Raw genomic sequence first — 71,563 nt, 5'->3', positions numbered from 1 at the left:
TAGGTTAGCAAGGATAGTCCCGGAAGGGATGTCCTGGCTAAGGGGTGCTTACAGGTTCCTCTGGGACCTGATAGAATCTATCAGCTGGCCAGTTTGAATATGGACAATTCTTTAAGCCACTTAAAGTTGTGACCGCCTCTGTGATCCACACTTAAGAATAGACAAACTCCCCCCCGCAAGCTCTCTCTCGCTTCCAGTGCTGGGACAGGTGGCTGCGGGCCCCGCGCAGGGGCCAGCGGGCCCGGCCCAGGCCCTGCTTGGGCCAGGCCAGGCCGGGCCACGGCCATCCTTGAGTTGACGGACCTCTTCCAGCCGTGGAACTCCCCCCCCCACTGCCTTGCTGTGGGCAGCCGGAGCGGCTCGGCTCTCCCCCCTCTCCACTGCGATAAGAAAAATTCAACATTCCAGCTGCAAAGCTTCAAGGCCAAGGTGAGATTAACCCTTTTATTGCTGTGAAGAGCTGAAAACCTGAGGGAAGAGAAAGAGGAGATGCTTAAAGCTGAAATTCTGTTGTGAAGCTATGATATATCAGAGTATCCCATTGTAATTTCATGAAGATATGGGGGGTGCAGTGTTCAACTCGTGAGCAAAAGCACCTGCGCTGAAATAGGCAGATGCTGACGCAGCTGTAATTTCATGAGAAGTTTGGACAGGGAGAGATGGAAGCCATGAGGACTTTGGCTCCAAATGGGAAAGGAGAAAACCTCAGTTCCTAGAGATGGACCAGATGAGGATTTTTGCTCCAAATGGGAAAGGAGAAAACCTCAGTTCCTAGAGATGCTCCCAGAGATAGTCCTAACGATGAAGATGAGGAAGACCCTTTGCTCCCAGGGAAGGAGAAGGGCCTCTGTTTTTTTGTTTCTGAACGGCTCAACCTTAAAATTGTACCCCAAAAACTTCAAGAGCGGACCCTCGAAAGCAGTTGTGGGAAAAGCTGCAAGTCGGGGGAAGGGACTCGCATGTGAGCAGAGAGACTCCTCTTCCTAAATGGACTGAACAATATTTGGAAGTGGGCGGCTGTCTCATTGTGGTAATGTTCTCATGGGAGGAGCAAGAAGAGACTTCGCTTTCTAAATGGACTGAACATGGTTATTATGGAAGTGGTAAACAGACTGAACATCTTAAGGGCTGTCTTTTTACATTGTCAGTGGGAGAAGGGAGGAAGGTGGGGGAGGAGAAGAGTCCTGAAGGTGGTATAATTTTTTTTCTTCTTTTAGGTCTGTTAATAAACTTCTTTATATTCTTTCAAGTTTGGTGCCTGCTTTGCGTTTGTCCTAATTCTTATCTCACAGAAGATAAACAGTAATGAGTATTTTAGACCAAACCACTACACTGTGTGATAGCCCTTTATCCATGCACCCACATTCCGTAGGAAGCCCATGAATTCCTCACCTTCTCGACCCATAGTGCAAACTAGATAACAGCAATGGTAGCCTTAGTCAGAGGACCCATGTTTAGGTAAGGAGCTGCAAAGGGGGAGAATATAGCCACGACTACCTGCCACCCGAACCAGGGTAAACTAGACCACATAGTGCTGCCTAACAAGGTTCCTATATCCAGCACACAAAATTAAGTTATCCAGGAACTGTTCTTTCTTTTTCACCTCTCGCTCTTAATGCCCTCAGGCCCCACAGTTGGGTGCCAAGATCTGTCTTGGTTTTGAAAGACAGGTGTCTGCTAAGGAAGGCAGAAGCCTCCCTTGGAATGGCAGATGCGACCCCCCTTCCCTCCAAGTTATTATAATTTTGAAATCAAGGGGCTTTTAGGCAAAGATGTGGGAAATAGGAATAACAGTTCTTTATTATTATATATCTATATGTGTATAACCAGTCAAACAAACAACAATAACTATGGCAGTAACAGCAAACAATCACAAACCCAGTCCCCGCCTTCTTGGCTGTCAGGCCCTTTCCCCTCGGGTGCAGTTCCGCTCGCAGCCGGCAGGGGCCCTGGCCGCTCCCGGTGAGCAAGGCAGGTGTGATGGTTCCCCCGCGGCTGCAGGGGGTGCTCCGGAGCGAGCTCAGGGAGTACATGGCACCGGTGGCCTGGGATCCCAGGAAGGGATGGAACAAAGGTTTCACAAACCCCTGGGCAGCCGATCCCAGTGTCCAGCCGGACCCTCAGGAACAGCAGGCTGGAGCGGCAGGATGGAACAACAGGCTGGAACAGCAGGGACGAGCACAAATCCAGGGAGTGGACGAGACGTATCCAAACTGCAGAGCTGCAGTGGGAACCCCCCAGAGGTCTGGGCAGGCAGGGCGAGCATGGCTACAACGTAGCGAAGGTTCGAAGCAACGGCGGGGGCAGGGCGGCTACGGCCCGGCTCCCAGCAGGGCAGGGAAGGTGGGCTTGGGATCCCAGGGTTTCTCTGGCAGAAGGAAAAGCAGCTGATGAAACAGCCTCCCTCTCCATCCAAACACTGGGGACTGACTGTCCGCACACCCAGGTGAAACAAAAGAGTAGCCAGATGCACCCCACCCCAATGGCTAGCTCTTTTGTTTTTCCTAAGTGCCCAGAAATTTGTCCCCCTAACAACACATATGGGGAAAATTCCTTTAACAGAAAAAAACCCCAGGAGAGCTCCTAAAACCCCAACACCATTTGAATGCAAACATTTTCTGGCTGACTTCATGGAGAGGGAGGCAAAAGAAGGCGTCCTTTAAATCCAAAATGGTAAACCAAGTTAGCTCTGGTGTTAGGCACGTTAACAAAGTGTGAGGATTCGCTAGCACAGGATAGAGATCTTCAGTTATCTTGTTAACAGCCCGTAAATCCCATATCACCCGGTATGACCCATCAGGTTTATGGACAGGCAAGATAGGAGTGTTAAAATCAGACCAGCACTTTTTTAACAGTCTTAACTGTAAGAATTTTTCAATTATTGGGCTAATTCCTTCTCTGTCTTCCTTTTTGAGGGGGCATTGTTTAATTCTAACTGGTTGTTTTCCCTCTTTGGGTTTGATCTGTATTGGGGTTGCATTTTTGGCTCTCCCAGGTACATCTGTGGCCCAGACTCCTGGGAACACTTGTCTCGTTATCTCTTCTCTAATTTCCTCTGCAAAGCCTTTAGTTGTTAATATTAGGCTCATTATTTCCACATACTGTTGGTCATTTACCTCCAGAATAATTTCCCCATTCCTAAATGTAATGGTTGCTTGTAATTGTTCCAATAGATCTCTCCCTAAAAGTGCTTTTGGAGAACTGGGTAAATATAAAAACTTGTGAATACCCCATTGTTTCCCAGTTTTAATATTTCAATGGCTTGCAAAAACTAAGCCTTTTCAGATTGACCAGTTGCTCCCTGAACCACAATGTAGTCATCACCCACAGGCATTAAAGCTTTATTTAAAACTGAATATGCTGCCCCTGTATCAACCAAAAATTCTATTTCTTTTTCCTTTTCCCCTAGCTTTATTATAACCACTGGATCAGGAAGGGTAGAACCCCCCAGTCCTCTTCAATCTTCTTTCACATGTGCAACCACCCTCCGTCGTTCTTGGTCTCCTCTGTTCTGGTGGTCTTCTTGTCTTCTTTCTGGACACTCGTTTTTCCAATGACCGAATCGCCTGCAAATCACACATTGGTCTTTACCTAGCCGGGGTGGGCCCTGTCTGGGAGGTCCTTGTCTGGGGGGTCCCTGTCTAGGTTTTTCCCTATTTCCTTCCCTTACTACTGCTACTAATTTCTTCATCCCTTGCTTGTAACTTTCTTCTAGATTACTGAATACTCTCCAAGCTAGATCTAATAGAGTTTCCAGGTTCCTCCCCTCTGGTCCCTGAAGTTTTTGCAATTTACGTCTGATATCTCCTGTGGATTGGCCAAGAAACAAAGATACCAGCTGTTGTACCCCTACCTCGGTCTCAGGATCCAGCGATGTATTGTGGCGCATTGCGTCCCTCAGATGATCCAGGAATTCAGATGATGTTCCGGTTTGGCCAAATTTAGAAATATATCCTCTGAGAGAAGGCACAACCACCCCTCCCCCACCAGGTTCCGGAAAAAAAATAAATTTTCCTCAAAGGAAAGTGAAGAAGATAAAACTATTTATTTAACAAACACACGGGAAAGGAAAATGAGGTTAAATGGTAAAATCTTTTGCTGTAGAGGAAAAACCTGGGAAAGCGTTAGAGTCCTCCCTTTGGTCTCCTCAGAGCTGGGGCTTGGCCCAGGGACAGGCCCTCTGTGCCCGGTGGAAAGTCCTCCCAATGTTCTCTGATGTTACAGCAATCAAGCAGTCCAGTAGAAAAGGGAGAAAATCCAAAATTCCAGAGAAGGAAAAGTTCAACTCTCAGTCTTTCTCTGGAGAACAAGAAACTGGAAAAACTGGCCAAAAGCTGACGGGAAAGCCGCAAGCCGGGTGCTCCCTTGCTCCCCCGCCACAGCTGGGGAAAAAAAACCCTGCTATCGTTATGTGACCTTGAACAAGCTGCAAACTGCTTTTAGAAAGTTTTGCTCAGTTTTTTTTCCTTCCCCCTCTCAGGCTCAGTTTAGAGGCATAGAAAGACACAAAAATTAATTTCTAGGCATAGGCAGCCATATGGGACACACATCATAAGGTCACCCCAAGACAGATGGTGACTCCGAAGGACCCTGTTTTACTGCATACAAAACTGACCAATTTAGGGGTTTGGGAATAGCCCTTTCCACTCCCTTTGCTATCCATTCTTGAAAACCTTTTAATTTCTCTAATTCAGCTGTTCTATTTGGACTTCAGTGTGGTTCCTGGAGTGGGAAGTAATCTTTTACATCTAATTGTTGCATTTTGTAATAATCCTCTGCCAAATCTTTTGCTTGTGGGAGTGTGTTTGTTTAGTTCAGTCCGGGACTCCCCCCTATGTTCTGTAAGTTTGGTGTACCCCAGTTGGCACCCCCCCTGTTTTATTTAAATCACCCTGTCTGTCATTTTTATCTCCTCCCAGGACCCTGTCTGTCACTCTGCCACCCCTCCCAGGCTTCTGGAAAGTTCTAGCCAGGGGGCCAGGTGATTAGTCCTGGGAAAGGAGTCCCTCCCTTCCCCTGTTATAGTTGGTTCCCTTATGTGTCCCTCGTTCTGCTTGCCGCACCCTTCCCTTCCCTGGTTGGTTGTTCTGTACACCCCCCCCCCCATGCCCCCCCCGACATAAAATGCCCCGGCGCGCGATCTGCAGGTGCTCTGGGTTGGGCACCCCTGGTGGTTGAGGTCCCCCCGTTCGGAGGACCAATAAACTTTCTGGATTTAACCCAACTCTGAGCCTGCCCCCTTTCCTCCGCCGTCTGCCTTTATCGCCGCGGTCCCTTGGAAGGACCCACGAGCCAGACCTCTGTTCACTCCGATATCAGAGGCTGGCCCCCGTTGCCTGCTGTGTCCTGAGCTGACCGGGCTGAGTGGGAACGGTTCCCAGAGGACACAACGGAAATTTGGCGCCCAAGCGTGGGGCTGCCGTTCCATCGGACCGCAAAGACAGCGTGGCGCCCAAGCGTGGGCTTCCTCGTTCCATCGGACCCCACGGAAGGGGCATCCTCGGCATAGGCAGCTTGGCGCCCGGGCGTGGGGCCCCGCTTCCATCGGACCCCACGGAAGGGACTGATTGTTTCGGCAAGTGTGTCCTCGGGACGTCAAGCGACCCCAGCTGCAGCATGCTCCGTTTTAGTGAGCTGCGCTCCTGGGGTTGAGGACGGTAGCTTCGCCCGCGCCGCGAAGTCGTTCTCGGCGGAGGAATCGGACGCCTGGAGTGTGCCTGGACGCCAGTCAGGTAAGTATTTTTCCCCGGAGGGGGAAAAACTTGCCTCAAAGACGGTAAAGGCTTTCGGAGGGACCAGTACGGTCCCCGGCTCTCGAAGAGCCGAACGGAGGCTGCGCAGCCCTGGGACAAGCGCGGTTCGCTTGTCTCCGGTTGGTTTTTGGGAGACCGGCGTTCTAGGCTTTAAAGATTCAGCTCCAGACGCTGTGCTGTTGGCTATGGGCGTCAGACTGTCCACAGCGCAGAAGGAGGCATTTCTCCAAGGTGCGGGACTCCTTCAGGGTGGGGGGATAAGTTTTTCAAAGGGATGTTTAAAACGGTTTGTTCGGTGGCTGTTTCTGCACTTCCCTCAGTGCTCTCAGAGTTCGGTTTTGACCGTTCCCTTCTGGAACGCCGTGGGAGAGACACTAGCGCGATCGAATTCTGCCAGAGAGAAAGATTTCTCTTTTCTGTATTTGCAGATTCGATCGGCGTTAGCTAAAAAAAGGGAGAGGGAAGGACGAAGAGCCCCGAATTCCCCAGTTGTTACCCCTAACCCGTTTCCCGAATCCGTGTCCCCTCAAACGGGTGTCCTGAGGAGAGCAACCCGCAATGCGCAGGGGTGCCACCATCTCCCTGGCTTTCCTCGGGGTTCTCGGAGCCCTCGCTCGGACAGTCCCGGCCAGACTGCCCGAGGCTTATCCCGTTCCCCAGCTTCCCCAGTTATCAGACCCCGAGTTCGGGTTAGTGATCCAAACAGTTTAGAAAATGCCCTCCCTGCCCGAGAAGGACAAGATGGCGGGCGCCACGTGGAAGGGACCCTCTCTTGCCTTCCCCCGTGCTTTTCCACCCGAAATCCCTTTCTCCCGAGTCCCAACCCCTTTCGCCCCGACCCCTCCTACTCCCAAGTTGGATCCACCCCTCTTACCCCTCCTACCTGCCACCAGTGCGCGCCCCCGTGCTCCGCCCCCAGAAATCGTGGCTCCATGCCTGGCTGCCACCCACTTCCTGCTTCCGGTTCCCACGCCTGTCCTTCCGGTTCCCACGGTGTCTGGCCGGAAGGGGGAAGGCTGGAGGACCGGAACCCGGAACTGGATCCCATTCCCTCCGCCACTCCAGTTTTTTATCAGAGGTCACGGAGAGGAGAAACAACCCATGTCAGCTGGGAACCCCTCTCCCACCAAACAATAAAGGAACTCTGCAAAGCGCAGAAGGAGTTTGGGAGAGAAAGCGGATATTTCCGTGGCCTTTTAAAGGCAAATCTCTCCGGAGCAGTAATGACACCCTTTGAGCTGCGTCAGCTTTTCTCATGCCTGCTTTCCTCAGCAGTTTCTGCTCTGGAAGGCAGCGTGGGAAAGGGAGCTCCGCAGGCTCCTTCCAGCACTCTTGCAAGGTTCTGATACGGCCGTTGATGCCGACAATCAGGAAATTACATTGGACCATCTAAGCGGTGAAGGAGATTGGGCTCTGGCGCCAAAGCAGGCTCAAGGCTTGCCTTTGGAGGTTCTGCAACAGATCAAGGAAGCAGCCAGCAAGGCATTCCTTGGTCTGAGGCCTGATATGCCCGTAGAATCTTACTCGCAAGTCCGGCAGGAACCCACTGAGTCATTCCTGAAGTTTGTGGAAAGACTAACCCGAGCTGTAGAGTTGCAGGTCAAGCAGCCGGCGGCCAGGGAAGAGGTCATCGCAGAGATGGCCATGGTGAATGCTAACCCTCAGTGCAAGGCAGCCATCCTGAGCCTCCCCCTGGACCCCCCGCCGACCATACAGACCATGTTAGAAGTTTGTGCTGCGAAGGCACCACACCTGCAACCTGCCAGCTCGGAGAGACAGCGGCCCAGAGGAATGGCTTCAGTGGGAACAGCAATGCATCGCTCTGCAGCGGACCAGAGGAGGACTACGGGCCTGAACACCAAACCACCTCCAACCATGAACAGCCACAGGTGAACCCCGCAGGCCAGGAGCACCTGCTTCCTATGTGACCAGCCTGGACATTGGACAAGGGACTGCCCGCTCAAGTGGCAGTTCCAGCAATTTAAAAAAGAACATGAACCTGGGGGACAGGAGGGCCTACTACACCAAAAAAACTGAATGGGGAGCGCGCGCCCGCCCCGCGTGAAGACAAAAAAGTGACGGGACGCGAGGGGGAGGGGGAACTCAAAGAGGCAAAACTATCGGACGTGACTTTAAAACCGGATTTGACTTCTTTTTCTGATGGTTCTTTCAGGTTGCAGCTGTTGACACTGCTCCACCTAAGAACCAAAGAGTGGCATATTGCACCGGTAAGCACTGGTGGTGAGCTGTGGGCAGAAGACCAAGGCCCTGACAGGTATGTCATAGTCGGAGATGTTACCTGCACACCACAAGAGATCGAAGTCGCTCCGGGACTAATGACATCTAGTCCCGAAGGACCCGTTCTCTGGCTGCGCTGTGTCCACCCACCTCTGTTCCTGCCCAGAGGGCAGACAGTCGCCCAGGCTATCCCTGTAGAAAGGCCACCCCCAACGGTGTGTGCCACACATGTTATAGGGACAGAGAAGCCTCGGGTAGGCTGCAAGGCCAACAGAGGGGAGGAAGTCCTGCACCTCAGAGGGCTTCTGGACACAGGGGCAGATGTGACAATCATTCCCACACGGGAATGGCCAGCACATTGGGAACTGCAGAGCGTGGCTGGACACGTGCAAGGTGTTGGGGGCATTCAATTGGCTAAACAATCTAAGAGCATCGTGCAAATCAAGGGACCAAGCGGACAATTGGCAAACATACGTCCGTTCCTATTAGACTACAAGGAACCGCTCTTGGGGAGAGACCTCATGCAGCAGTGGGGAGTCACAATTGACCTACCTGACCCCCCGAAAAATTTTTGGGTTGTGGCCACTGAAGAGCGCCCTACTCAAAAACTAAATTGGAAAACTGATCACCCCATTTGGGTGGAGCAGTGGTCGCTCCATGGTGAGAAGTTGAAGGCGCTCGAGAAGCTCGTGGAGGAGCAACTTAAAAAGGGGAATATCGTGGAATCCAACAGCCCCTGGAATTCCCCTGTCTTTGTTATCAAAAAGCCTAACAAAGACAAATGGCGGCTCCTCCAGGACCTTCGTCAAATTAACAATGTTATTGAGGACATGGGCTCTCTCCAACCAGGGATGCCACCCCCAACGATGCTCCCTCAAAATTGGAATCTGGCAGTAATTGATATTAAAGACTGCTTTTTCCAAATTCCCCTGCACCCTGATGATGCCCCACTTTTTGCCTTCTCGATTCCTGTTATCAATCGAGAAGCCCCAAGGAAAAGATACCATTGGAGGGTGTTGCCACAGGGTATGAAGAACAGCCCGACCATCTGCCAATGGTATGTCTCTTCCTTGCTTGCCCCAGTTCGCGCAGCAGCAAAAGAGGCCATCATCTTCCATTATATGGATGATGTCCTCGTGTGTGCCCCCGACAATGACATGCTTGCCAGTGTGCTCGACCTGACAATCAATGCATTGGTTGCTGCAGGGTTCGAGCTCCAAGAGGAAAAGATTCAACGGATGCCACCTTGGAAGTACCTGGGCCTGGAAATAACAAAGCGGACCATTGTGCCGCAAAAATTGGCTATTAATACTAACATCAAGACTCTGGCAGATGTCCACCAGCTGTGTGGGTCTTTAAATTGGGTGAGGCCATGGCTGGGTCTGTCCAACGAAGACCTAGCTCCCCTTTTTAATTTACTAAAAGGGGGAGAGGAGCTTAGTTCTCCCCGGACACTCACCCCAGAGGCCCAAACAGCTCTGGAGAGGGTGCAACATCTAATGTCCACCAGGCAGGCAAGCAGGTATAGGCCTGACTTGCCATTCAAATTCATCACCCTGGGTAATCTGCCACACTTGCACGGGGTTGTCTTCCAATGGGAAGACAACAAAAAGAAGAGCAAAAAGGACCAGGACCGGAGGGATCCCCTCTTAATCATAGAGTGGGTATTTCTCAGCCATCATCGGTCCAAGAGGATGACACAGCCACAAGAGCTGATGGCTGAACTGATCCGGAAGGCTAGGATCCGGATCAGAGAGTTATCAGGATGTGACTTCGACTGCATCCACGTGCCAATTAGGACAAAAATGGGCCAAATTACTAAGGCAGTGTTGGAGAGTCTGCTTCGAGATTGTGAAGCATTACAGTTTGCTCTGGAGGGCTACACAGGCCAAATTTCCTTGCATAGGCCAGCCCACAAAATTTTCAATTCGGAGATTCAATTCGAACTAAATACAAAAAGTGTTCGGAGCAAAGAACCTTTAAAGGCCTTGACAGTTTTTACTGACGTGTCCGGGGCGACTTGGAAAAACGCCCAAACTCAGCGGTGGGAGGCTGACATCAAAGAGGTGGAAGGATCGCCTCAGGTTGCTGAGTTGGACGCAGTCATCAGGGCTTTCGAAAGGTTCCCCGAACCCCTAAATTTGGTAACAGACTCTGCATATGTTGCAGGGGTAGTATCCAGAGCCGAGCACGCCATTTTGCGTGAGGTCTCCAACATGGCCTTATATGAGTTGCTCTCAAAGTTAATAAACCTGGTCTCCCACCGAGAGCAACCATTTTACGTGATGCACGTCAGGTCACACACGGACCTGCCTGGGTTCATCGCAGAAGGCAACAGGAGGGCAGATGCCCTCGCTGCGCTAGCTGCGATGGCCCCGACTCCAAAAGTGTTTGAGCAGGCCAAAATCAGCCATCAGCTGTTCCATCAGAACGCTCCTGCCCTAGTTCGTCAATTCAATCTAAAGCACGACCAGGCCAGGGCGATTGTGGCTGCATGTCCAGAATGCCACCAGCTAGCTCTTCCTGCCATTAGTACTGGCGCAAACCCCCGTGGGCTTAACAGCTGTGAAGTCTGGCAGATGGACGTGACACATGTTGCTTCATTCGGCAGAATGAAGTACGTACATGTGTCGGTTGATACCTTCTCGGGAGCAGTTTTTGCCTCTGCCCACACAGGAGAAAAGGCTAGCAATGTCCAAAAGCACTTAGTGCAGGCATTTGCTACCCTGGGCATCCCCAAAGTCATCAAAACGGACAATGGCCCAGCATATACATCCAAGGAGTTCAGGAGCTTCCTGCAGCAATGGGGAATAGAACACAAGACTGGCATCCCCTATTCCCCAACAGGTCAAGCCATTGTAGAGAGGGCCCACCAAAACATCAAAAGAATGCTCCAGCGCCAGTGCTCCTCCAAAAAGCTAGAGTCACCTGCTGTCAGGCTCTCAAAGGCATTGTTCACCCTGAATTTCCTCAACTGTGCCTTTGAGAACCTGAACCCACCAATCGTGCAGCACTTTGGGCGGTCTCAGCAGTTGCAAGTGAAAGAAAGGCCTCCGGTGTGGGTTAAAGACCCGGAGACTAGGGAGATACAAGGGCCTTATGAACTAGTTACCTGGGGGAAAGGGTAGGCATGTGTATCCACCCCCGAGGGCCCTAGGTGGATCCCATCAAAGTGGGTGAAACCGTGTATCTCCCAGACTATCAGGAAGGGAGATCAAATAACCCCCAAGACTGGGGTAGGTTAGTCGTGTACCTCTCTGACCCCTAAGCCCCAAGTTTATCCCAGTTGCTATCCCCAGTTTCAACCTTATTTTTCTAAGTTTTGTTTTAGTTTGGAGACATCGGAGATGGGTACTGTGCCGTCGATCCGAGCCGTCGCCGAGGTTCTGCTGATCATCATCACCCTGCAGATGCTCCCATGGCTTGTGTCTTCGTGGATAGTTCCTCAACCGGCAGCCAACGTATGGTCAGTTCTAGCGCGTACCATGGGTGAAGACCACATATGCCTATCCACCGCTGTGGCCCAAAACCCCATGGCTACGTGTCTAGTGGGGATCCCTCTCGAGCAAGAAGAATTTACTTCTCTCCCCGAAAAGCCCGAGCCCATGCAAGCTTCATCAAATACGGGTAAGGCCTCTGTTGCCAAGCCGCCTGTCGACTTGCACCGTCCCCGGGTACCTTATCGGAGACGGCCCCCATTCAGCTGGCACCGCAGGGGAAAGCGTGACACCGACAACCCCCTTGAGAAATGGCTGCCCCGGCTCCCAAGGGCCAGTAGCAAGCCCCAGGAATTAGACCTCCTGGGGTCATACCCGGCTCGCTACTGTGTCCAGTTTCAGTTCGGGCTGTCCCCAGATCTGGAGGCTTTTAAGATCATTGCCCCAAGTCACCGGGAGTACAAAGGAGACAAATGGTGCCTGGCCGCCAGTAAAGTGACCACTGAAAATCCTCACCGGTCACGCCCGAAAAGGTTACCCCGGGGACTGTTCCTCATTTGCGGCTACAGGGCGTGGGCAGGCATCCCCTCTCGCCTATTAGGAGGTTCATGCACAATAGGCCGCTTGACGCTGCTGACACCCAACCAGACTGTAGTCAGTAATTGGGAAAAGAAAACACACCAAACCTCCGAATTGGCAATCAAAAAACGTGAATTGGCCGAACTGGACCAGAATTGTGATTCAGAAGTAATCCATTGGTCCAGACCAAAAGGGGTTGCAATCACCGTGCTCTTGCCATGGGTGGCTGCAGCCAAAGCTTTAGGGGAATTAGGCCACCTAGAATGTTGGGTTGCCAAGCAAGCAAACCTTACTTCAAGTGCCCTAAGTGACCTCCTAAAAGACGAGGAACTGACCAGACAAGCCACCCTACAAAATAGGGCGGCCATTGACTTCCTACTCCTCCTCCATGATCACCGGTGTGAGGAGTTCGAAGGACTATGCTGCCTCAACCTATCATCAAGGGCTGAGAACGTCCACAAGACCATCGATAAGATGCAGGCCATGGTGAAGCAGATTCAAAGAGAGACTGGCGACTGGCTCGGCAACATCATCAGCGGATGGGGACTGTCCGGATGGGCTGGATCCATTCTCCGAACCGGACTGATCTTGTTTTTTATTCTTTTAATTGCCATAATCATGTTTGGACTGCTGAAAAGACTATTAGCCAACATGATTATGAACTCATCCTCCCCTGCAGACATCAACCATGCAGAGCTCCCCAAAGACTTTGAACTCGAGCCTATGGCTCAGGAGATGACGTGGTTTGGGGACCTGTACCCAGACTCAGAGTACTGTCCCCAACCCACATTCATGTCATCTTAAAAAAAAACAAAAAAAAAAACAACAACAAAAAAAAAGGAGATGTGGGAGTGTGTTAGCTTAGTTCAGTCCGGGTCTCCCCCCTATGTTCTGTAAGTTTGGTGTACCCCAGTTGGCACCCCCCCTGTTTTATTTAAATCACCCTGTCTGTCATTTTTATCTCCTCCCAGGACCCTGTCTGTCACTCTGCCACCCCTCCCAGGCTTCTGGAAAGTTCTAGCCAGGGGGCCAGGTGATAAGTCCTGGGAAAGGAGTCCCTCCCTTCCCCTGTTATAGTTGGTTCCCTTATGTGTCCCTCGTTCTGTATGCCATACCCTTCCCTTCCCTGGTTGGTTGTTCTGTACACCCCCCCCCCCCCATGCCCCCCCCCCCCGCCATAAAATGCCCCGGCGCGCGATCTGCAGGTGCTCTGGGTTGGGCACCCCTGGTGGTTGAGGTCCCCCTGTTCGGAGGACCAATAAACTTTCTGGATTTAACCCAACTCTGAGCCTGCCCCCTTTCCTCCGCCTTCTGCCTTTATCGCCGCAGTCCCTTGGAAGGACCCACGAGCCAGACCTCTGTTCACTCCGATATCAGAGGCTGGCCCCCGTTGCCTGCTGTGTCCCGAGCTGACCGGGCTGAGTGGGAACTGTTCCCAGAAGACACAACGGCAATGAATGAACTCCTCTAGTTGCAGAAGATTCCATATACACTCTGCATGCATTTATATACAATCTATCTGACTTCCAAATTTGCAACTAGCTGTACCATTAAGTATTATTTACACCACGCACCACAGCCTCTGAGCACCTCACAGTTGCAGCAGTATTATAAGGCTAAGCAATTAACAGAAAGCAAAATGCTATTATTTATTTTCCAGTAATAGGGAAACTGAAGCCTGAAACAAGTAAAAGATCTGTGATTTTGGACCATGAAAAGTTATGGCAGTGTAAAGATCAGGCCTAACTGAGCTAAGTGCCACAGCCATAGCTATCTTCTTCCCTCCTGGTACTTCATGAGAATGATGCACTTAAAATACAAAAACATTATGAGGGAAAAGGTTCAATTCTGAGTTCACAGAGGTGCCAGCTCTGTATTTCTGTACAATTAATGTTCAGAGTAGGCAAGAAGGAAAGGGACTGATGGGAGGAGGACAAAAAAGTTGCTTCCCAGGTTGTAGGGAGATGATAAATGTGCATCAGCATGTATGAAAAAGAGGGACCATTCATTCAAATAAAACAATCTTATTTGAATTTTTGACCAAAATTGAAACAAAATCAGAAGTGTTCTTTTTATAAGACATTGAAATAGCTTGGCTACCTTTGGTCTTCATTTATTCTTAATTCCTGTAAAATTTTGTACTTCCCAATTTCTTCCTAAGCAAGAGCAGCACTGCTCCTACAAAAATGGCTTCATAGCTTTTCTTCTTCATTCAGAAAAAAAAAAAAAAAAGCATCATAGAACTTGCAAAAAAAAGTCTATTTTTTATGTTGTCTTCCAAACATCAAGATCCAAGGAGTGTAATGCTGAGAATGTAATACTATGAAAACAAAGACATTTTCAGATGTATTAAAGGAAGCTCTTGATAAAAGCCTATTAATGGATGTTTTTGCAAAAAATATGGACAAGAATTGCCATGTATGGTGCAATCCAACTTCAACCAGAATCCAGGACATCACAAATAAAATAAACAAAATGCTTTAGTTCGTTACTGGTGGTGAACTGATTTGCTTGTCTTCTTTATCTGCAAAAGCACCGTCTGTCTTGGGGTGACTTTGTGATGTATATCCCATATAACTGCCCTATGCCCAGAAATTAATTCTTGTGCCTTTCTATGCCTTTAAACTGAGCCTGAGAGGGAGAAGAAAAAACTGAGCAAAACTTTCTCAAAGCAGTTTGCAGCTTGTTCAAGGTCACACAGATATAGGGACTTTTTCTCAGCTGCGGCAGGGAAGCAAGGGAGCACCCGGCTTACTGCTTCCCAGTCAGCTTTTGGCCAGTTGTTCAGTTTCTTTTTCTCCGGAGGGAGACTGAGAGTTGAACTTTGCTTTTCCTTCCCTGGAATTTCAGATTTTCTCCCTTTTCTACTGGATTACTTCAATATTAGAACACATCAGGAAGACTTTCCACCAAGCGCAGAGGGCCTGGCCCTGGGCCAAGCCCCAGCTCCGAGGAGACCAAAGGGAGGACTCTAACACTTTTCCCAGGTTTTTTCTCCACAGCGAGAGATTTTATTATTTAGCATTATTTTCCTTCTCCTGTGTGTTTGTTAAATAAATAGTTTTTTATCTCCTTCACTTTCCTTCAAGGAAAATTTATTTTTCCCGAACCTGGTGGAGGAGGGGTGGTTGTGCCTTCTCTCAGAGGATATATTTCTAAATTTGGCCAAACTGGAACACTGTCTTACTGTAATTTTAAAAGGTAACAATGTGAAATTAACATATCCCTCATCTTAGATATACAAAATGAAGAGAGAAGCCAAAAGAGATGGCAAGATATTTTTACTCAATTCTTCAATTCATCTCGACAAGAGATTGATGCAAATATACAGCAAATGTACTGGAAGCCCTCAGATGACCAGGTGCTCCCTATTGTGTAAACTAGACTCTTCAGCTTAGGTATAGTCATGGAAAGAAGACAATGGGGGAATGCGAACTCTGCAGCAGTCTCTGCAGTTCTTCAGCTGCAATGCACGTACTTTCAGGTGTGGATACAAATATGCAGCTAGCAAGAATTTCTCTTGCTTCTTTCCAGTCCCGTGATAACGCAGCCGGGGGCTTGTAACCACAAGCCCCGGCGTGCCCTCGGGCAGAGGGGACGCAGCATTAGCCTCCACACCGTCCTCGCTGGACGGCTCAGTGGAATCAGCGTGAGATGGGTGCGTGCGCTGGCTCCTCCTCAGAGGAAACACGTCGAGCAGCCGATGATCAGGCTCGCGTTTGCCCAGAGGCAAAGAAGGCGGGAGGGGCTTCTGGTGTGAGTTTCAACAGGTTTATTTGCAGGAGAGACCAGGGACCAGCAAAAGCCTCGAGGAGACATGGGCTAGCCCCTTTATGGGGGGGGTGGAGTAAGGCAGGGAAAGAGAAAACAACCAATGGGGTACAAGCAGAGGGGAGGATAAAATTTTTCAGAACAAATGGGGAAAACAGGGAGGCAGGAGTCATAACAGGGAACCAATTAATAACTAAAAAAGCGAGAACTTTCTGGAACAGAGGGAGGTAATTTAGGATTGGGAGCCACCCAGGGGGAGGTAACCTAGACCTCAGTGATCTCTTCTGGTGACTGACATTTGATGGTTTCAGCCCAAGAGCAGGCTGAGCCATGTAGATACAAAAATGCTGCTAGCGAGGATTTTCTTGTTATTTTCTAAGTCCATGAGAGACTTTTCTCTCTCACAGAAGAGGTAGCAGGGAATGTAAACAACCCAGACACCTGCAGCCTTGAAAAGTCTTGTTTATGGTATAGTAGAAAAATATTTTGACAATGGATGTTTTAGGATTTTAGCCAATCACCCCCAAGGGGTGGCTGGCCCTTTGTCCAATTAGGCTATGAAGAAAAAAGTCTATAAAAGAGTTTGTAAAATAATTAAATCAATCAATCTTGCTGCACAACTCCTGCCTGCTGGATCTTCTCCTCCTCCTCCTCCCTATGGCTGCGGGACACGGTGCTATACTGTAGGAACCAGGCCTGCGGTAATAGAGCCACTCCAACATCTCCCCCTTCTTTATTACATTGAAATGAGGGGAAAGGCTTAAGGGATTTCAAAACCAAACACTTAAAAATGGGAAGGGCTAATAAAATTAACAACTCCATAAAGAAACCCCATACAATGTCTTTGATAATTGAAGGAATCCGGCTACTGGTGCTCCCAGTGTACAGGAGGAGCTGCAGCAGCAGGTGGGACAGCAGCATGTAGGATGTCGTCACACAGTTATGGGAGATAACTTTAGGGACAGTGTAACAAATAAAATTAATACAAATACAATTAACTTAAATAACAATGGCTCCCTTGGACTCTCCCTCTTTCAAAACAAAGGGCCACTTAGGGGAGGGAAACACAGAGAAGGTGGGAAAGGGAATGTTTGTCTTTGCAGCCTGGGAGGAGAATTTCTCGTTTATTCAGGAGGTCTTGTTTCTCCTCCTTTTCCAGGCTGTGGCAGCTTCTTTCCTTTGCTTGGCAGCTGCAGGTGGTTTCAAAAAGGGTTTGATCCACTTCCCAGGGATCCATCTTGGACCCTCTGGGGTGGAAACACACCTGTAGCCTCTACCCTGGGTGACTAGGGGGTACGGGCCACGTATCTGTAAAGTGTCAGGGTCCTTTATTAGGACCTCAGGTCTTTCAGTCAGTTTATGTTTGGCAGAGTTTGTGAAGTGTCTCAGGATGGGAGTATCAGGTTCCTCATAGGAACAGTTTAAAAAGTTCAAAGTGAACAACGCTTTGGAAAGTCTTATGATGGGGGCAGCGATCTCATTGCCACCCTTTTGTTTTTCTAGCAGTCTTTTTAGTGTCTGATGTTTCCTCTCCATGATGGCTTGGCCTGTGGGTGAGTGAGGGATGCCAGTGATGTGATCCACACCCCACTCGCTCATGAATCTGTTTAACTCTGCAGAGGTGTACGCAGAGCCATTGTCAGTTTTTAATTTATTTGGTGTCCCCAACACAGCAAAGGCCTGTACCAGGTGGTTGATGACATCTTTGGCCCTCTCCCCACGGTGGGCTGAGGCAAAGGTTGCACCACAAAAGGTATCCACTGAAACGTGAATATATTTCTGGTGACCAAATTGGCGGAAGTGGGTGACATCTGTTTGCCATACCTCACAACTGCCTAGGCCTCGGGGGTTAACCCCCTGACCTAATGATGGAAGCTGATGTTTCTGGCAGCTGGGGCATGTTGCCACAATGGCTTTCGCCTGGTCTCTAGTGAGGTGGAACATTTGAATGAGAGCTGGAGCATTTTGATGGAACATTGCATGGCTCAGCTGGGCTTGCTGGAATCTGTTAGGCATATTTGCTAACTCGATGGGCATAGCTAGGGCATCTGCTCTCCTGTTCCCTTCGGCAATAAATCCTGGCAGGTCAGTGTGTGACCTCACATGCATTACGTAAAAGGGTTGCTTTTGGTGGGAGACAATTTGGATTAGCTTCAAAAGCAATTTATAGATTTTTGGATTTGCCACCTCTCTGAGCGATGCACTTTCTGCTCTGGACACCGCTCCTGCTACATATGCGGAATCTGTTACCAAATTAAAAGGTTCGTTGAACCTCTCAAATGCTCTGACCACTGTGGCAAGCTCTGCAACCTGCGGTGATCCTTCGACCACCTGCACATCAGACTCCCACTTCTGAGTGCAAGGATTCCTCCAAGCGATGACAGACTTCTGAGATGCCCCAGAACCATCCATAAAGATCGTCAGGGCATTGAGGGGTTCACGACTCTGAATTTCTTTTGGAATTAATTTAAAGGCCGAATTGAACAATTTGTGTTTTGGGTTGTGAGCCGATATTTGTCCCGAATAACTATCAAAGGCAAATTGGAGATGATTATTGTTTTGAAGGAGATGGTCCAGTGCATTGGTTGTTAGTGGCAGGTAAACACATGTGAAATCACACCCCACAAGGGTACGGAGGCGAGACCTAGCCTTTATCACCAACTGAGTCATGAGCTCCTGTGGCGTGGTAATACTTTTGGATGGCTGGTGCGAGAGGAAAACCCACTCAATAATCAGAAGGGGATCCCTCTGCACCTTGTCCCACTGGAAAACCAGCCCATGGAGGTATGGCATTTTCCCCAACACTGTAAACTGAAAGGGCAGACCTGGGGCATAATGATGGGCTTGGCGAGACAACAGCACCTCTTGGACCTTTGATGAGGGAGTTTCTTGCCTCTTCTGTCAACTGCCTTGGGGATTTGAGATCCTCGTTCCCCCGGAGCAGGTTGAACAGAGGGGCAAGGTCCTCAGTCGTCAGTCCCAGGAGCTGCCTCACCCAGTTGATGGACTCGCAGAGTTGATGGAGTTCCTACAGAGTCTTGGGGTTATCATTGATCTTTAACGGTTGGGGCACCACTGTCTGCTCCTCAATTTTGAGTCCTAGATATTTAAAAGGTGAGGTCTTCTGGACCTTTTCGGGATGGATTTCGAATCCATCAGCTTCTAAAGCCCTGATTACCTCCCCTAGAGTCCAGTCCAGGTACTGCTGCGTGAGTGCACACACCAAAACATCGTCCATGTAGTGTAGGATCACAGCTCTAACTGCCTTTTTCCGGACAGGGGACAGAATGCGAGCAACATACCACTGACAGATGGTGGGCGAGTTTTTCATGCCTTGCGGCAGAACTCGCCAGTGGTAGCGCTGCATGGGAGCCTCTCAGTTGAGGGAAGGCACTGAGAAGGCAAACCGGGGTGCATCGTCTGGATGCAGGGGGATCTGGAAGAAGCAGTCCTTGATGTCTATGACTGCTAGCTTCCACTGCCTAGGGAGCATAGAGGGTGATGGCATTCCAGGCTGCAGGGGTCCCATGTCCTCAATGACCTCATTAATTTTCCGCAGGTCGTGAAGGAGTCTCCACTTGTCTGTCCCCGGCTTCCAGATCACAAAGACCGGGGAGTTCCAAGCGCTGTTGGAAGGCTCAATGTTCCCCTTCCCCAGCTGCTCCTCCACGAGTGCAGTGAGCGCTCTCAATTGGTGTGTTTTTAAAGGCCACTGATCCACCCAGACCTTTTTATTGGTGAGCCAATTCAATTTCTGGATGGGGTGCTCCGCAGTGGTCCCTACTAAAAATCCCGGGGTTGAGATGGGATCTCAACCCAGGCTCCCCACTGGGACATGAGATCCCTGCCCCACAATGTAAACCCAGAGTCAATAACAAATGGACGGACTGTTGCAATCCGCCCCTCTGGACCCTCAATCTGGACATGCATCCTGCTTCTCTGGGCAGCCACGGATCCTCCCACACCGGTAAAAATACCTTCCTCCAGTTGCAATCCCCAGTGTGACGTCCAGTTGTTGGAGGCGATGACCGTCACGTCTGCCCCCATGTCCATCATCTCTGCTAGGCTGATGTCCCAGCCCTGGCATGAAATCTTGGAGCTTAGCATTAGCTTGTTCTCCCCTACCACCTCAGCCCAGAAGACAGATGGGTTGTAGTTTTCTGGTGAACTTCTTGGCATGAGGATGGCCTGGGCGAGAACCTGGTCAGCTGCAAGAAAGAAAGGTGGATGAATACATTGGATGTTAATTGTAAAGAGTCCTTGTGACCCTACTTGGACGATCCCTGGTGTTATTGAGATATCTGGTGGTGTACGAGTGGTGTCTCCTATAACAAACAAGCATCAGTCTTTCAGTCCTTCGCAGCTCACGAGGACCCGTCGAGGTGTGATAGAGTCCATCGTGGTTGCAGTAGCGTTAGTCACAGTTTTTCTGGTTGCGGCTTCTTTATTTATGTCATCAAGTGGGGCGTCAGATCCGCGCTGGGTCCTCAGTTTCCCGGCTGTACCTCCACGGGAGTGGGAGATGCTACTTGCCCTGGGGATACAGCTCGGGAACTTTGATTAATCGGGGCTGGAGCTCTGCAGTTCCGGGCCACATGTCCTGGCTTGCCGCATCTGTGACAAGTCCAGGTTCTGTTTGTCATCCTCTTGTCCCGAGGTGCCGTTGCCTCAGCGGCACCCGCAGCTCCTACCACATTCCCCCTCGTTTTTAAATTTGGTTGGCCAATTGGAACAAAGGTTGTGCAGTGTCGAATCATCTGCTTTAACGTTGGTGGAGGATCAAGTGGAAGGGTCATAATCACTCTCTTACAAGGTTCATTTGCATTAGCTTTTGCTATTTGAGTGATTATGCTTTCTCTAATTCTTGTATCTTCCACTTGCTTCTCTACCACTAATTTTAATTTGTCAATAAAGTCAATAAATGGTTCATTTGGGAGTTGCCGAATTTCAGTAAAATTTAGTAGAGGCATCGATTTAGGGGGCATCATTAAAAATGCTTGCTCTGCCGCAAGTTTAACAGCATTTAAGACCGGCTCTGGGGTGTTTCGGGCCTGGTCTTGTGGCTTGCCAAGCAGCCCCTCACCGATAAGGTGGTCCATGGAAACCCCTGCGTTATTAGGGTCTTGCAACAGGATTGGAAGGACCTCTCTTAGTTGCTTTCTCCACCCGTCATCCCACAACTCAAATTCGGCTGGAGAAAGCAAGCAAGAAAAAATGCTTTGGAGGTCTGCTGGGACCAGCACTGTATTAGTGAGGGTGGCCCGCAGGAGATTCCGGAAATATGGACTCTCCCTCCCAAACTCATTCTGGGCTTTACAAAGTTCTTTGAGCCCAGCAGGGTCAAAGGGTTTCCAGGTGGGGTTGCCGCCAGATTGGTTATAAGTAACCGGAGCGGCGAAGGGACTGGAGGAGGCTCCCGGTTCAGGGTTCAAGATGGCGTCGGTTCCGGTTTCCACAGCATGGGAACTGGAAGACGAGGCGTGGGAACCAGAAGGCTCCTCCAAGTAGGCAGGGGCTGAGGGCAAAGAGGAGTGGCCACGGGAAGGGCGGGGACTCCTGACGCAGGGGGCAGGACCCGATGAGAAGGAGGAGCTCACAGACGTCACGTTAGGAGGGGGCGGGGCCAGGACAGGGCGAGGAGGAGGGGGAGCAAGAGGATTTTGGGAAGAAGAAGGAAAAAAGGCGGGCTGTGCCATGCGGTATCCTCCATTTTGGGGGAGTGCGGGAACAGCAGGGAAAGGGGACAAAACGGTGGATGAAGAAAAGCCTTCATCATTTTCAGGGCAATAAAACTGGGAACCGCTTTTTGGGAGAACAACCGGGGAAGAGGGCATAGGAAAGCGGGTTTGGGTAGAAGCCAAAACAGCCTGGCCAGGGCTACTTGGGCAGGGCTGCTGAGAGGATCGAGGAGAGTCAGGGAGATGGTGGCAGCCCTGTGCCTCTGGGCATTTTACAACTCCCGGTCTTCTCAGCAACGGGGATGAGGAATGTGAGGGGGAGAAAGAGGGACTTGGGAAGAACTGGGGAGAATTCGGGGCTTTTCTTTTATTTTCCGATTAGCTTTGTGTATATCTCTCAAAGCCCAGACCATGTAGAGAAACCTCTCTCTGGAGGGATCTCCCCTTTGGTTTAATTCCAATATTTTGTCCCCCACAAATTGCCAAAACGTGGCTGACTTCAAATTATCAGGGGACATCTGGGGAAAATAAAAGAAGAGCCACTTAACAAACCTTTTCAAAAACCCCTTTGATAACTTTAACCCACAATTCTTCAGGGACTCCCCAACTTGGAGATAAACCTCCCCCTGAGGCTGGGAAAGCTTAGCTCCCATCTTAACCTCAGCCTCAACTTCACCCACCACCGGCAAAAAGGAGAAATTAGAAATTATTTCCCAGGGGCTGGGAATCACAAGAATACTCACAAGAAGACACAGGCGTCCGGTCCTGGAAACAAAAAGGCACACTGCGGTCCTCCGGATCAGGCTGCTCTACTGGCAGGAGTTTGCAGCCTCCTCTCGGAGCGCGGCTTTTAAAACAGAGCGTGCTGCCACGAGAGGCATCGGCAGCTCCGAATCGCTTACAATCTCAGCCTCCTGTCAGCGAGGACGATGCAGGAACGCATGTGTGTGTCATCCCTGTTCGGGCGCCAACCTAAAGCAACCGGAGGCTTGTAACCACAAGCCCTGGCGTGCCCTCGGGCAGAGGGGATGCAGCGTTAGCCTCCACACCGTCCTCGCTGGACGGCTCAGTGGAATCAGCGTGAGATGGGTGCGTGCGCTGGCTCCTCCTCAGAGGAAACACGTCGAGCAGCCGATGATCAGGCTCGCGTTTGCCCAGAGGCAAAGAAGGCGGGAGGGGCTTCTGGTGTGGGTTCCAACAGGTTTATTTGCAGGAGGGACCAGGGACCAGCAAAAGCCTCGAGGAGACATGGGCTAGCCCCTTTATGGGGGGGGTGGAGTAAGGCAGGGAAAGAGAAAACAACCAATGGGGTACAAGCAGAGGGGAGGATAAAATTTTTCAGAACAAATGGGGAAAACAGGGAGGCAGGAGTCATAACAGGGAACCAATTAATAACTAAAAAAGGGAGAACTTTCTGGAAAAGGGGGAGGTAATTTAGGATTGGGAGCCACCCAGGGGGAGGTAACCTAGACCTCAGTGATCTCTTCTGGTGACTGACATTTGATGGTTTCAGCCCAAGAGCAGGCTGAGCCACCCCAACACCGTGAGATATTTCTCTCTCACAGAAGATATTAGTAGAGTTCTATAAAGTATGAACACCTGCAACCTTACAAAGCTTTGTTTATAGTACAGTAGAAAAATATTCAGACAATGGATGTTTTAGGATTTTAGACAATCACCCCAAGGGGTGGCTGATCCTTTGACCAATTGGACTATGAAGAAAAAGTCTATAAGAGAGTTTGTAAAATAATTAAATAAAGGAATCTTGCTGCACAATGCCTACCTGTTGGATCTCTCTTCTCCCTACCACTGCAGGACACCGTGATATTCAGGTATGGCCAAAGCTGATATAGAATAGTTCAGACCAAAACTACCCGCTCCACAACTCTTTCTGGGGACACTAGTTACTCTCAGTTCGGAACACCAAACATGCTCAAGCATTTTAAGCACAGAAGGAAAGTTTCAGAGAACCACAGAATATGCTGAGTTGGAAGAGACCCCCAAGGATCATTGAGGCCAACTCCTGGCCCTGAACAGGACCATCCCCAAGAGTCAGACCGTGTGCCCGAGAGTATTGTCCAAATGCTTCTTGAACTCTGTCAGGCTTGGTGCTGTGACCACTTCCCTGGGGAGCCTGTTCCAATGCCCAACCACCCTCCAGGGGAAGAACCTCTTTCTAATATCCAACCTAAACCTCCCCTGAGATAAGTTCAGGCCATTCCCTCGGGTCCTGTCACTGGACACTACAGGGAAGAGATCAGTGTCTGCCCCTTCTCTTCCCCTCACGAGGACTGCAATGAGGTCTCCCCTCAGTCTCCTCTTCTCCAGGCTGAACAGACCAAGTGACCTCAGCTGCTCCTCATACGGCTTCCTCTCAAGGCCTTTCACCATCTTCACAGCCCTCCTTTGGATGCTCTCTAATAGTTTAATATCTTTCTTATATTGTGGTGACCAAAACTGCTCACAGTATTCAAGGTGAGATGGCACCAGTGCAGAACAGAGTGAGACAATCCCCTCCCTTGACTGGCTGGCGATGCTAGGCCTGATTCCCCCCAGGACATGGTTGGCCCTCCTGGCTGCTAGGGCACTGCTGACTCATATTCAACTTGCCACTGAGCAGGACCTCCACATCTTTTTCTGTGGCACTGCTTGTTGAAGAATGGTTAGAGGATCAGGGGCAATGATCATTGATAGAATTATGGGATCAATAAAAGCAATAGGCCTGTAAGCAAAAGGCCTGTGTGTGAGAAGAACTTTCCATGAGAAAATCTCTGTGTGAAAGAAAAAAAAAAACAGGGTTGGGAACTAAGAGGGAGTTTGAAAACTTGCAGCTGTTCAGATAAGACCCAGAGAGGGGGAGGTAAACTTTGAATTCTTTTAATCATAACATAGCTAGTAGAAGCTTGCCAATGTAAGTCCAATTAGGTAGAAATAGAAATGCGCTTTGATAAGTTTTAAGCCACTTAAGAGTTAACAAGCTGGTGTACTATATAAGTGCCTCTGGATTGCTAATAAACAGAGTTTTGCTCTTATCAACCATATTGGCTGGTCTGCAATTTTCTCCCCCTGCCGGAGTCCCCAGGCTCTCTTCTTTTTACAATTCCAACAACTGCTTTCCAGGATCCCATTCCCCAGTCTGTGTGTACATCCAGGGTTGCTCCATCCCAGGTGCAGAATCTGGAACTTTCCCTTGTTAATCTTCATATGGTTGGTGATTGCCCAGTTCTCCAATTTGTTGAGGTCTCTCTGCAGGGCCTCCCTGCCTTTGAGGGAGTCAACAGCTCCTCCCAGTTTTGAATCATCTTCAACCTTGCTTAGTATCCTTTCCAGTCCTGTGTCCAAGTCATTTATGAAGATGTTGAGGAACACGGGGCCTAAAATGGAGCCCTGTGGAACCCCACTAGTGACAGGTCACCAGCCTGATGTCACCCCATTCACTGTAACCCTTTGCGCCTGACCTGTGAGCCGGTTGCTCACCCATCGCATGATGTGTTTATCCAGCTGTGTGCTGGTCATTTTGTGCAGAAGGATACTGAGAGACACTATCAAAAGCTTTACTGAAATCCAGAAATATTACATCAACTGGCTTCCCTTGATCAACTAGGTGAGTTACCTTGTCATAAAAGGACATTAATTTTGAAGCGTCTGAAATTAAGCTTGAAGTCTCTGAATTAAGTTTTGATGATCTGAAAATAAGTAATGAAAAATTCTCAGTTTCCAAGAGGAGCTAATTTCTGGATAGTTCCATATCCAACCATGCAATGGTTTTCCCAAGAAGTATAACAATTTCTAGACTTTTTAGCCTTATTTATCCATCTCAGCAACTGGAGTTGTGAATCTGGAGTAATTAAGAAAACACTGTACTACCAAGTGTTGCAGAAAGCAAGCACTAAATCACTTAAACAAAGATCAAAGGCAGCAATTTCAAAAAGGAGAAAGTAAAACCAGAAATAAAAAGGAATATTCTTTTCATCAGAACAAGGTCTTCCAGGTTGTGATTTACTTGCACAACTCACAGCACACATTTTAACTGAATTTGCCAGTCAACTGAATTACAGTACTCATACATATGCATCAGGACATTGACAAACAGCTCAGATTCAAAGTCTTTATGTATACAACAGTGTCATGGTTTAGGATTGGTATTCCCCAATTTAGTGTGTCTTCCTGCTGAGACTCCAAAACCATGCCCTGTTCACTCACTTCCCCTCCCCTCGCGGGTGGATGGAGAGAAAATTGGAGGCACAAAAGGCAAAGATCACAGGTTGAGATAAGAACAATTTACTGGAAACTGCAATGAGTTAATAAATCTAGCAGTAACAGCTACAGTATTAAAAACAAAAGTGTACAAAGAAGAGAGTGTGGAGCTTGGCCTGACTGTAGCCATGCTACACAAACATCTTCCTCCGGCTGGGACCAGTGTTACCTGCACCATTCCATCTGCCACACTTGATCCACCAGAAAGGGACACCCTTTTCAGAATGTAAGATGGTATCAATTAACATCTGGGTCTTGGCCTTGCCCACATGGCTCCAGGCTACACCCCCTCACAGGTACTGCGAAAAAAGTTAACCGTCCTTGGCCAAACCCAGAACATTATCCACCCTTTATTCTATACCATTTTGTTTATGCCCAAATTCTACACCTTACAGCTATATACATATATATGTAAATATACAAAAGCACAGGTATAATTTCCATAGTCAATGACTACCCCTCCAAGATGTCTGTTGAATTCATTTAGTCCATGACTGTAAATTCTATCCATCCTAGATGTCTTCCAGGGTGGGAGGGCTAGTGTGCTGTCAGCTGGTTGCAAGCTGCATCAGGAGTGCACAACTGAAGTATCTGGAGCAGTCCATCCTCATTGTCCATGGGAGTTATGGCACAGTGGCAGTGTCATTCAGCAACCAATATTAGACAATTCAACATTACAGGCTGTTCTCACCCAAAAATCAAATCCCCTTAAGGTACACGTGTTTCCCCGTCACTCCACATTGCCCACCAAGTGCACCTGAGTCCTTGAGCAAAAACAATCCTATGGATGGGTTTTCCCTTGCTTGAAACAGGACTGATAAAAACTGTCTTCCCTAACACATTTCTCATATGTGCCACTGGGGCTTGATCCCCTTCTATGGTATGTGAAGGTTTTGATTGGGCAGGGCCAGCTCAATTGGTGGAGACTCTAGTGTTAAGTAACCAGGTGGGCTGTAACAGTGTAGATACTGTAACATGATGTATCAAACCAGGAGTCCCGTGGAAAATAAATAAATATATATATATATGGACAGATTCTTGGTAGATGTTTCAGAGAGATGTTTGTTTATTTCCCCAACCGCATGGCCAGGCTCTGCTGAGGAACTCCCACAATCCCCAGACCCGAGGGTCCTTGCCCGCGCAGGGAAACACAAAACAACCAATGGGCTAGGGAAACCCCGTGTCTCTGCCCCAGGGCCCCTCTCCCAGGGCTACATGGCGGGGGGAGGAGACCCCAACAGTGGCCTTTGCTAAATGTAGATCCCAATGTTTGCAGGTCCCACTTCCTCATGTCCTCTCTGTCATCATGAAGGTAAAACCACAGGTTACCTTGTGGTATGGACCCTCTCTCTCAAGGAGGGGGATCCTTGCTCCTAGTAGCAGAGACTCTGGTCTGTACTGGCGGGGCATGGGAACATTTCCTCTCTAGTTTGCTCAAGTCTTTAAAATCTGTCCACAGTCTTGGACAGTCTTTCCACAGCTGAGGCGCAGGTCAGTCGGGAGGAAAAAAGATGATCTTCATATTGCCAGAGTGGGGTAGTCACCTGAAGCACTGTTTGTTCTTATTCTTTCATTGACACCAATGCCAGTGAGTTGGTATATGGTTGTCCCGGTTTGAGACAAATTAAGGGAAACACTCTGGGAGGAACAGCCCCTCCAAAGAAGACGGGTTTCAGCTGCTCCTCCCCCACCAGGTTCGGAAAGAAAATTCCTCAGAGGAAAGTGAAAAAGGAAAAAAAGTTATTTATTTAACAAGCACAGTGCACGCAGGCACAGGAAAAGAATAATGCTAAATAATAAAGCCTTTCTCTGTGGAGAGAACCTGGGTAGATTTTAGAGTCCTTTGTGGTTGTGGCTTTCTCCTCTCTGGAGCTGGGGTTCGGCGTGGGCCCCTCCGGGCCTTGGTGGAAAGGCCTCCCAGTGAAGTTCTGATGTTCTGGTGTTCTGAACAGTTCCAGAAGAGAAGAAGAAGCCAAAGTCCCAGGAGAACCTCTTTCCTCAGCTAATGAACGAGAAGCTAGCTAAAAGCAAAAGGAATGTTACTCTCTTCCCTGCTGCAGAAGCAGAGCAGCCAGGCAGGAGAAACCAGCAAGCTTATCTGTGTTTTGAACACAGCACCAAAGGAATTCCACTGGCTCTCCCCCATCTCCCTTAGCTAGCTTTAAAGGCGCAGAGAGGCACAGGATTCATGTCTGGGCATAGAGCAGATGATAGGGGATACACATCCTAAAGTCACCCCAAGACAATGGTGATGGTGCACTCTGTAAAAACTTTTGCCACATGTATTGTGTACACTGGACCTCTGGATCTATAGGGGACTGTTCCTTATTTGAACCCATATAGAGTACCTCCAGCATGACTCATTCTCTCAGGTACTGGATGCATTGCTCCATGGTGTTCCACCTGCTTGGGTGCACTATTAGATCATCCTTGAGAGAATACCTTCCCTTCACTCTTGACAGGAGTCACCTCCAGAGGCTGAGATCTTCTGTCCTCTTACCAATCCCCTTGTCCGTGCCCACATCCCGGAAGAGGGATCCCAGTTGCTTGGCTTCATTACCATCTAGTTTCATATCATGGGCTACGATATCCCAGCATTGGAGCAGCCAGGTCACCAGGGGCTCACCCAACTGGTGGCTGAACTCTTTTCACATATCTCTCAGCTCACACGGGGATAGGAATTGCGTGATTATCTCTGGCCCTGCCTCTTTCTCCTGTTGTGGGGGCCCTACTTCCTCTTCATCCCTCACTACGCAAACTGATTTGGTCTTGGATTTTTTTTCTGTATAGGGGCAACTGTTACCGGCACGTGTTATTCCTCTGGTTCAGAAGCAGTTTGAGTGGTCACGGTGGCAGTTGCTCTGCTTTCCTCCTCCTCCCCCTGAGGGTGCTGTCTATTGATGAGCAGTGTCCAATAAATAGTAGCCAAGGCCCAGCACACTGCAATAAATTGCTCCTTTCTGGAGTTGCCACAGCATTCTCCTTGCAAATATTCTGTCATTTTTTCAGGGTCCTGTAGTTGTTCAGGGGTGAACTCACAAACCACTGGAGCAGAGAATTTTCTCAAAATCTGGCCCATTTTCTCCCACATTCCATGCCACTCATGACTATCTACCCTCGGGGCAGATCTCTGAATGATCTTTCTAGAAATCTCTTGATTCTAAAGATGGTGCAGACTGCACTGAGAAGACCTGGCAGACTTAGCAACAAGAGCATGCTTTCCTTAAGATCCAATGGGAATTCAAAATTCTCAAAAGCTGTTGTAACAGGCCTGAAGGAGGAAAAGGGGGTGAAAAGCTGGGGAAAATCATCCTCCCCTGTTCCCCCCACAGACTGAGTACAATTATTAATGGACTCCCAGAGGTTGCACCCAAGGTAAGGGTAGGAGAGCAACACTGAATACACATCCCAAATGACCTGCATTGCTGTTGATATTATCATATCATAAACTGATATCCCACAGTACAGCAACAAAGCAATCCTGAACCCTCTCCCTGCTCTGAAAAAAAGAGAATTGCAAAGAGCACATAGTGCATATATGGGAGTATATACAGGGTTAGGTATCATAACCACATGAACAGACCAAGCAACATTGTGACCAGTGGCTCTGTACCTTATACAAGAAATGCTTAGATCAAATTTGTTTCCAACCCGCTCTGGGCAGATCTGTTGTTATATCAACCCAACACAAAAGTGTACAAAAAAGAGAGTACAGAGCTCTACCTGACTGCAACCATGCCACCCAGACCACTCCCTTTGGTCAGGGCCAATGCTACCCCACTGCTCTGCTCCACTGGAAAAAATGCCTGAGAGAGTCCCTTTCTCCCACCCCTGGCAATGACTTAAGATGATTTTTGTAGCAGGACTTTTTGCCTTTGGAATGTGGTCAAACAACCCAAAGAATGCCCTATTTTGCAGGCTGAGTGGGGGTGTCATGCTGCTTTTGATGTTGAATTATTCTAAAAGCACTCTGGCTCATCATCCCCGAATTAACATCCTGATAATGAGGCAAAGATTTGGCAGATAAGCTGCCAAGCTGACCTGGAGACATATGACTGGCAGTCATATCACATTACACTATAAAAGTCCAGTCCACTTTCATACGGTAGGTTCTTCTAATATATTCCTTCTTGGAGTATGTGTATGAAGTTTCCTACCTTGAAGGAGGGATGCCCCTTCAAGGATACTCCTCAAGGTTGAGTGAAAGAAACCTACCCACAAGTGTTGTTGGTATGGTGAGTTACATCAATCTCTACTTAATAATTGTTTCTTTTTGCTAGCTTTAATATAATTGCTTTAATGTAATTGCTTTGATATAATGCACTGTACTATACTATACTATACTATACACAACTAGTAGTTTTAGCTTTTATACTGTGTTGTAAATAATTCTGATTAAGATCTTTTGTCTAATCATTAGTCATAATAAATAATTCATTTAATATAAATATATCTGATTTGACATCTTTAATCCTATGGGACAAAGTTACTTAAACGATTGACAAAGTCTGGGGCTAAGATTGGATTCAGCCACACTCAGACTCCTCTCTGAGAAGGAGTTTAGAAAGCAAGAGGGTCCTTGTGACTCAATGGAAGGCTTCTCTAATAAACTTTGTCTGAAGCTCCCACTCACCCTCGACAGTATCAAAGAACATCTGGGTCTTGGCCACACCCACATGACTCCAGGCTCCGCCCCCTCACGACTACTGCAAAAAAATTAACCCTTTCCTTGGCCAAAACCAGGACAAACATCTGTAACACAACACATGTAGGAAACTGCAAACCATCACCTCTTCCTCCCCTTCAGAAAGAAAAAAGGAAAGAGAGGGAGGGGAAGCTATGATTTAGTATTTCTAAGCACTTAAAGTCAAATTGATGCTTGAAATGCACATTTGCTAAGGTTTAATGACATGGAATCAGAGTAATAGCAGTTAAATTGGCCATTTTGTCCAAATAAAAGTACTCCAAACAGGATACAGCTTATGCAGGAAGCTAAAGGGTGTTTTGGATGTGTTGATTGGGATGTGCTTTCATACTCAGCAGAAGTATAGCAGAACTATTATATAAAACTAGCCAGTTGTTATTCAGTTTGCAGGTTCTATTATAATGCTCATTGGCTTTCAATAGGTACAGCCTAAAAAATTTTACCTAACTAAAAAAATAACCTGAACGCTGTGTCATCAAATCTTCTCTCAGATATCAGAGTTGATGTTCTGCTTATGCAAGAATAAATGAAAGTATGAATAAAAGGACAGAGAAACAATACCTACAGGTGTATTCAGTGGGCATGGCCAGGTTTTGGTAGTGGGAGGGGGCTTCTTCTGTGAGAAACTGCTGGAAGTTTCCGCTATGTCCAACAGAGCCAATGCCAGAGCTGGCTCCAAGACAGACCCACCACTGGCCAAGGCTGAGCCAATCAGAGATGGTGGTAGCACCTCTGTGCTAGCATATTTAAGAAGGGGAAAAAAATACAACAGCAACTTCAGCCAGAAAGAGAGGAGTGAGAATATGTGAAAGAAACATCTATGCAGACCAATACATCAGTGCAGAAGGAGGGGCAGGAGGTGCTCCAGGTGCTGGAGCTGAGTTTCCCCTGCAGCCTGTGGTGAAGACCATGGTGAGGCAGCTGTGCCCCTGCAGCCTATCGAGGTCCACAGTGGAGCAGAGATCCACCTGCAGCCTGTGAAGGACCCCACGCTGGAGCAGGTGAATGCCCAAAGGAGGCCGTGACCCTGTAGGAAGCCAGCACTGGAGCAGGATCCTGACAGGACCTGTGTACCCATGGAGAGAGGAGCTTACACTGGAGCAGGTTTGCTGGCAGGACTTGTGACCCTGTGGGGGACCCAGGCTGGAGCAGCCTGTTCCTGAAGGACTGCATCCCATGGAAAGGACCCATGCTGGAGTAGGGGAAGAGTGTGAGGAGTCCTCACCCTGAGGAGGAAGGACTGGCAGAAACAATGTGGGATGAACTGACTGCAACCCCTGTTCCCTGTCCCCTGTGCCATTCAGGGGGGAGGAGATAGAGAACTTGTGAGTAAAGTTAAGCCCTGGAAGAAGGGAGGGGTGGGGCAAGGTGTTTTTAAGATTTGGTTTTATTTCTCATCATCCTACTCTGATTTGATGGGTAATAAATTAATTTTGCCAAGTTTAGTCTGTTTTGCCCATAACAGTAATTACTTAGTGATCTCTCCCTGTCCTTATCTCTACCCATAAACCCTTTGTTATATTTTCACTCTTCCCCTGTCCAACTGTGGAGGGGAGTGATAGAGCAGCTTTAGTGGGTGCCTGGCATCCAGCCAAGGTCAAACCACCACAACAGGAAAACTCACTTCTGCCAAATTCATTTTTAAAGGAAATTTAAGGGTACATTTTTGGAGGCAAAACAAGTATGGAATCATTTCTGAAAAAATAGTTATATAAGGAGAAATAATGAACTCTCCTCCAGGAAATGCCTCTGGAAGGTTCACAAAATCTCATGCCTGTCTGCTACATCAGACACTTGTCACCCTACAGTACTAATTGTAAGCATAAGTAGGAGTGGATTTATGCTAATCTGAATCAAAAGCAGCAGAATAAGTAAAAATTGCCCTCATTTATCTCAAATGTCAGGAAAAGAACCAACAATACAAAGTGCCTTTTAGAATTGTGTTATAATATGTGCCATTTCACTTTAACTGGGACTGACATTCAGTCTTTTATTGGCTTGAGTTTCTTTATTTCTATCATTAAAAGAAACAAAAAAGTAAATATATACCATAAACGTCCGGATCCACAATTAGGCCACTACCTGTGCATGGAAAGAGAAAAGAAAAAAAACAGAAAGAAAAAGCCTTTGTAAATAGATTGCAAATGCTAGAAGAAGAAGAACTTCTTTAGGATATTTTTTAAGAGCTTGCATGTTATTTGCAATAGCATTGGTTAATACCTACACAATTTCAAAGCAGCATCAATATGCTGCTTTGTAACTTACAATTATTTTAGAGCTATCCCAAATGTTAACACTTTGCTTCATGTGAAACAGATAATGCACAAGGCATTTGTTCTAGTAAAAGCAGGCATATTTATCAAACAGGTAAAATTCTGCTCTCTGCTGCTAATGTATATCTGAAATAAGTGCAACAGTAATTGTTCTTGTTGAAAATCAATGGTAAAATTCTCCCTGACATTATGCGGAAGCAGACTTCAGTGGGAGTTACAAAAACTGACTTTTACCTGGTCAAAAAATTTGCAGTTAAATCACTGAGAGAGCAAACTGGTTTAGAGCTGCAGCATTGTGGCAAATTAAAGGCTAGAGGATGCTCCCAAGAAGCCAGCTGCACACCTGATCCACAGACAGAACTCTTACTGAAAGAATAAGATTTCCTATATGCAAAGAAACCAGAGAAGCCAGTCTTTGCACAAGCAAAGTGGATACCTGTCTGATAAATACTTTTCTAAATCTTACGAGTTCCAGTTTGCAGCTTTTTCCAATTACTGCACATATATAAGGCTAAGTACATGTGTGAGTATAACCCACACTGAAGTTAGTATACTATTAGTCTATTCGTGCTTCGAAAGATACTTGTGTTATTATAGAATCATAGAATAATCTGAGTTGTCAAGGACCTTGAAGGATCATCAAAGTCCAACATATTTCAACATGTCCATTCATCCTGGTCTATAATGTACTTATAGCATGCCTTATGAATGGTTTTGGTGGTGGTGGTGGTTTGGTATTAAAATTAATAGTTGAAACCTTTAAAGGTGACTCAAACTTCAAAAAGCATAATTCCATTTATAGCACCATACAGTAATTCCATAGCACTGACATTACACTGGCATAAAGTCACTGTGAAGTTGTAGTGGTTTGGCCCCAAATACTTATTACTGCTTATCTTCTGTGAGATAAGAATTATGACAAACGCAAAGCAGGCACCAAACCTGAAAGAATATAAAGAAGCTTATTAACAGACCTAAAAGAGGGAAAAAAATTATACCATACCTTCAGAACTCTCCTCCTCCTCCCATCTTCCTCCCTTCTCCCACCGACAACGTAAAAAGACAACCCTTAAGATGTTCAGTCTGTTTACCACTTCCATAATAACTTTGTTCAGTCCATTTAGAAAGAGAAGTCTCTTCTTGCTCATGCTATGAAAATATTATCACAACGAGACAGCCGCCCACTTCCAAATATTGTTCAGTCCATTTAGGAAGAGGAGTCTCTCTGCTCGCATGCGAGTCCCTTCCCCCGACTTGCAGCTTTTCCCGCAACTGCTTTCGAGGGTCCACTCTTGAAAGTTTCCTGGGGTACAATTTTAAGGTTGAGCCGTTCAGAAACAAAAAAACAGAGGCCCTTCTCCTTCCCTGGGAGCAAAGGGCCTTCCTCATCTTCATCTTTAGGACTATCTCTGGGAGCATCTCTAGGAACTGAGGTTTTCTCCTTTCCCATTTGGAGCAAAAGTCCTCATCTGGTCCATCTCTCCCTGTCCAAACTTCTCATGAAATTACAGCTGCCTCAGCATCTGCCTATCTCAGCCCAGGTGCTTTTGCTTACAAGTTGAACACTCCACCCCCCCTATCTTCATGAAATTACAATGGGATACTCTGATATATCATAGCTTCACAACAGAATTTCAGCTTTAAGCATCTCCTCTTTCTCTTCCCTCAGGTTTTCAGCTCTTCACAGCACTAAAAGGGTTAATCTCACCTCGGCCTTGCGGCTGGAATGTGTCTTATCGCTGTTGGTCACCTGACCTCTGCCGGACAGCAGTGCCGCTTTTTGCTGAAATCTTGGCTGCAGTGGGGGGGGGGGGGGGGGGGGGGGGGGGGGGTTCCAAGCCGCTCTGGCTGCCCACAGCCCTGCTGGGGGGGGTCATCCTGGAGCTGTGGCCTGGCCCGGCCTGGCCCGAGCAGGGGCCGGGCCCACTGGCCCCCACTCGGGCCCTGCAGCCACCTGTCCCAGCACCGGAAACGAGAGAGAGAGCTGGGGGGAGTTTGTCTATTCTTAAGTTTGTATCACAGAGGCGGTCACAATTTTAAGTGGCTTAAAGAATTGTCCATATTCAAACTGGCCAGCTGATAGGTTCTATCAGGTCATGGGGAGAAGCTGTAAGCACCCCTTGGCAAGGACGTCACTTCCGAGACACAGATTGCTAACCTATGACAGAAGTATGATCAGAACACAGTTGTTTCTGCTTACTTCAACAGCATGAGAATCTCTGCTGAAAATATGAGTTGCAACCTATTTGCAAAATGACAGCAGACAATTAGGTTCATTTTTAAATGCATTTGAAGATATTCTAGTACCCAGAGCTATAAAGAGGCCCCATGAGAATCGTCATGTCAATCTGCAGAAATGAATAACAAGTTAAGTGTGTGCTACTATCTGTCCTCAAGCAAGTTCTGAGCAGGTTTTTTTGTCCATAAACCTTCGTGGATTGAGTTTTTCCAGTATAAAACATTCAGCAGATGAAAGAACCAGGTAACCTTCTGTATGAGTCCTACTTCTCATAATATGAAGAAAAAAAAAACCAAACAAAATTCCTAGGCCTTTACTCTGGAGTTAAATGACAACATTTTTATTACTGTCTACTGGAAATGGGATCACAGAATCAGACTGGTTTAACCTGTAATTCCTGCTAGGGGTATATAAACCAGGAAGTCATCTATTCCATTCAAATACCTTTTGTATAACTAGATACTTCACTTGAAATAAAGTTGAAAAAATCAAGAAGTTGGACCAACCCCAAATTTCTATGTAGTATTCCATACATAAAAACATCATCAAAACATTGGTTGAATCAATTACAATGCAAAAGTTTACCACAGTAATTTTCCATGTTTACATGCAATTATTTTAATGCAAAGAACAGCACTGTTGTTTGGTCCCTGTTAGAACAGGGTGTTGTGCAAATAAAATATTACGGACATATCCTAGTCACTCATCTTTATAAACTGCTTCAACTACATTTGGTTTGCTTGCTTCTCTCTTTATAAAGTTGACATTTTCAAAATAAAGCAGCAGCAAAAGACTCAACCCCCAAAAATACTTGTGCAACACAGTCACATGTTATTAAAAACAATGGTGAAGAGGCTAACTAGATAAGTCATTTCTACTGCTCTTAATTTTTAAGACTGGTTTGGTGCCATCCCCTACATACAAACTGATTTCTAATGCAGTTACTTCCAGGCTATATGTAGTCCAGTTTGAACACAACATAGATTATTTTGGAGACTTGTAATGCATATGTTTATAAAAAGGAAGGAACAGATAATAATGGTGTCTTTATAATTGGGAGGATATCTTTAATTTAAAAAGCCACAACTGGAAAATTTTCAGCTTGCAGGAGACAAGCATAAAAAAAAAGGAACAGTAAAGGAAAAAACCCAATAAATTAATATAAATGTATTAGAGGAACTGCTATTGTCTTAAGAAAATGAAGCCAGATTCATATTCAATCATCAGAACGCAAGAGAACTGTAGCGGGGGGGGGGGGGGGGGGGGGGTCCCAGGAGCAGGGGAATCCAGCCAGAGTCACGATACGAACACTGATCCGATTTGAGCATCATGCTCCTGCTTTATTCTTCGGTTACACCAAGTTATATTTTTTCCAAAGTTCACGCCCCTTTCCCATGAGAAAGCCTCTAAGCAGCAGGGGAGCTGACCAGTGTATACCTTTTCCCAAGGCTGTTCAAGGCTGCTAGCTAGCTGGTGCCTTGCAAGCCTGTTTTCAGCCTGAGGCCCCGTCAGGCGGGGCAACAGCCCTGGGATGCCCAAGCCCTCCTGGGGTATCCTATATTCCACAAGGAATCCCTCTACACATCCCCCCTTTTCTTTTTGGGCAACCCAGGTCTGGTCGATGATTTTTCACAGCCCCGCTTTAAGGCAAAAAAAATACACCCAAGTATTATTAAACCTAATATAACTACAAATAGCAATCGGCAGCCTTCTACTACCAAGGTACACAGCCATCCAGTGATACTCAGACCCTTAAGCCAATCTCCAATAGGGTCGTCTGTCTCCTGAAGGATGTGTAGGCCCCTCTGGAGGACAGAGAGGTGCTTGTGAATTGAAACAGAGTGGTTAGAAAGATTCATACAGCACATACCCTGGAACTCTTCACAGCCGTGGCCGTGAGCTAGTAGTAGAAAATCACTGGCTGCTCAATTTTGTAATATTGTATGTCTAACACTAGTAACATCTACGCTTAACTCATCAAGCATCTGTGAAGTTATGTTTAACTTATCCCTCTCCCAGCAAGCAAGTTTATGCAAAATAGCATGAGCCCTGGCTGCTGAAGCACCAGGTAAAAACATAGATGCTAGCCAAATTAACCACCTTCACTCGATCTAAATGGGCAGACAGCTGATTGAAAATGTCTGCTAATGCTTTTGTCTCCAGACAGTCAAAAAACTAATTCCCTACTCTATTTCTGTGTCTGATGCTATACCTAAAAATTTATGCAACTCTCCTTCTTGGTTTTGCCTTTGGAGAGGGTTCCCCGACACCCACCACAAGTCACTAGCAACCACCTAGGGCAGCTGTTACATTCGCCCCAGAGTCTCGCTATTTCTCCTGCTGCGGAGAGTGGTGGATCTGGCAAGTCCTCAGCTCCTTCACGCAGCCACATCTGCAGCCTCTCCCAAGGCTTCTCGGGACCGAGGTCTCAGAGTTCCAGCTGTTGAAGTAGTGGTGTCACTTTCCTCAGGAGCTGATGCTGACTGTGCCTTCTCGCTTCGGGGTCTTGTAGCATGGCACCACTTGCTGGGCACCCCTCTGGTCAGTGCTGCGGCGATGACTTGTCCCTGTTGTTGCAGGACATTCTGCAGCGTTGCAGTAAAAGCAGCTGTTTGAGATGACTGTTCTGCACAGGTAGCATGTACGAGCATCTCATCTACACCTGCTCCTTGGGGCAGCGTGGCAAGAATTGTTTTAGATTGCCTATTAGCATTTTCAAAGGCAAGTGTTTGGAACATTTGCTCTTGCAGCTCTTCAGAGAGCTCAGTTGCATCCTTTAAGGCTGCTGACAAATGGTCGATGAACTGATTATATGGTTCTGACAGCCCCTGTCGGACTGCTGCATGCGAGGGAGACTTCTTCTTTTCAGGTACTGACAACAAGGCTTTGTGGGCAAGAGTCTCTGACAACTGATGAATGACTACAGGCATGGTCAGCTGTGTTACTGTTGCCCCGTAAGCTCCGCTCCCAGCTAGCATGTCAGCTTGGAGTGCATACAGTGGGTCTTGTGTGTCACCTTGATGTTTGCTCATTTCTTGGTGCTTCTCCCCCTTTTGAGGCTGACCCCCAGCAGCCCTGGCTGGCTCTGGCTCTGCAGGCGACAAAACCACAGAAGCTACGTCGCTGCTGGACGTTGCTCCGCTGTCCGGCAGAGGGGGGTTGCGCTCTGCTGCTTTTGGCCAGGAGTTAGGACCGCACGTCTGCTCTGCCACTTTCGGCCGGGCACCAGGACTGTCCATTTCTCCTTCTCCCACCTGTGCCCCGCCCCCTGAGTCGGGCGACTCTGCTTCCGCTTTCGCAGCCATTACTGTCTCGGCCGTCGGAGGGATAACATCCTGCCCTGCAGAGTTCAGCAACTCCCGCAGTGAGTGGACGGGTGCTGCTGTGCCTTTAATTGGTCTTCTCGCAGCCAGCCCAAAGAACCGTGCTACCCAGGACTCTTCTCTGGTCTCTGGCCGCCGCTCTGTAAGACCCCCGTCTGTTTCTTTCCCGGAGCTGCTACACCCGGAGCTGCCACTCTCTAAAACCTCCATGGCAGTCGCGGCCACTGTCCTCTCTGTTTTCATCTCTGCGAGAGTGCTAGTTACTGCCCTCCAGGTTAAGCCGAGAGCTTTAGCTTCTTTAGCTTCCTTTCCTCCCTCAATCGTGGACAGCCACAATTTATATCCAACTTCCCCCCACGCTTCGGTTGAGAACAAAAGCGAAGTGTAACTCAATAATCCATGTTCCTGGGCCCATGTAACGAGGGCATTCAGATATTGGTCTTTTACGATTTTGCTTCTCATAGAGAGAATATTAGCTAGGAGTCGAGGTCCTGCCTTGTAGTCCATAGCTTCTGTGCTGCAGGTATTCGCTCGGCAGCGCGAAGATACGGTCTCCGGCCACTCGGCTGTGAGGTTTAGCCCCCGGCTTTACTAGGCTTTGGGACTTATCCTCCGGCTTTCTATTCTGCTTTGAGACCAGGCCCCCGGCTTTACTCGGCTTTGGGGCCACCCGCTCTGGTTCCTCTGGCTCCGCCGCACCGATACGATGAAATTTGGAGTCTTACCGCATTGAAGCGAACCTGCCTGAAGCAAAACTCACTCGGGTCCCTGTTCAGGTGCCACGTGTAGCGGGGGGAGGTCCCGGGAGCAGGGGAATCCAGCCAGAGTCACGATACGAACACCGATCCGATTTGAGCATCATGCTCCTGCTTTATTCTTCGGTTACACCAAGTTATATTTTTTCCAAAGTTCAAGCCCCTTTCCCATGAGAAAGCCTCTAAGCAGCAGGGGAGCTGACCAGTGTATACCTTTTCCCAAGGCTGTTCAAGGCTGCCAGCTAGCAGGTGCCTTGCAAGCCTGTTTTCAGCCTGAGGCCCCATCAGGCGTACTTCTGCAACAGCCCTGGGATGCCCAAGCCCTCCTGGGGTATCCTATATTCCACAAGGAATCCCTCTACAGAGAACTTCCATTGTACGCAGAATATCTATGTGGTTAACTGTTTAATTGTAGTATTAAAGGACGCCAGTAGCTGAAACCACGACCCGTTTCTGTAATTGGTCTGTTTAAGGAAGGACTGCAGAGAAAAAAGAATAGAGGAGCTACTAAGAACAGGAGGAGAAAATAGAGCCTGATTATATCAGCTCTTCACCTTGTCTTTCTAAGGGTGGGAAAGAAAAAGACTTGCCATTTCTCTCCCTGTATCAGGCTGAGTTGATTGGGAAAAATGTTGAATACAAACCATATTTTGAACCATATTTTTACTGTCTGTAGCCTACAATGTAGGAGAGGGAATTTAAATATTCAAATTTTCTCTATCACATAACATCGGCACTGCATATTACTCTTTCAAAAAAGAGGGAGGCTATTTCTATCCTATAGTTAAAAAGCCAAAGATACACACATGCTCATATTTTCAGGTATGATTCTGAAATTATTTGCACAAAACTACACCTATATTTCCACTCATGGTCCACTTAGTTTTTTCACATACAGCAATGCCTTTGTATTCTTACAATCACTTCAAATATGGTTTTGAAGATGTGGGAAAAGATCAAACCACAATGTAAATTAACTACTTACAGTAGTCACTTCAGTTCAGTGAATTAATCCACCTTGAGACTGCTCACATAAGCCTTTAGAAGGTCTGACCTGGAGTCTTTAGAGCAGCATAAAATGCATACATTTGAAGATAACTATCTTGAGCACAGGTATTCCTAGGCATGCAGATTCCCAACCTCCACCAAAATGAATGGAAATTGGATGTCTAAATGCATGTGAGGACCTGAGAGCTGGTCCATCCTGCCTCTGTTACTTGTTTTCTGTCCAGCTCCCTCTAGTGTCCTACACAATATATTATCATCAACTCACTGGACTGCATTAGTGATTTCCCATCAATGCACTAGATGCTACATAGGCATATTCACTATGTGCTTGGATACACTGTGTACTTGTACTTGTATACAGTGTAGAAAACTTGCAGTGACTGAATTGGTACTCAGTGCTTTCCAGGATCAGAACTGAAGCTAAAGAAAACACTTCAGAAACAGCAATCTTTTGCTAGCCTTAACTGGCACTGAGCATGGTTATTCAAAGGGAGGATTTAAAGAGCACTAGCATGGCCTCCACTGGAAAGCAATAAAAAAGAAAAAAAATGTTTTTAAAAATTATTGTTTTGTAAGTAATCTTGAAGAAATTCATTCAGAGAAAAAATGTGTGTAAGACACTTCCTCCAAAATAGGTAATTTGGCCAGGAGCACTGTCTCCACATTTTCGCCAATTTGCAATTGCTAACATAAAAGAAGTTTTACTCACCATCTCCAGGCACTGACATGAAATGAGCATTAACCTGTTTTTCATCCTCTCCATATTTATTCTTTGCTAGTAAGGTATAAGCACCATTGTTCAGATGGGTAGGGTTGTCCAGCTGAAGGCAGCCATGGTATTCACTTTGATTGATAACATGTATTTTAGTGCAGATGTATTCAGACTCATTCAGTATAGCTCCTTCATAGAACCACTGCAATGTGGGCTTAGGCTTCCCCTTCACAGTGAATGGGATACACCAGTGGTGGTCTGGAGTTGGAGATTCAATAAATGTGATATTTGGTGCAACTGTATTGGGAAAAAAAAGAGTGAAGAACATCAGAATATCCCCAAAGTACTTTTTTCCTCTGGTTATCAGTGCTGAAATATACTACTTGAAGTAATTATACCTATTCAGAAGATACACAGAAAGCCCACCTGTTCTGCCTTGGGTACTGTGCTCACAACTGAAATGAAGCCATTCTTTAGAAAGAAACAAAACAAACTAGTTTCAGACAAAGTGTGAACCCCCATTAAATCACTTACTTTGCAAGGTGTGGAAAGTTCAGTTACCAGATCACTGAGAAGGAAGGTAGGGAAATTTTAGCTTTAGTGTGTTGAGAAAATCACACAGAGGAGTACTGAAGGAACGAAACAGTATTAAAAATATTTAAGATTCAGCAAAAAGCAAGTACACTGGAAATATATTCAGCTAGGAATCTAAACTTTCAGGTGACTTCTTTAAAAAAAACAAAGCCAGAACAGCTCATTTCATTACCTGGATTTTTCTGTCAGGACCATTTTCTGCTATACATTTTCTCATTCTTTGTTCAAGTGTGCTAAATGCCTCAAGTTTACAGACTTCTGTTTCCCTCAGGAGACTATTCCAACACCTTGCATGTTATTTCCCTCTTAGGAAATTTTCCTTGATATTTATTCTTAAATGCATCCAATTTCATCTAGTTATACTCCCTTTTATCACTCATAACAGTCCCAATCTCAAAATCTCATTTACACTGTTCAAACACTTCTAGTTTGTCTCTTTCCATGGCTATTACATATCTAATTCCCACCTACAAAACATTTTAAGTGCTTCTAGAGTGATTTCTCAAGTTTGCTGTCATGAGCACATGCTGAAAAAAATGCCCACCTACAAAGTGTTCCATTCCCATCTTCAATTAAGCAGAGGGTTGCAACTTGTGAAAACATATTTCACAGAAAATTAATTCGGGTTGGAATCTCAGGTCTAAGAAGCTAATGCTTCTATACTACATGTCCTTTCCCCCTTCCTTGGCCCTGACAAATAATTATTCAAAGCTATGGCAAATAAATTTACATCTGACAGAACAAATGATGCAAGTGTGCCAATTTTTGAACAAAGCAATTGCTGGTTTAGTTTTTTAAAAAATTAAAATTTGCAGTTTATTATAAATCATTTCTATGACTTGATGCATACATGTTTCTTAATTCCTAAGATAGTATGTATGTATATGTACACCACCACAAACCTGTTCACACCAACAATACCACTGAGTATTTGAGGTTTTAGACATTTGCTTACAGATTGCTCAGAATGGAAGAAACATAGCATTTAGAAACATAATTTTTGCTGAAGAAGTCAGAGCAAAAAAAGGTAAAAATAACAACTGGTTATTGGGCTATTCCCATAATTAACTGCAATAAATAGTTCACATGCTTAAAGTGTGTTTCTGTTTCAACAACCTGTGTGCCCAACAAATATTGATGCCCAAAATAGCTATCTCAAATGTGGTTTAGTCTGCTTACATACAGAATACTGTGAGCTCAGCAGAGGCTTGGTCCTCTCCCACAATATTCTCTGCTATGCAAGAAATCCACAGTCTGTTGTCCACAGATGAAACATTCTTTATGGTTAGTGAGGCAGGATTCTTACTTGTGTCACTCTACAAATGATAAAAAAACATGGATGTGCTAAATATGGTATAAAGAAACAATGGAGAGAGGGGGAACCCTTGTCCACAGTTCAACAGCATTTTCCATTTTTCCTTCCTTTTAGCTGTATCAAATTGTAAATAATTAAAGCATTACTTTGGTATCTTATCCAAACAGATGCAAAACCCCTACAGAACAAATTGTAACCATTGGTAGGGATGGATTCAAAGCTCCAAAAACCTCATTCATTTTTCCACCATGCCACTTTCTGTTTCTCCCTTGTTTGACACCTCTTTCCCTCTACCTAAATGTTTTTTCTGCATCCCTTCCCTTTCTTATCCCTCTCTTCAGTTTCATTATTGATTTCTATGGTCCACTGCTAATCTCTTTAATCTTTTTATTCCCTCCTCTATTCTGTTCAGTCCTTGCTTTACTCTTCTTTTTATCTCTTTCATTTACACTTAGCTTGACATCTCTTCTACTACTGCCTTCTGAGCTCTGCTGTACCTTGACAACATCTTCCCTCTCCTCCTTAGCCAAATGTCTCTTAAAAGCTTCTTGCTATTATGGAACCTTCCACAAGAAAATATGTCCCTTCTACTAACTGCACTACTGTCCAAGTGCTGTTTTACTGTGCTTAAGCACAGGCTAATTGAGGTAAGAGTTATGATTTACAGAAAATTCCATGCATTTAATGCTACATTAAATACGCAGCAAGGCTACACTGCATAAAGCAATTTGCAAAATAAAATTTTAAAAAGTTACAAAATCAAAGCAAAATGCAATTACAATGATTTTTTAAAAATTATACCAGCTAGCAAAGCTAGATATTAAAGCCTCTCTTATCTCAAATGAGGTCCTTAAAATGGCAGCCAAATAATTACTATTTCCATCCTTCAGTCTTTTCATAAAATGCAATATTATTTTATTAAAAAGTAAAGGAAGGAAACAAGTTTAGAAAATAAGCAAGAATTAGGATGACTTTTGAAAAAAGCCTTTTTGGGGTACTTATTGTACACATATATTTTGATGCTACACAGCATGAGCAAATACCAACATTGAGATTAGCTTAGTTGGTTGGAGCATGGTGCTAATATTGCCAAGGTTTGGGTTTGATCTCCATATGGGCCATTCACTTCAGAGTTGGACCTGATGATCTTTGTGGGTCCCTTCCAACTCAGAATATTCTGTGATTCTGTGAAATTATATGCTACACCTGTAAAATCACATTGACTTTCAGTGGTAGACAATGGGGACATGTGGGAATGAACACTAATGCAGACAGGATTTCAGGACCAGAATTCTAAACATTGAGATGACACCTTAATTCCACTTAAATGTCCCATTGGGGCAGGAGGAGGGGAAAAGCCAACACCTTGATGCGTGTTTCTCCGTGTGCAACTTTCAGAGGTGAACAGTCCTCAAAGCAGGAGTTAAATCATGGGGCTTTGAATTGCATGCTCAGGCTGAAACATAGCAAGAAGTCTAACTGACATTAATCAACTTATATAGCAGCATGAAAGCTGAGCATTTGATTAACGTTGCAGGACTGAGGGTTGGTTTTCACTTTTCTAACATTTCTCCTTGCAAAACAGGCAAGCAAAACAGGCAGAAGCAGCATTGGAAGTTAAGAAAAGGGAAGTAGAAACAAAAATATGGAAGTGAGAAAAAGGAAACCAAAGCAACACTCACAGAAAAGGAAAATTATGAATGGCAAATGAGCTTTTAAAGGCGCTCATTCTTCTGCTACTGAAAAGACTACTGTGCTCCAGAGCTATATTATAACCCCCTCACACAAAATTATGTCAGGATAAAAAAGCTTTTCAGGAAAGCTCAAAGAAAACTGAGCATGGCATTTGAGAGATGGGAAGGTTAAAAACTGAAGTGATCTTACCTTTTGAACAGTATCCCATATTTGTCTTGTTGCTTGACTTAAACCCCCCACACACACACCACAACTACATAAATTCCTCAAACTGTTTTAAGTTCTTGCTGATAACTGATGCATTTGGGCTTTTTTACACATTAGAGAAAAGTTTAAAAATAAAACTAGAGCTCTGCAAAGCTCTTAGGAAAGCTGAAAGGCTAGTCAAATTCTACATAAGCCTAATGTAATGACCTCAGGGAAGAAAATGCAGAGTTTGAGGCCTTGTCTCTTCCATACTTGTACTGGTTTGAAAACAAACTAGTGGGAGACACCAAGTCAGAATAACAATTTAATAGGGAAATAAAAGGAGGGGGTAAGAAAAAATAAAGGCGGATAACACTGGGTTAAACTGACAGAGTCAAGATACAACCTGGCACCCTGTTAGTCAGGGTGGTGGTAGCAGTCTGGTAGAATGGTGGCTGCAGTCCTCCCGAAGAGGCGATCCTGTAGAAAAAGGGTCTGCTCCTCCTCAGAAGGTCCAGTGGTGGCTATGTAGCTCCTGTCCTCTGGAAATCCAGTGGGAAGGTTGTCTCTGGTGTTCAGAGTCCCAGATTATATCCACGATGGGATGCTTGGTTCCTCCCTTTGGGTGGAGCATCTAACAATGGGGTCATGAGGCCAAGTGTTGATTAGGCTCATTAACAGAATATAGTCCGGAGGGAGTTCTCTCTGAGTCATGCGGCAGGACAATGATGGGCCATTAACAGAAAGATAGTCTGGGGGGAGGAGGCAAGGAAACACTGCCCCACCTGATTTCCACAGCTCATGAGGATGGTAATAGAATACACTGCAACCCAGGACAATACTGCAGCAACATTTTTGGAAGTACACATCAAACACTTTGTACAGACCCAAAAGCTTTTAGGTAGTCTTCACTCTCATGAATGCAGAGGAGCCAATACCATAAAATTGTAAACAACGAAGGGTCTTGCACATTGTAAATAACAGAGGTCAACAGCTCCACATCAAAGACCTGCTTAAATGCTTCTCCTTATCAACATCTCCATCAGAAAGAATCAGTATATCTCCAATGCACACACAGTCTAAGGCAGGTACACAGAATACCAGGATTCCCACTTTATGGATGGGTTTATTGAGAAAACATTTTCATAATTCATAAGAAAATTTTGCAATAGCCAAACCTTGACTTTGACTTTCATGTCTCATATTATTTTGTTTTGTTAAAGGAAAATGAAACAAATCACAAAGTAATTGATATTTACAACTAGCATTTCAGCACACAGATTTTGGCCTAAAACTATAATAAATTAGAGAGACAAAGCTTTTCTCACAATTAGAGTAGATTGAACTTGTTCTCTCTATGCAGGTATTTGTGATAATAAGAAAGTACTTAAGCTTCAGTATCCTGATTCACTACATTACTTGCATGAAATTACAGCACTCTCATTTACAAAAGAACATCCAAAAACTTAAGTGAAAATCAGTTTCCCAAGGAATAAATGTTTACCATTTTCCAAAAGCACCGCAGCAGTCACCATGTATTGAAAGTAATTAGAAATAAATGTAATCCATAACATTAATTTACTATTTCATATTTTTTATTAGAAGTTAAAGTTAGAGACAAGGCTTTATTTCATTCTTTGGCAGATGTCTTGTCTCTGAATTGCCACATATTTGAATATGAAACTTACCTCATGGTTTGAAACAAAATTAGTGAGCACCCAGGATACATTAGGGGGCGGCCCTCCAGTAGTATCACAGTACAATGTGATGCTCTTTCCTTCCACAACGGTAATGTTGTAATTGCTTAAGTTTGCTGAGGGCAAGTCTATGACACAAGCAAAAAAAGAAAGAAAAACACACCCAAAAAAACCCCAAAAACCCCCCATGTGGATATCTGTCTTTGCCAGAAATAGATACTGCTCAATCCTATGGGAAACATATGAATTAAATGAAAAACACTGCTTACTTAAAATTCACTGTGGTCACTTATTGCTCAGGAAGGGGGTACAAACAATGTTGTTGGAGAAATATAAATATAATCCTTAAGCTGCTACATAAAATTTTTGTGCCTCCTTCATTTCACATTCAAAGGAAACATTCTAGCATGTGGAAATACATAAAGCTAATTACAGAGGAAAATGTTTCAGGTGGTTATTGTAACTTCAGGTTTTAACTTCCAAAAAAAAAAATCCCTCAATTTTTTAACAAAGTAGATTAAATCTCTCTCTGTTGTCGCAGTTGCAATGAAATCTCTATTTTCCAGGGACTAATTCACATTGTGGTATTCCCACTATTCTCTACTACAGTTAACATGAAAATCTTGTTAACTGATGGTATCACATAAGAGATCGAAACCCTTCCTCCTAGACAGGAGAGAAAACCCTAGATCTTCAAGTACAAAGTGCATAAGAGGGAAACAAAGCCCTGAAGAGATCAAACCAGATGTCCTGGTTACAGAGAGGGGACAGATCTTAGAGCTGTGTGGGCGTGGCTAAGATGTTATTCTATACCACTTACATCATCACTGGAGGGTGTGGTTTCAGGAGGAAATGCTAGGCGCAGGAGCCCCCCGCCATCTTGCTTTTGTTCCCAATGGCCACATGGTGTTGCCATCTTATCTTTGTCTGGGGAAGCCACATGGATGTGAACTCTGGGGTGGGTCCACCATCTTGTTTTTGTTCCCAATGTTGAACACCATTTTGTGGGTAAAACACCTTTTTGTGTATACTTTTGCTATTCTTATTGCAGTTGTTATTGTGCATTTCTTATTCCATTGCTTTGTTCTTTCAGTAAACTGTTATCTCAAGCCATATTCTCTGCTTTTGTCCCTCCCTTACCAGAAGGGGCAGGGGAAGGGGAGTGACTTATTTGGAGTTTAATTTACTGCTGGTGTGGTGTTAAACCACCACACTGGAGGAGAGAAAGGACAGAAGAGAGGATCAGCGACTGCACAGAGCTGCTATACAGGACACTTCAGCAGACTTAGCTATCACCCTCACAAAAGAGGGAAAGAAGAAAAGTTGAGAGATGGTACCACTCACCAGTAAGTCAGCCTAACTTTTGCAAGATCCAGGACTCTCCCACTGTCTCACAAAGGTATAAACTACTTCATATCTCATAATTCTCATTTTTCAGTGCCAAAAGCAATGAAAACTTTCAAAAGAGTAACATACTGATATTCTGAGTGCTTCAAAAACCCAAAATGTTATAGAATGCTTTGGAGCTGACCCTCTTCAAAACTATTTCCAGGAATGTCAAGAGACTTTAGGTATGCAATAATTCAGAGCATAATAATTATATAACATGCTGGATATTTCTTCAGAGATACTGTACCATTATTTGGAGCTTCTACTGTTGTGGTTCTGGCCAGGAAAGGGTTAATATTTGGAGTAGCCAGAAGGGGGCATGGCCAGGACCAGGAGGATATTCTATAGCACCTCATGGTCATTGCTAGGGGCAGGGGGAAGGGACTCTCTTCCAAGGAGAAGGGGTCCCTTCCAGGTCAGTGTAGCGTGGCAGAGGAAGAGGTCAGGTATTGTTTCCATGTGAATCATTCGTCTCTTTCTTGTACCCTCTGTCATTAATATTGTTGCTGTTACTGTGCATTTTCTTATCTCATTGCTGTTTCCAGTAAATTGCTCTTATCTCAATCCATGATCTTTATCTTTTGTGCCTCCAATTCTCCTCTCCATTCACCACAGGGGAGGGGGAGAGGTGGTTTCAGTAGATGTCAGGGTCCCTCCCCCTGCCATGTAGACCTGGGAGAAGGGCCCTGGGGCAGGAAACATGGGGTTTTCCTGCCCCTGTTCAACCTCATTCCCCATTGGTTGTTTTGTGTTCCCCTGCACGGGCGAGGGCCCTCGGGTCCCGTGATTAAGGAGTTCCTCGGCATATCCCGGCCATGCGGCTGGGGAAATAAACATCTCTCTGAAACATCTATCAAGAATCGGTCCATATATATTTCTTTTCCATGGGACTCCTTGTTTGTTATGCGTGTTACAGAATCCCCATTGTAGCAAATGGTAGTGAATGCGGGAAGAACGATCCCCGATCCCTAAGCGACTGATGTGTGTGAGTAAATCCTAGAAACTTTGGATTCCTCTTCTTGTTTTTGTTTTGCTACTCCATATCTAAACTATGGAGGAACCATGGGAAGACTCTTGGCTCTCAGAGCCTCATATGGACATTTATCTTAAACTTGAAATGATTCTTGAACAACGATGTCATGGGTTAGCAAGCATAGTCCTGGAAGTGATGTCCTTGCCGAGGGGTGCTTACATCTTCTTCTGTGACCTGAGAGAACCTACCAGATGGCAAGTTTGAATATGGACAATTTTTTAAGCCACTTAAAATTGTGACCGCCTCTGTGATCCACACTTAAGAATAGAAACCCTGAGGAAGAGTCTCTCTCTCATTTCTGGGGCTGGGACAGGTGGCTGCAGGCCCCATGTGGGGGCCAGCGGGCCCAGCCCATGCCCTGCTTGGGACAGGCCGGGGAAGGCCACGGCCATCCTGGAGCCGATAGGTCCTGTTCCACCAGCGGAACCCCCCTAAAGCCCTGCTGTGGGCAGCCAGAGCGGCTCGGCTCCCCCCCCCTCCACTGCGATAAGCCACATTCCAGCCGCAAGGCCGAGGTGAGATTAACCCTTTTAGTGCTGTGAAGAGCTGAAAACCTGAGGGAAGAGAAAGAGGAGATGCTTAAAGCTGAAATTCAGTTGTAAAGCTATGATATATCAGAGTATCCCATTGTAATTTCATGAAGATGGGGGGGTGGAGTGTTCAGTTCAACTTCTAAGCAAAAGCACCTGGGCTGAGATAGGCAGATGCTGAGGCAGCTGTAATTTCATGAGAAGTTTGGACAGGGAGAGATGGACCAGATGAGGACTTTTGCTCCAAATGGGAAAGGAGAAACCTCAGTTCCTAGAGATGCTCCCAAAGAATTCTTAGATATGAAATGCTCCCAGAGATGGGTAAAAAGAACTTTTGTTTCTGAATAGCTCAACCTTAAAATTGTACCCCAAAAACTTCAAGAGTGGACCCTCAAAAGCAGTTGTGGGAAAAGCTGCAAGCTGGGGGAAGGGAGTCACATGCAAGCAGAGAGACTCCTCTTCCTAAATGGACTGAACAGAGTTATTTGGAAGTGGGCAGCTGTCTCGTTGTGATAATGTTTTCATAGCATGGGCAAGAAGAGACTCCTCTTCCTAAATGGACTGAACAAGGATTTTATGGAAGTGGTAAACAGACTGAACATCTCAAGGGTTGTCTTTTTACATGGTCAGTGGGAGAAGGGAGGAATGGAGAGGGAAGAGAAGAGTTCTGAAGGCGTGGTATGACTTTTTTTTCTTCTCTTTTTTAGGTCTGTTAATAAACTTTTTTATATTCTTTCAAGATTGGCGCCTGCTTTGCATTTCTCCTAATTCTTATCTCACAGAAGATAATCAGTAATGAGTATTTTGGACCAAACCACTACAAACGATTTGTAAATTTTAGCCTAATTCAAGCTCAAAAGGAACTGAAACACTTCCTGGCATGGTTGTTTAAGAACTTTTTCTATGTTTCTTGGGATTTCATTCTTACCAAAGACTTTTGGAACACCGTTTGGACACAGGTAAATTTTGAGTCAAAATATATGCTGATGGAAGAATATTTTTGTGAATATTATTTAATTACCGGGACTGTCGAGCAATGTCAGCTGCGTCTTGGCGAAGGGAAGCCTGGCTCAGAGACTGTGTGGCCTCAGCCACGTGGACTGAGCCCCCTGCGAGCAGCAGAGAGGCAAAAGCAAAAAGCAAAAGTACCCGACTGTGACCGGCCCAGAAGCCCCGTGTATTCTGGGCATAGACTTCCTCCGGAATGGCTATTACAAAGACCCGAAATAACTCAGGTGGGCATTTGGGATTGCTGCTGTGGAGGCAGAGGTCATTATGCAATAGAACACCCTGCCTGGACTATCAGAGAATCCTTCTGCAGTGGGGCTCCTGAAAGTGGAAGAGCAACGAGTGCCAATTGCCACCTCCCCTGGGCCGACTCTACTCTGCACCTTAAACCATGTCATACTCATCTATGAGCCCATAGCTGAAATTTGGACGGCATCTTAAAAAAGCCACCTCGACAGTGCACCGCCGGCAGAATCGGACAAATCGAGGTGCTGTGATTCCCATCCACAAGACGATCCGTGAGCTAGAGAGCCAAGGGGTGGTCAGCAAGACCCACTCCCCCTTCAACAGCCCCATCTGGCCTGTGCGCAAGTCTGATGGGGAATAGAGATTGACTGTGGACTATCATGCCTTGAATGATGTGACACCACCGCTGAGCGCTGCTGTGCCGGACATGTTGGAGCTCCAGTACGAGCTGGAGTCCAAAGCAGCCAAGTGGTACGCCACTATTGACATTGCTAATGCATTTTTCTCCATTCCACTGGCAGCAGAGTGCAGGCCTCAGTTTGCTTTCACCTGGAGGGGTGTGCAGTAAAACTGGAACTGACTGCCCCAGGGGTGGAAGTACAGTCCCACCATCTGCCATGGACTGATCCAGACTGCACTGGAAAAGGGCGAGGCCCCAGAACATCTGCAGTACATTGATGACATCATTGTGTGGGGGAACACCGCAACAGAAGTGTTTGAGAAAGGAGAGAGAATCATACAAATTCTCCTGGAAGCTGGTTTTGCCATCAAGAAGAGCAAAGTCAAAGGACCTGCCCGAGAGATCCAGTTCCTGGGAGTAAAGTGGCAAGATGGACGATGTCAGATTCCCACCGAGGTCATCAATAAGATCGCAGCAATGCCTCCACCGACCAACAAGAAGGAAACACAAGCTTTCCTAGGCACCATAGGTTTTTGGAGAATGCACATTCCCGAGTACAGCCAGATCGTGAGTCCCCTCTACCTGGTCACCCGCAAGAAGAACGATTTCCACTGGGGCCCTGAACAGCAGCAAGCCTTCACCCAGATCAAGCAGGAAATCGCTCACATCGTAGCCCTTGACCCAGTCAGGATGGGACCAGACGTGAAGAACGTGCTCTACTCTGCAGCCGGGAACAATGGTCTGTCCTGGAGCCTCTGGCAGAAGGTGCCTGGTGAGACTCGGGGCCGACCACTGGGATTCTGGAGCCGAAGCTACAGAGGATCTGAAGCCAACTACACTCCCACAGAGAAAGAAATCTTGGCAGCTTATAGAGGAGTCCAAGCTGCCTCAGAAGTAATAGGCACAGGGGCACAACTCGTCCTGGCACCCTGACTACCGGTGCTGCGGTGGATGTTCAAAGGAAAGGTTCCTTCCACGCATCACGCCACCGACGCTACATGGAGCAAATGGATCACCCTCATCACGCAGAGCGCCCAAATTGGAAACCCAAGTCGCCCTGGGATCTTGGAAATAATTACGAACTGGCCGGAAGGTGAGACTTTTGGGTTATCTTCTGAAGAAGAAGAGGAGCAAGTGACGCGTGCCAAAGAAGCCCCACCATATAACGAGCTACCAGAGAGTGAAAGACAATACGCCCTCTTCACGGATGGTTCCTGCCGAATTGTAGGCGCTAGCCGAAAATGGAAAGCCTCTGTATGGAGGCCCACATGACAAGTTGCACAGGCTACTGAAGGAGAAGGTGGATCGAGCCAATTTACTGAACTCAAAGCTGTTCAATTAGCTCTGGACATAGCTGAAAGAGAGAAGGGGCCAAAGCTCCACCTCCACACTCATTCATGGATGGTAGCCAATGCTCTGTGGGGTTGGCTGGAAAGGTGGAATAAGGCAAACTGGCAGCGCAGAGGAAAACCAATCTGGGCTGCTGAGGAGTGGAAAGGCATTGCCACTCGGGTAGACAAGCTCCCTGTGAAGGTCCGTCATGTAGATGCTCACGTCCCCAAGAGCCGGGCTAACGAAGAACATCATAACAACAAACAGGTAGATCAGGCTGGGAAAATAGAGGTGTCCCAGATAGACTTGGATTGGCAACATAAAGGAGAGTTGTTCCTAGCTCAATGGGCCCACGATGCCTCAGGCCATCAGGGCAGAGATGCCACCTATAAGTGGGCACGAGATCGAGGGGTGGATCTAACCATGGACAGTATCTCCCAGGTGATCCATGACTGTGAGACATGCGCTGCGATCAAGCAGGCCAAGTGGGTGAAGCCCCTGTGGTATGGTGGGTGATGGTCCAAATACAAGTATGGGGAGGCCTGGCAGATTGATTACATCACACCGCCTCAAACCCGCCAAGGCAAGCGTTATGTGCTCATGATAGTAGAAGCCACCACAGGATGGCTGGAGACTCACCCTGTGCCTCACGCTACTGCCCAGAACACCATGCTGGGCCTTGAAAAGCAAGTCCTTTGGAGGCATGGCACCTCTGAGAGAATTGAGTCCGACAATGGGACTCATTTCAAGAACAGCCTTATAAACACCTGGGCTAGAGAACATGGCATTGAGTGGGTGTACCATATCCCTTACCATGCACCAGCAGCTGGGAAGGTTGAGCGGTGTAATGGACTGCTTAAAACCACCTTGAAGGCACTGGGTGGGGGGACTTTCAAAAACTGGGAGGGGCATTTAGCAAGAGCCACCTGGTTAGTTAACACCCGAGGCTCCACCAGCCGAGCAGGCCCTGCCCAATCCGAACCCCTACAAACGACAGACGGGGATAAGGTTCCAGTGATGCACATGAGACGTATGCTTGGGAAAACTGTTTGGGTTAAGTCTGCCTTGAGCAAAGACAGACTCATCCGTGGGGTTGTTTTTGCTCAGGGACCAGGTTGCACCTGGTGGGTGATGCAAAAGGATGGAGAGACCCGATGCATACCTCAAGGGGACCTTGTTTTAGGGTGAACTACCCATGGCTCTGTACTTGTATCAGCATCAGCATGTATCTATGTATATAATTCGGGTGATGCATGTATTTATATGGTTCAAAGGGTTAAGTTTCATGTAACATGTTAGTATGGGAAAAATTCGGGGTGGATAATGTTGGGGTTTTAGTTTAGTCCCATTTTTTTTTTTTCTGTAAAGGAATTTTCCGCCCCTATGCATGTTGCTAAGGGAACAAATCGCTGAGTGCTTAAGGAAGGACAAAGGACCTGGCTGGTCTTTTTGTTTCACCTGGAGGTGTGGGCAGTTGGGTCTCGGCATCCAGAGAGAGAGGAAGCTGGTTTTCCTACGGTCGCTTTTCTTTCTGCTGGAAACAACACCGGGATCCCAAGCCCGCCTTCCCTGCCCCCCTGGAGGCTGGGCTGTGGCCGCCGTGCCCTGCCGCTGCTTCAGGGCTCTGCTACGTTGTAGCCATGCTTGCCCTGCTTGCCCAGACCTCCGGGGGGTTCCCTGCTTGGATACATCACGTCTGCCACCCGGGATTTGTGCTTGTCCCTGCCGCTCCAGCCTGCCGCTCCAGCCAGCTGTTCTCGAGGGTCCAGCCAGACACCGGGGCCATCTGCCCAGCGGTGTTTGACGCTTTTGTTCCATCCTTTTTCCGGGATCCCAGGGCACCAGTGCCGCGTGCTCCCCGAGCTCGCTCCGGAGGGCCCCCTGCAGCCGCGGGGAAACCATCGCACTTGCCCTGCTCACTGGGAGCCGTCACCGCCCCTTCTGGCTGCAAGCAGAGCTGCACCCGAGGGGAAAGGGCCTGACAGCCGAGAAGGCTGGGACTGGGTTTGTGATTGTTTGCTGTTACTGTCATAGTTATTGTTGTTTGTTTGACTGGTTATATATATAATAGTAAAGAACTGTTATTCCTATTTCCCACATCTTTGCCTAAAACCCCTTGATTTCAAAATTATAATAACTCGGAGGGAACGGGGTTACATCTGCCATTCCACGGGAGGCTCCTGCCTTCCTTAGCAGACACCTGTCTTTCAAACCAAGGCAGATCCTGGCGCCCAACTGTGGGGCCTGAGGGCATTAAGAGCGAGAGGTGAAAAAGGAATAACAGTTCCTGGATAACTTAATTTTGTGTGCTGCATATAGGAACCTTGCTAGGCAGCACTATGTGGTCTAGTTTACCCTGGATCGGGTGGCAGGTGGTCGCGACTATATTCTTCCCCTTTGCAGCTCCTTACCTGAACATGGGTCCTCTGAATAAGGCTACCATTGCTGTTATCCAGTTTGTGCTATGGGTCGAGAAGGTGAGGAATTCATGGGCTTTTAACTTCCTCCGGAATGTGGGTGCATGGATAAAGGGCTATCACACAGTAAGTGCATGTTTTTGGGGTTACGTTAAAAATGGTACCTTCTGTGAGGAAATGACACCAGGGGAAGTTTTCTCCCAACCCCTCAACCAGTTCATTGGGCCCACCCCACAAATTTTTGAAGGGTTTAAATTTTGTCTGAGTACTAATCAACTGGTGCTGGTAGGGCTACTCTATTTAGCACTCAGGGATAAGATGAGATTGGTTTGGATAACTACCCAGACATCGGCCCCAGAGACTAGAGATCCTACCCCAGAGCCTGATCCTGCCCCAGAACCTGACATGGCCCCAAACACCAGAGATCCTACCCCAGAGCCTGATCCTGCCCCAGAACCTGACACGGCCCCAGACACTAGAGATCCTACCCCAGAGCCTGATTCAGCCCCAGACACTAGAGATCCTTCCCCACAGCCTGACCCTGCCCCATAGCCTGATACCGCCCAACAGCCCACCTCAGAAATGGACTACCCGAACTGGGTGGGGGTACTGGTGAAGGGGTTGCAGGTGATGCGCCAGGAGATATGCCAGGAGATGGGCCAGGTGCGCCAGGAGATATGCCAATTGCCAAGGGAATGCACCTCCTCAGCTACTGAAAAACCCTCTCCCTGCCCCAAGGAGGGTGAGTCCGATGGTGCAGCAGTGGAACCCATGGGTGTTACAACCGTCCAGGCTCCAGCTGAATCACAAGGACAACCACAGCCAGCAGCAGTCGCCCCTGTGCAAAGGAGGAAGTATAAGACCAAATCAGTATGACCAGTTAATGATGATGGGGAACCAGGGCCCTCACAACCAGCAGGAGAGCCAGAGCCAGAAATCATCACTGAGTCCCTGTCGTACGACAGTCTCCGTGGTTGGCGAAAAGATATTGTGCGAAGGGGGCGTGAGCCTTATACAACCTGGCTGCTTCGGGTTTGGGACCTTATGGGCACAGGTGTGCAACTGGATAGTGGTGAGGCAAGGTATCTGGGATCGTTGACCCAGGACCCAGGTGTGGACCAGGTATTTGTGAGGGAGCTAGGACCCCTTTCTCTCTGGGAGCGGCTCTTAATGAGTGTGAGAGAAAGGTTAATTCACAAGGACAGAATGCTGGAGTACCATCATATAATGCAGTGGAAGACACTCGAGGAAGAGATCCAACAGCTAAGAGAGGTGGCAGTATTAGAGGTACTCTTTGGGAGGGATGGACAGCATCATAATGACCCCGATAAGGTCAGGTGCACAGGACAGATGATGTGGAACCTGGCAAAGCTAGGGCAGCCGCAATACACCACCTTCATTGCAATGATTGATGCTGACAATAATCGAGAAACAGTCGGCTCAGTCGCCAACAAGCTCAGGAATTATGATAGTATGGTCAATGGTCCGCTGAAAGCTCATGTCTCTGCTGTGGTCCAGGAGATGAAGGAGATGAGGAAGGATATGAGGGAGGAGATGAGGGAGGACATGAGGAAGGTCAGTGTGGCACCAGTGCGAATCACAGGCCCCCAAGTCAGAGCCCGTTGTCCCCCAGCTAGAGAGAGGGTACACCCCACGAGCTGAGCTGTGGTTTTTTCTGTGCAAGCATGGGGAAGACATGAGAAGGTGGGATGGGAGACCCACCTCTGTCCTGGCAGCGCGGGTGCGTGAACTCAAGGAGGGAGGCACTAACCGAGGGGGTTCCACTAAGGTGAACGTAGCCTCAGCCTCCTGTGACCGAGCTTCCAGGTATTACAGAAGGGAGGATGATATGTCGGATCCCCTTGAAGGGACCTCGAGCATGTAACGCCCAGGGAAAGAATGATAACCAGGGCTAGAGGGGCCCTGCCTCTAGCCAGGAAGAGGCACAGGAAAACCGGGTGTTCTGGACGGTGTGGATCCAATGGCCTGGCACATCAGAGCCACAGAAATATGATGCATTGGTTGATACTGGGGCACAGTGTACTTTAATGCCATCGGGACATGTGGGGGCTGTACTAGTTTGAAAACAAACCAGTGGGAGGCACCTAGTCAGAATAACAATTTAATGGAAATTAAAGAAAAGGAAAAAAAAAGTAAAAGCAAACACTGGTTCAAACTGACAGAGTCAAGATACAACCTGAGTCCCTGTTAGGCAGGGTGGTGGTAGCAGTCTGGTAGAATGGTGGCTGCAGTCCTCTTAAGTGGTAATCCTGTAGTAAAAGGGTCTGCTCTTCCTCAGAAAGTCCAGTGGTGGCTGTGTAGCTCCTTTCCCCTGGAAATCCAGTGGAAAAGGTTGTCTCTGGTATTCAGAGTCCCAGATTATATCCACGATGGGATGCTCGGTTCTTCCCTCTGGGTGGAGCATCTCACAATGGGGTAATGAGTCATGAGGTCAAGTGTTGATTAGGCTCATTAACAGAAGATAGTTGGAGGGAGTTATCTCTGAGTCATGCGGCAGGACAATGATGGGCCATTAACAGAAAGATAGTCTGGGGGGAGGAGGCAAGGAAACACTGCCCCACCTGATTTCCACAGCTCATGAGGATGGTAATAGAATACACTGCAACCCAGGACAGGGGCAGAACCTGTATCCATTGCTGGGGTGACCGGGGGATCACAAGAGTTGACCCTTTTGGAAGCTGAGGTGAGCCTGACTGGGAAGGAGTAGCAAAAGCACCTGACTGTGACCGGCCCAGAGGCCCCGTGTATTCTGGGCATAGACTTCCTTCGGAATGGCTATTACAAAGACCCAAAGGGACTCAGGTGGGCGTTTGGGATTGCTGCTGTGGAGGCAGAGGTCATTAGGCTATTGAACACCCTGCCTGGACTATCAGAGAATCCTTCTGCAGTAGGGCTCCTGAAAGTGGAAGAGCAACGAGTGCCAATTGCCACCTCGACAGTGCACCGCCGGCAGAATCGGACAAATCGAGGTGCTGTGATTCCCATCCACAAGACGATCCGTGAGCTAGAGAGCCAAGGAGTGGTCAGCAAGACCCACTCCCCCTTCAACAGCCCCATCTGGCCTGTGCGCAAGTCTGATGGGGAATAGAGATTGACTGTGGACTATCATGCCTTGAATGATGTGACACCACCGCTGAGCGCTGCTGTGCCGGACATGTTGGAGCTCCAGTACGAGCTGGAGTCCAAAGCAGTGAAGTGGTACGCCACTATTGACATTGCTAATGCATTTTTCTCCATTCCTCTGGCAGAAGAGTGCAGGCCTCAGTTTGCTTTCACCTGGAGGGGTGTGCAGTAAAACTGGAACTGACTGCCCCAGGGGTGGAAGTACAGTCCCACCATCTGCCATGGACTGATCCAGACTGCACTGGAAAAGGGCGAGGCCCCAGAACATCTGCAGTACATTGATGACATCATTGTGTGGGGGAACACCGCAACAGAAGTGTTTGAGAAAGGAGAGAGAATCATACAAATTCTCCTGGAAGCTGGTTTTGCCATCAAGAAGAGCAAAGTCAAAGGACCTGCCCGAGAGATCCAGTTCCTGGGAGTAAAGTGGCAAGATGGACGATGTCAGATTCCCACCGAGGTCATCAATAAGATCGCAGCAATGCCTCCACCGACCAACAAGAAGGAAACACAAGCTTTCCTAGGCACCATAGGTTTTTGGAGAATGCACATTCCCGAGTACAGCCAGATCGTGAGTCCCCTCTACCTGGTCACCCGCAAGAAGAACGATTTCCACTGGGGCCCTGAACAGCAGCAAGCCTTCACCCAGATCAAGCAGGAAATCGCTCACATCGTAGCCCTTGACCCAGTCAGGATGGGACCAGACGTGAAGAACGTGCTCTACTCTGCAGCCGGGAACAATGGTCTGTCCTGGAGCCTCTGGCAGAAGGTGCCTGGTGAGACTCGGGGCCGACCACTGGGATTCTGGAGCCGAAGCTACAGAGGATCTGAAGCCAACTACACTCCCACAGAGAAAGAAATCTTGGCAGCTTATAGAGGAGTCCAAGCTGCCTCAGAAGTAATAGGCACAGGGGCACAACTCGTCCTGGCACCCCGACTACCGGTGCTGGGGTGGATGTTCAAAGGAAAGGTTCCTTCCACGCATCACGCCACCGACGCTACTTGGAGCAAATGGATCACCCTCATCACGCAGAGCGCCCAAATTGGAAACCCAAGTCGCCCTGGGATCTTGGAAATAATTACGAACTGGCCGGAAGGTGAGACTTTTGGGTTATCTTCTGAAGAAGAAGAGGAGCAAGTGACGCGTGCCAAAGAAGCCCCACCATATAACGAGCTACCAGAGAGTGAAAGACAATACGCCCTCTTCACGGATGGTTCCTGCCGAATTGTAGGCGCTAGCCGGAAATGGAAAGCCTCTGTATGGAGGCCCACATGACAAGTTGCACAGGCTACTGAAGGAGAAGGTGGATCGAGCCAATTTACTGAACTCAAAGCTGTTTAATTAGCTCTGGACATAGCTGAAAGAGAGAAGGGGCCAAAGCTCCACCTCCACACTCATTCATGGATGGTAGCCAATGCTCTGTGGGGTTGGCTGGAAAGGTGGAATAAGGCAAACTGGCAGCGCAGAGGAAAACCAATCTGGGCTGCTGAGGAGTGGAAAGGCATTGCCACTCGGGTAGACAAGCTCCCTGTGAAGGTCCGTCATGTAGATGCTCACGTCCCCAAGAGCCGGGCTAACGAAGAACATCATAACAACAAACAGGTAGATCAGGCTGGGAAAATACAGGTGTCCCAGATAGACTTGGATTGGCAACATAAAGGAGAGTTGTTCCTAGCTCAATGGGCCCACGATGCCTCAGGCCATCAGGGCAGAGATGCCACCTATAAGTGGGCACGAGATCGAGGGGTGGATCTAACCATGGACAGTATCTCCCAGGTGATCCATGACTGTGAGACATGCGCTGCGATCAAGCAGGCCAAGTGGGTGAAGCCCCTGTGGTATGGTGGGCGATGGTCCAAATACAAGTATGGGGAGGCCTGGCAGATTGATTACATCACACCGCCTCAAACCCGCCAAGGCAAGCATTATGTGCTCATGATGGTAGAAGCCACCACAGGATGGCTGGAGACTTACCCTGTGCCTCACGCTACTGCCCAGAACACCATGCTGGGCCTTGAAAAGCAAGTCCTTTGGAGGCATGGCACCTCTGAGAGAATTGAGTCCGACAATGGGACTCATTTCAAGAACAGCCTTATAAACACCTGGGCTAGAGAACATGGCATTGAGTGGGTGTACCATATCCCTTACCATGCACCAGCAGCTGGGAAGGTTGAGCGGTGTAATGGACTGCTTAAAACCACTTTGAAGGCACTGGGTGGGGGGACTTTCAAAAACTGGGAGGTGCATTTAGCAAGAGCCACCTGGTTAGTTAACACCCGAGGCTCCACCAGCCGAGCAGGCCCTGCCCAATCCGAACCCCTACAAACGACAGACGGGGATAAGGTTCCAGTGATGCACATGAGACGTATGCTTGGGAAAACTGTTTGGGTTAAGTCTGCCTTGAGCAAAGACAGACCCATCCGTGGGGTTGTTTTTGCTCAGGGACCAGGTTGCACCTGGTGGGTGATGCAAAAGGATGGAGAGACCCGATGCATACCTCAAGGGGACCTTGTTTTAGGGTGAACTACCCATGGCTCTGTACTTGTATCAGCATCAGCATGTATCTATGTATATAATTCGGGTGATGCATGTATTTATATGGTTCAAAGGGTTAAGTTTCATGTAACATGTTAGTATGGGAAAAATTCGGGGTGGATAATGTTGGGGTTTTAGTTTAGTCCCATTTTTTTTTTTTTTCTGTAAAGGAATTTTCCGCCCCTATGCATGTTGCTAAGGGAACAAATCGCTGAGTTCTTAAGGAAGGACAAAGGACCTGGCTGGTCTTTTTGTTTCTCCTGGAGGTGTGGGCAGTTGGGTCTCGGCATCCAGAGAGAGAGGAAGCTGGTTTTCCTACGGTCGCTTTTCTTTCTGCTGGAAACAACACCGGGATCCCAAGCCCTCCTTCCCTGCCCCCCTGGAGGCTGGGCTGTGGCTGCCGTGCCCTGCCGCTGCTTCAGGGCTCCGCTACGTTGTAGCCATGCTCGCCCTGCCTGCCCAGACCTCCGGGGGGTTCCCTGCTTGGATACATCACGTCTGCCACCCGGGATTTGTGCTTGTCCCTGCCGCTCCAGCCTGCCGCTCCAGCCAGCTGTTCTCGAGGGTCCAGCCAGACACCGGGGCCATCTGCCCAGCGGTGTTTGACGCTTTTGTTCCATCCTTTTTCCGGGATCCCAGGGCACCAGTGCCGCGTGCTCCCCGAGCTCGCTCCGGAGGGCCCCCTGCAGCCGCGGGGAAACCATCGCACTTGCCCTGCTCACTGGGAGCCGTCACCGCCCCTTCTGGCTGCAAGCAGAACTGCACCCGAGGGGAAAGGGCCTGACAGCCGAGAAGGCTGGGACTGGGTTTGTGATTGTTTGCTGTTACTGTCATAGTTATTGTTGTTTGTTTGACTGGTTATATATATAATAGTAAAGAACTGTTATTCCTATTTCCCACATCTTTGCCTAAAACCCCTTGATTTCAAAATTATAATAACTCGGAGGGAGCGGGGTTACATCTGCCATTCCAAGGGAGGCTCCTGCCTTCCTTAGCAGACACCTGTCTGTCAAACCAAGGCAGATCCTGGCGCCCAACTGTGGGGCCTGAGGGCATTAAGAGCGAGAGGTGAAAAAGGAATAACAGTTCCTGGATAACTTAATTTTGTGTGCTGCATATAGGAACCTTGCTAGGCAGCACTATGTGGTCTAGTTTACCCTGGATCGGGTGGCAGGTGGTCGTGGCTATATTCTTCCCCTTTGCAGCTCCTTACCTGAACATGGGTCCTCTGACTAAGGCTACCATTGCTGTTATCCAGTTTGTGCTATGGGTCGAGAAGGTGAGGAATTCATGGGCTTTTAACTTCCTCCGGAATGTGGGTGCATGGATAAAGGGCTATCACACAGTAAGTGCATGTTTTTGGGGTTACGTTAAAAATGGTACCTTCTGTGAGGAAATGACACCAGGGGAAGTTTTCTCCCAACCCCTCAACCAGTTCATTGGGCCCACCCCACAAATTTTTGAAGGGTTTAAATTTTGTCTGAGTACTAATCAACTGGTGCTGGTAGGGCTACTCTATTTAGCACTCAGGGATAAGATGAGATTGGTTTGGATAACTACCCAGACATCGGCCCCAGAGACTAGAGATCCTACCCCAGAGCCTGATCCTGCCCCAGAACCTGACATGGCCCCAAACACCAGAGATCCTACCCCAGAGCCTGATCCTGCCCCAGAACCTGACACGGCCCCAGACACTAGAGATCCTACCCCAGAGCCTGATTCAGCCCCAGACACTAGAGATCCTTCCCCACAGCCTGACCCTGCCCCATAGCCTGATACCGCCCAACAGCCCACCTCAGAAATGGCCAACCCGAACTGGGTGGGGGTACTGGTGAAGGGGTTGCAGGTGATGCGCCAGGAGATATGCCAGGAGATGGGCCAGGTGCGCCAGGAGATATGCCAATTGCCAAGGGAATGCACCTCCTCAGCTACTGAAAAACCCTCTCCCTGCCCCAAGGAGGGTGAGTCCGATGGTGCAGCAGTGGAACCCATGGGTGTTACAACCGTCCAGGCTCCAGCTGAATCACAAGGACAACCACAGCCAGCAGCAGTCGCCCCTGTGCAAAGGAGGAAGTATAAGACCAAATCAGTATGACCAGTTAATGATGATGGGGAACCAGGGCCCTCACAACCAGCAGGAGAGCCAGAGCCAGAAATCATCACTGAGTCCCTGTCGTACGACAGTCTCCGTGGTTGGCGAAAAGATATTGTGCGAAGGGGGCGTGAGCCTTATACAACCTGGCTGCTTCGGGTTTGGGACCTTATGGGCACAGGTGTGCAACTGGATAGTGGTGAGGCAAGGTATCTGGGATCGTTGACCCAGGACCCAGGTGTGGACCAGGTATTTGTGAGGGAGCTAGGACCCCTTTCTCTCTGGGAGCGGCTCTTAATGAGTGTGAGAGAAAGGTTAATTCACAAGGACAGAATGCTGGAGTACCATCATATAATGCAGTGGAAGACACTCGAGGAAGAGATCCAACAGCTAAGAGAGGTGGCAGTATTAGAGGTACTCTTTGGGAGGGATGGACAGCATGATAATGACCCCGATAAGGTCAGGTGCACAGGACAGATGATGTGGAACCTGGCAAAGCTAGGGCAGCCGCAATACACCACCTTCATTGCAATGATTGATGCTGACAATAATCGAGAAACAGTCGGCTCAGTCGCCAACAAGCTCAGGAATTATGATAGTATGGTCAATGGTCCGCTGAAAGCTCATGTCTCTGCTGTGGTCCAGGAGATGAAGGAGATGAGGGAGGAGATGAGGGAGGAGATGAGGGAGGACATGAGGAAGGTCAGTGTGGCACCAGTGCGAATCACAGGCCCCCAAGTCAGAGCCCGTTGTCCCCCAGCTAGAGAGAGAGGGTACACCCCACGAGCTGAGCTGTGGTTTTTTCTGTGCAAGCATGGGGAAGACATGAGAAGGTGGGATGGGAGACCCACCTCTGTCCTGGCAGCGCGGGTGCGTGAACTCAAGGAGGGAGGCACTAACCGAGGGGGTTCCACTAAGGTGAACGTAGCCTCAGCCTCCCGTGACCGAGCTGCCAGGTATTACAGAAGGGAGGATGATATGTCGGATCCCCTTGAAGGGACCTCGAGCATGTAACGCCCAGGGAAAGAATGATAACCAGGGCTAGAGGGGCCCTGCCTCTAGCCAGGAAGAGGCACAGGAAAACCGGGTGTTCTGGACGGTGTGGATCCAATGGCCTGGCACATCAGAGCCACAGAAATATGATGCATTGGTTGATACTGGGGCACAGTGTACTTTAATGCCATCGGGACATGTGGGGGCTGTACTAGTTTGAAAACAAACCAGTGGGAGGCACCTAGTCAGAATAACAATTTAATGGAAATTAAAGAAAAGGAAAAAAAAAGTAAAAGCAAACACTGGTTCAAACTGACAGAGTCAAGATACAACCTGAGTCCCTGTTAGGCAGGGTGGTGGTAGCAGTCTGGTAGAATGGTGGCTGCAGTCCTCTTAAGTGGTAATCCTGTAGTAAAAGGGTCTGCTCTTCCTCAGAAAGTCCAGTGGTGGCTGTGTAGCTCCTTTCCCCTGGAAATCCAGTGGAAAAGGTTGTCTCTGGTATTCAGAGTCCCAGATTATATCCACGATGGGATGCTCGGTTCTTCCCTCTGGGTGGAGCATCTCACAATGGGGTAATGAGTCATGAGGTCAAGTGTTGATTAGGCTCATTAACAGAAGATAGTTGGAGGGAGTTATCTCTGAGTCATGCGGCAGGACAATGATGGGCCATTAACAGAAAGATAGTCTGGGGGGAGGAGGCAAGGAAACACTGCCCCACCTGATTTCCACAGCTCATGAGGATGGTAATAGAATACACTGCAACCCAGGACAGGGGCAGAACCTGTATCCATTGCTGGGGTGACCGGGGGATCACAAGAGTTGACCCTTTTGGAAGCTGAGGTGAGCCTGACTGGGAAGGAGTAGCAAAAGCACCTGACTGTGACCGGCCCAGAGGCCCCGTGTATTCTGGGCATAGACTTCCTTCGGAATGGCTATTACAAAGACCCAAAGGGACTCAGGTGGGCGTTTGGGATTGCTGCTGTGGAGGCAGAGGTCATTAGGCTATTGAACACCCTGCCTGGACTATCAGAGAATCCTTCTGCAGTAGGGCTCCTGAAAGTGGAAGAGCAACGAGTGCCAATTGCCACCTCGACAGTGCACCGCCGGCAGAATCGGACAAATCGAGGTGCTGTGATTCCCATCCACAAGACGATCCGTGAGCTAGAGAGCCAAGGGGTGGTCAGCAAGACCCACTCCCCCTTCAACAGCCCCATCTGGCCTGTGCGCAAGTCTGATGGGGAATAGAGATTGACTGTGGACTATCATGCCTTGAATGATGTGACACCACCGCTGAGCGCTGCTGTGCCGGACATGTTGGAGCTCCAGTACGAGCTGGAGTCCAAAGCAGTGAAGTGGTACGCCACTATTGACATTGCTAATGCATTTTTCTCCATTCCTCTGGCAGCAGAGTGCAGGCCTCAGTTTGCTTTCACCTGGAGGGGTGTGCAGTAAAACTGGAACTGACTGCCCCAGGGGTGGAAGTACAGTCCCACCATCTGCCATGGACTGATCCAGACTGCACTGGAAAAGGGCGAGGCCCCAGAACATCTGCAGTACATTGATGACATCATTGTGTGGGGGAACACCGCAACAGAAGTGTTTGAGAAAGGAGAGAGAATCATACAAATTCTCCTGGAAGCTGGTTTTGCCATCAAGAAGAGCAAAGTCAAAGGACCTGCCCGAGAGATCCAGTTCCTGGGAGTAAAGTGGCAAGATGGACGATGTCAGATTCCCACCGAGGTCATCAATAAGATCGCAGCAATGCCTCCACCGACCAACAAGAAGGAAACACAAGCTTTCCTAGGCACCATAGGTTTTTGGAGAATGCACATTCCCGAGTACAGCCAGATCGTGAGTCCCCTCTACCTGGTCACCCGCAAGAAGAACGATTTCCACTGGGGCCCTGAACAGCAGCAAGCCTTCACCCAGATCAAGCAGGAAATCGCTCACATCGTAGCCCTTGACCCAGTCAGGATGGGACCAGACGTGAAGAACGTGCTCTACTCTGCAGCCGGGAACAATGGTCTGTCCTGGAGCCTCTGGCAGAAGGTGCCTGGTGAGACTCGGGGCCGACCACTGGGATTCTGGAGCCGAAGCTACAGAGGATCTGAAGCCAACTACACTCCCACAGAGAAAGAAATCTTGGCAGCTTATAGAGGAGTCCAAGCTGCCTCAGAAGTAATAGGCACAGGGGCACAACTCGTCCTGGCACCCCGACTACCGGTGCTGGGGTGGATGTTCAAAGGAAAGGTTCCTTCCACGCATCACGCCACCGACGCTACTTGGAGCAAATGGATCACCCTCATCACGCAGAGCGCCCAAATTGGAAACCCAAGTCGCCCTGGGATCTTGGAAATAATTACGAACTGGCCGGAAGGTGAGACTTTTGGGTTATCTTCTGAAGAAGAAGAGGAGCAAGTGACGCGTGCCAAAGAAGCCCCACCATATAACGAGCTACCAGAGAGTGAAAGACAATACGCCCTCTTCACGGATGGTTCCTGCCGAATTGTAGGCGCTAGCCGAAAATGGAAAGCCTCTGTATGGAGGCCCACATGACAAGTTGAACGGGCTACTGAAGGAGAAGGTGGATCGAGCCAATTTACTGAACTCAAAGCTGTTCAATTAGCTCTGGACATAGCTGAAAGAGAGAAGGGGCCAAAGCTCTACCTCCACACTCATTCATGGATGGTAGCCAATGCTCTGTGGGGTTGGCTGGAAAGGTGGAATAAGGCAAACTGGCAGCGCAGAGGAAAACCAATCTGGGCTGCTGAGGAGTGGAAAGGCATTGCCACTCGGGTAGACAAGCTCCCTGTGAAGGTCCGTCATGTAGATGCTCACGTCCCCAAGAGCCGGGCTAACGAAGAACATCATAACAACAAACAGGTAGATCAGGCTGGGAAAATAGAGGTGTCCCAGATAGACTTGGATTGGCAACATAAAGGAGAGTTGTTCCTAGCTCAATGGGCCCACGATGCCTCAGGCCATCAGGGCAGAGATGCCACCTATAAGTGGGCACGAGATCGAGGGGTGGATCTAACCATGGACAGTATCTCCCAGGTGATCCATGACTGTGAGACATGCGCTGCGATCAAGCAGGCCAAGTGGGTGAAGCCCCTGTGGTATGGTGGGCGATGGTCCAAATACAAGTATGGGGAGGCCTGGCAGATTGATTACATCACACCGCCTCAAACCCGCCAAGGCAAGCATTATGTGCTCATGATGGTAGAAGCCACCACAGGATGGCTGGAGACTTACCCTGTGCCTCACGCTACTGCCCAGAACACCATGCTGGGCCTTGAAAAGCAAGTCCTTTGGAGGCATGGCACCTCTGAGAGAATTGAGTCCGACAATGGGACTCATTTCAAGAACAGCCTTATAAACACCTGGGCTAGAGAACATGGCATTGAGTGGGTGTACCATATCCCTTACCATGCACCAGCAGCTGGGAAGGTTGAGCGGTGTAATGGACTGCTTAAAACCACTTTGAAGGCACTGGGTGGGGGGACTTTCAAAAACTGGGAGGTGCATTTAGCAAGAGCCACCTGGTTAGTTAACACCCGAGGCTCCACCAGCCGAGCAGGCCCTGCCCAATCCGAACCCCTACAAACGACAGACGGGGATAAGGTTCCAGTGATGCACATGAGACGTATGCTTGGGAAAACTGTTTGGGTTAAGTCTGCCTTGAGCAAAGACAGACCCATCCGTGGGGTTGTTTTTGCTCAGGGACCAGGTTGCACCTGGTGGGTGATGCAAAAGGATGGAGAGACCCGATGCATACCTCAAGGGGACCTTGTTTTAGGGTGAACTACCCATGGCTCTGTACTTGTATCAGCATCAGCATGTATCTATGTATATAATTCGGGTGATGCATGTATTTATATGGTTCAAAGGGTTAAGTTTCATGTAACATGTTAGTATGGGAAAAATTCGGGGTGGATAATGTTGGGGTTTTAGTTTAGTCCCATTTTTTTTTTTTTTCTGTAAAGGAATTTTCCGCCCCTATGCATGTTGCTAAGGGAACAAATCGCTGAGTTCTTAAGGAAGGACAAAGGACCTGGCTGGTCTTTTTGTTTCTCCTGGAGGTGTGGGCAGTTGGGTCTCGGCATCCAGAGAGAGAGGAAACTGGTTTTCCTTCGGTCGCTTTTCTTTCTGCTGGAAACAACACCGGGATCCCAAGCCCTCCTTCCCTGCCCCCCTGGAGGCTGGGCTGTGGCCGCCGTGCCCTGCCGCTGCTTCAGGGCTCCGCTACGTTGTAGCCATGCTCGCCCTGCCTGCCCAGACCTCCGGGGGGTTCCCTGCTTGGATACATCACGTCTGCCACCCGGGATTTGTGCTTGTCCCTGCCGCTCCAGCCTGCCGCTCCAGCCAGCTGTTCTCGAGGGTCCAGCCAGACACCGGGGCCATCTGCCCAGCGGTGTTTGACGCTTTTGTTCCATCCTTTTCCCGGGATCCCAGGGCACCAGTGCCGCGTGCTCCCCGAGCTCCCTCCGGAGGGCCCCCTGCAGCCGCGGGGAAACCATCGCACTTGCCCTGCTCACTGGGAGCCGTCACCGCCCCTTCTGGCTGCAAGCAGAACTGCACCCGAGGGGAAAGGGCCTGACAGCCGAGAAGGCTGGGACTGGGTTTGTGATTGTTTGCTGTTACTGTCATAGTTATTGTTGTTTGTTTGACTGGTTATATATATAATAGTAAAGAACTGTTATTCCTATTTCCCACATCTTTGCCTAAAACCCCTTGATTTCAAAATTATAATAACTCGGAGGGAACGGGGTTACATCTGCCATTCCAAGGGAGGCTCCTGCCTTCCTTAGCAGACACCTGTCTGTCAAACCAAGGCAGATCCTGGCGCCCAACTGTGGGGCCTGAGGGCATTAAGAGCGAGAGGTGAAAAAGGAATAACAGTTCCTGGATAACTTAATTTTGTGTGCTGCATATAGGAACCTTGCTAGGCAGCACTATGTGGTCTAGTTTACCCTGGATCGGGTGGCAGGTGGTCGTGGCTATATTCTTCCCCTTTGCAGCTCCTTACCTGAACATGGGTCCTCTGACTAAGGCTACCATTGCTGTTATCCAGTTTGTGCTATGGGTCGAGAAGGTGAGGAATTCATGGGCTTTTAACTTCCTCCGGAATGTGGGTGCATGGATAAAGGGCTATCACACAGTAAGTGCATGTTTTTGGGGTTACGTTAAAAATGGTACCTTCTGTGAGGAAATGACACCAGGGGAAGTTTTCTCCCAACCCCTCAACCAGTTCATTGGGCCCACCCCACAAATTTTTGAAGGGTTTAAATTTCGTCTGAGTACTAATCAACTGGTGCTGGTAGGGCTACTCTATTTAGCACTCAGGGATAAGATGAGATTGGTTTGGATAACTACCCAGACATCGGCCCCAGAGACTAGAGATCCTACCCCAGAGCCTGATCCTGCCCCAGAACCTGACATGGCCCCAAACACCAGAGATCCTACCCCAGAGCCTGATCCTGCCCCAGAACCTGACACGGCCCCAGACACTAGAGATCCTACCCCAGAGCCTGATTCAGCCCCAGACACTAGAGATCCTTCCCCACAGCCTGGCCCTGCCCCATAGCCTGATACCGCCCAACAGCCCACCTCAGAAATGGACTACCCGAACTGGGTGGGGGTACTGGTGAAGGGGTTGCAGGTGATGCGCCAGGAGATATGCCAGGAGATGGGCCAGGTGCGCCAGGAGATATGCCAATTGCCAAGGGAATGCACCTCCTCAGCTACTGAAAAACCCTCTCCCTGCCCCAAGGAGGGTGAGTCCGATGGTGCAGCAGTGGAACCCATGGGTGTTACAACCGTCCAGGCTCCAGCTGAATCACAAGGACAACCACAGCCAGCAGCAGTCGCCCCTGTGCAAAGGAGGAAGTATAAGACCAAATCAGTATGACCAGTTAATGATGATGGGGAACCAGGGCCCTCACAACCAGCAGGAGAGCCAGAGCCAGAAATCATCACTGAGTCCCTGTCGTACGACAGTCTCCGTGGTTGGCGAAAAGATATTGTGCGAAGGGGGCGTGAGCCTTATACAACCTGGCTGCTTCGGGTTTGGGACCTTATGGGCACAGGTGTGCAACTGGATAGTGGTGAGGCAAGGTATCTGGGATCGTTGACCCAGGACCCAGGTGTGGACCAGGTATTTGTGAGGGAGCTAGGACCCCTTTCTCTCTGGGAGCGGCTCTTAATGAGTGTGAGAGAAAGGTTAATTCACAAGGACAGAATGCTGGAGTACCATCATATAATGCAGTGGAAGACACTCGAGGAAGAGATCCAACAGCTAAGAGAGGTGGCAGTATTAGAGGTACTCTTTGGGAGGGATGGACAGCATGATAATGACCCCGATAAGGTCAGGTGCACAGGACAGATGATGTGGAACCTGGCAAAGCTAGGGCAGCCGCAATACACCACCTTCATTGCAATGATTGATGCTGACAATAATCGAGAAACAGTCGGCTCAGTCGCCAACAAGCTCAGGAATTATGATAGTATGGTCAATGGTCCGCTGAAAGCTCATGTCTCTGCTGTGGTCCAGGAGATGAAGGAGATGAGGGAGGAGATGAGGGAGGAGATGAGGGAGGACATGAGGAAGGTCAGTGTGGCACCAGTGCGAATCACAGGCCCCCAAGTCAGAGCCCGTTGTCCCCCAGCTAGAGAGAGGGTACACCCCACGAGCTGAGCTGTGGTTTTTTCTGTGCAAGCATGGGGAAGACATGAGAAGGTGGGATGGGAGACCCACCTCTGTCCTGGCAGCGCGGGTGCGTGAACTCAAGGAGGGAGGCACTAACCGAGGGGGTTCCACTAAGGTGAACGTAGCCTCAGCCTCCTGTGACCGAGCTTCCAGGTATTACAGAAGGGAGGATGATATGTCGGATCCCCTTGAAGGGACCTCGAGCATGTAACGCCCAGGGAAAGAATGATAACCAGGGCTAGAGGGGCCCTGCCTCTAGCCAGGAAGAGGCACAGGAAAACCGGGTGTTCTGGACGGTGTGGATCCAATGGCCTGGCACATCAGAGCCACAGAAATATGATGCATTGGTTGATACTGGGGCACAGTGTACTTTAATGCCATCGGGACATGTGGGGGCTGTACTAGTTTGAAAACAAACCAGTGGGAGGCACCTAGTCAGAATAACAATTTAATGGAAATTAAAGAAAAGGAAAAAAAAAGTAAAAGCAAACACTGGTTCAAACTGACAGAGTCAAGATACAACCTGAGTCCCTGTTAGGCAGGGTGGTGGTAGCAGTCTGGTAGAATGGTGGCTGCAGTCCTCTTAAGTGGTAATCCTGTAGTAAAAGGGTCTGCTCTTCCTCAGAAAGTCCAGTGGTGGCTGTGTAGCTCCTTTCCCCTGGAAATCCAGTGGAAAAGGTTGTCTCTGGTATTCAGAGTCCCAGATTATATCCACGATGGGATGCTCGGTTCTTCCCTCTGGGTGGAGCATCTCACAATGGGGTAATGAGTCATGAGGTCAAGTGTTGATTAGGCTCATTAACAGAAGATAGTTGGAGGGAGTTATCTCTGAGTCATGCGGCAGGACAATGATGGGCCATTAACAGAAAGATAGTCTGGGGGGAGGAGGCAAGGAAACACTGCCCCACCTGATTTCCACAGCTCATGAGGATGGTAATAGAATACACTGCAACCCAGGACAGGGGCAGAACCTGTATCCATTGCTGGGGTGACCGGGGGATCACAAGAGTTGACCCTTTTGGAAGCTGAGGTGAGCCTGACTGGGAAGGAGTAGCAAAAGCACCTGACTGTGACCGGCCCAGAGGCCCCGTGTATTCTGGGCATAGACTTCCTTCGGAATGGCTATTACAAAGACCCAAAGGGACTCAGGTGGGCGTTTGGGATTGCTGCTGTGGAGGCAGAGGTCATTAGGCTATTGAACACCCTGCCTGGACTATCAGAGAATCCTTCTGCAGTAGGGCTCCTGAAAGTGGAAGAGCAACGAGTGCCAATTGCCACCTCGACAGTGCACCGCCGGCAGAATCGGACAAATCGAGGTGCTGTGATTCCCATCCACAAGACGATCCGTGAGCTAGAGAGCCAAGGAGTGGTCAGCAAGACCCACTCCCCCTTCAACAGCCCCATCTGGCCTGTGCGCAAGTCTGATGGGGAATAGAGATTGACTGTGGACTATCATGCCTTGAATGATGTGACACCACCGCTGAGCGCTGCTGTGCCGGACATGTTGGAGCTCCAGTAC

General features: G+C 48.1%; 1 protein-coding gene across 1 annotated transcript; it reads right to left on the bottom strand.

The window, feature by feature from the left end:
* Window positions 1-32,386: 32,386 nt before the first annotated feature.
* On the bottom strand, window positions 32,387-47,131 carry LOC138102805 (BDNF/NT-3 growth factors receptor-like). The gene is made up of 5 exons (XM_069000580.1): window positions 47,029-47,131; window positions 46,207-46,343; window positions 42,506-42,638; window positions 40,726-41,025; window positions 32,387-32,500 (listed from the first exon to the last, which is right to left on the bottom strand). The coding sequence occupies exons 1-5, from the start codon at window positions 47,129-47,131 to the stop codon at window positions 32,439-32,441; spliced, it is 735 nt and encodes a 244-aa protein (XP_068856681.1). The 3' UTR covers window positions 32,387-32,438.
* Between the last annotated feature and the right edge of the window lie 24,432 nt (window positions 47,132-71,563).

Source organism: Aphelocoma coerulescens, assembly GCF_041296385.1.
Source record: "Aphelocoma coerulescens isolate FSJ_1873_10779 chromosome W unlocalized genomic scaffold, UR_Acoe_1.0 ChrW_unloc_scaf_2, whole genome shotgun sequence".
Classification (NCBI taxonomy): domain Eukaryota; kingdom Metazoa; phylum Chordata; class Aves; order Passeriformes; family Corvidae; genus Aphelocoma; species Aphelocoma coerulescens.
Note: the sequence above shows the minus strand (reverse complement) of the source record. Positions and strands in the feature narration are given on the sequence as shown.

What these genes read in the sequence shown, in the direction of transcription:
- LOC138102805 (XM_069000580.1), bottom strand. Translation starts at nt 47,131, where the DNA reads ATGGCAACACCATGTGGCCATTGGGAACAAAAGCAAGATGGCGGGGGG. An exon ending in ATTTTGTTTCAAACCATGAG is followed by an intron (nt 42,639 to 46,206) that starts GTAAGTTTCATA and finishes TATCATTTGTAG; the next exon opens with AGTGACACAAGTAAGAATCC. An exon ending in CATGTCAGTGCCTGGAGATG is followed by an intron (nt 32,501 to 40,725) that starts GTGAGTAAAACT and finishes TTCCATGCACAG; the next exon opens with GTAGTGGCCTAATTGTGGAT.